Source organism: Pinus tabuliformis, chromosome X (genome assembly GCF_031772625.1).
Source record: "Pinus tabuliformis cultivar Carrire ecotype Pingquan chromosome X, CPIR1, whole genome shotgun sequence".
Classification (NCBI taxonomy): domain Eukaryota; kingdom Viridiplantae; phylum Streptophyta; class Pinopsida; order Pinales; family Pinaceae; genus Pinus; species Pinus tabuliformis.
Window position 1 is genome coordinate 1,054,745,435 of NC_142308.1, and position 72,089 is coordinate 1,054,817,523.

The following is a 72,089-nucleotide window of genomic DNA, read 5'->3' on the forward strand; positions in this document are numbered from 1 at the left end:
AGAAAACATGAAGAAGCAGTATCTTGAAAAGGAAGAGCAACATCAAGTTGAGGTAAATATTCTAAAATATAAATTAGAAGAAAAGGATAAACTGTTACGATTTCAAGATAGTACTAAAGTCTTGGATGATATTCTTAATAGTCAAAGGTCTCCTGCTATCAAAACTGGTCTTGGTTTTCATGAATCTATTGAAGGTGAACCTAGTTCACAAAGTAAGACAAGGGACTCGACTGCAAAATCTGAAATGCTCAATAAGGAGATGAAAGGTCAATCTCATCATCAACCAAGGAAAGAAATTCTTCAAAGAAAATCTTTTACTCCTCCTATGAATAATGTTGAATGTTATGTATGTCATAATCTTGGACATGTTGCAGCCAGATGTAGAAGAAGAAGGTTTGAAGACCATCATGCAGAAAGATCATCACATTCAAGGTACTTTAATCATTTAATGGATATTTCTTTGCTTGCAATATGTTTGGTCACAAAGCTGTTGATTGCTATAGAAGAAATATGAGACATGTAAGATGTTACACATGTAACAAGCTTGGACATATAGCTAAGGAATGCAGGAACAAAGTATGGGCACCATACCAAAAGGAGAAAACATCATCATCACACCTGAAGATGTGGAAGAAGAAAGAAGTACAGTCAGAAAGAGGCGGCATAGCACAACATACTGACATAACAGAATCAGAGGGAGTTGGAAGTGTAAAACTTCAGTGTCCTAAATCTCATATGCAAGTTTCTTAAAGAGAATTCATGTATATACGCGAGTTGGTTATGGCATAGTCGCATATATGATTGTTTGAGGAAAGGTAGAAGGGACGGGTTCAGGAAAAGGATCAGTTATGATTTGGTTTATTATTTGCGTTGTTTGATAATGGTTACAATTGTTGATGATGTGTGGAAATGACTTGATGGTTAGAAGTGTTTTGTTTCTAACTTGATAATGATGATGTCTTGATACTTCTTGCCGATATGCATGATCAGATCTAACAGTAACCAAGATGGCACAGGTTTAGGGGGAGAATATGCTTTTAATGAATTTTTGGCATTATGGTTAATAGTCCTTGGTGATGATGCGTATATGGATAAATGATTCATTTTGCTATGATTATGAGTTGTTGAGATGATTCTTGGGGTTACATAGTTGATATTTAGATCATATTTGTGGTTGATTCTCTAATGGTGCTTACATGGTGATCTTCATAAGGATAAGGAGAAGTACATAGCTTGATTTCACATCTTCTTTACTTGATGATGAGTCACTCATATGTTGTTGTCATCATATGCATAAAGACCATATATTATGATTGTTCTTGGCACATATATGGATGAGGATTGTTGGATGGATACATGGATGATTATTCAAAGTTGCATTGCTGGAGACATGATGATGATGAGTTCTTACCTATATGATAGGTTGTTTCATACATATGTTGATTAATGCAGATATTCCCAATTGATGATACTTGGTTCATGCAGATCTGGATGGCTATGGTGTTTCTCACATATGATAGAATGTGAATGATTCTGTATATACAGAATTCTGTTCAAAAGGATGAGTTGATACGGAAATACCTTGATGATTCATGCACTAATACAAGTTGTTGGTCTAGTTGTTATTGACATATGCTATGGAGTAGATCATACAGTGTCGTTGCTGATGTTTATCATGATCTTATTTAGGTGTTTGGTCTCTGTTATAAATGTCATGTATATCATTCGATGTAAAGGTCATATCAAGACTCATGATGTAATAGTGTGTCTCTATCTATTGTAGTCATTTGATGACATATTTCAGTCATATCAAGGTCATGTAACGGCCTATGTTGGTTTCCCCACTATGCCTGGGATGAATGATGTAATGTACTTGGTTGTCATTTTCTGGTATATCCCCACTTGGTTGGGAGATGGATGTATGTATGAGTATTTGGTGCTAGGAAGGTCACGTATGATGTATAGAGTCATGTTCTTGTAGAACACCTTTTTGCAGACTTTGCTTACAGACAGGGGGAGCATGAACAGCACAATTCAGAAAGAGCAGAGCTTTCAGCATGTAGCATGAACAGATTGGTACACCTTGGCATATACAAAGGGGGAGCTCATTCAGAGATTTCAACAGGTACTCAGGGGGAGTATGAACAGTGGAATGCCTTTCTAGGAAAGAGAATATCTTGGTTCGCCCTTTGCCCTTGATGTCAAAGGGGGAGAGTGATTTGGTATTGTTGCTATCAAGTCCAAAGGGGGAGATTGTTGGCATTATGATGCATGTGTTGTACTTGATGGCAAAAAACTCATAGAAGATCAACTCACTTATATATATCTAGATGAATCTATGGAAGAGATATCAGATGACAATTCTCAGTATGACAAGTCCAAAGGGGAGATTGTTGGCATTATGAGACAAGTGTTGTCCTTGATGGCAAATCACACAAATGATAAATTATAGTGCAGCAAATTTATTTGATAAATTATAGTGCAACAAAGTTTCCTTCATGTAGAGAAAATTTCACGCACTTTTATGCAGAGAAAAGTTTATTCCATGTAGAGAAAAGTTCACGCACTTTTATGCAGAGAAAAGTTTATTCCATGTAGAAAAAAGTTCACGCACTTTTATGCAGAGAAACGTTTATTCCATGTAAAGAAAAGTTCATGCACTTTTATGCAGAGAAAAGTTTATTTCATGTAGAGAAAAGTTCACGCACTTTTATGCAGAGAAGAGTTTATTTCATGTAGAGAAATGTTCACGCACTTTTATGCAGAGAAAAGTTTATTTCATGTAGAGAAAAGTTTACGCACTTTCATGCAGAGAAAAGTTCCCTTCATGCAAGAGAAAAGTTCACACACTTTCATGGTTGGTTCATGGTATTAGTCCGACAGTTTTTGATCCTATGGTTTTGGTCCGTGGTATTGCATCCAAAAGTGTTGATTTCATGCACTTTCATGGTTGGTTCATGGTATTAGTCCAACAGTTTTTGATCCTATGGTTTTGGTCTGTGGTATTGCATCCAAAAGTGTTGATCTCACGCACTTTCATGGTTGGTTCATGGTATTAGTCCAACAGTTTTTTGATCCTATGGTTTTGGACCGTGGTATTGAGAAAGGACTAAGGCTATAAAAGAGGAAGGAGATCATTTGGCAAAGCATCATCTGAATTATTGAATATCTGATAAAGTGCTAGATCTGGGATACTGTGATTGGGTTATGGTGCAGATATGGATCTAAGCTAAAGAGGGATCTCACCGGTTGATGGAAAACAAGATCTAAGGATAGATCGAGATCAAATGGTTTGAAATGAACTATCTCTATAAATTTGATTATGCTTATTCTAGATCTGTATACTGACGCTTGTAATGATCTGAACTGGGTATAACTTGAGTTTGAAATCGCTGCAAGTCATGTTTGAATATTTATAGATCTGTACGCGGGTTGGATTTGGTGTAAGCGCGTATGTATGCAGGTTTGGTTCATTGTAGTAGCGTATACAATTTGAGCTATGATATTTGAAGTCACAGGTGGTTCTGGTTGTTGATGGGTTCTGATGACAGTTTAAAGGTGTCAGTATTCTACATATCCTGTTTGGTTGATTGTGTTTAGCTTCAGTATTGATGGATGAGAACTAATATTGGATCAGGATCATAATGGCTCATATTTATGTGATCTGATGGACTAGATCTGGGTGCTAACACATATATTATCCTTGTATATGTATTGATCTAGTGTTTGGGTGATTCAGAATATTGATTGATTATGTGCTTCAATGATATTAATGGGTCCAGTATGAAAATTGGATGAAACGTGGCCTTTCAGATTATGTGTTGTGCTTCAGGAGTATCCAGTATGAAAATGTATGAAGCGTGGTACCTGGAGGAGAGAAGATTGTAGGCCGGCGCCTACGTACTAGTATCTTAGCTAGTACAAGAGCTAAGGGGGTGGCAGCTCCCTTCCAGTAGCAGTTGAAAACTTTGGAGCATTATAGCAGGTAGCAGCCTGCGTACTAGTAAATGGATCGGCTAGTAGAAGAACTATGGGGGTTGTAGCTCCCTTCCAGGAAAGACTGGAGAACGAGAGAGGGTTGTAGCTCTCTGCAGGTAGAAGCCTGCGTACTAGTATAAGACTGCACCAGTACAGAAATATTGTAAAAGGATTTTCTTATTAAGAAGAAGATTGAGATGACTTGCAGCAGGTGGTTTTCTCCCACATTGGGTTTCCACCTTATATCATGGTGTTCATGTGTGTGGCTTATGTGTGATGATCTGTTCTATTTTACTGCACCTGTTTACTGTTAATATGGTTTATAATGTTCTAATGCACTCATTAAGGATCAACTAACTGAATCATAAGAAGTTGTGGAAGTAGCATATATGAATCTGAATATGGAAATGAAAAAGTTTTATTGATGTGATAATATTGATTCACCCTCCCCTCTCAGTATTATTTCCAACAACTGGGTTCTGTTGTGGCCACAACTATCACCCCATTAAAACATGCTCTGATAGCAAATTTTAAATGGGTCCCCTTGAAGCTGGGTTTTTCACTTCCCCGAATGATCTGCTTTCATCTCAGAAACTCTAACTCTATGTCAGGTTAACCCTTCAATTCTTAATGGTCAAGACGTCCCATTGAAAATATCTCTGTAGCATAATTTATTTATAACCTGCACTCTCCTTCCCTCATCGGACCTTTCTCAATCCTCATAAGTGTCTTTGGAAAAATAGGCCCACATATATAATCGCCCCTACCTTTACTATGGTCGTTCTTGCACTTAATGCACAAAACCCTCTACACACCTCATTTTCATTCATAACTCTTTATGGCCGAAGTGCTTTGCAAAACATACATGAATCATCCCTTTTCGCTCATCGCACTTTGCCTTGATCAAAGGGCGAAGGCTGGTTTATCATGAATGAATAAGAGCGATGTGAATAAGTCCTCCACCGCATCGCAAATCGCTAATCGGCCAAGCCCCAAAGCTATATATAAAGGGCGCATAAATATTCCGGACCCGACGGCCATATTAATAGAGGTATATTATGTTTTGGGTCCGGGACCCATTGCTCATCACTGTCGACAGGGTCCGGAATCCATGTTAATGCAAACCATAACCACCCGGACCCGCCGATGATTATAAAACCAAGCGCATTAATTTTCAAGTCCAGCCTTATGGCTGGATACACAAGTTTTTCGCTTATATCCTTATGTCTCCATAAAAGCGTTGAAGTCGGGGGTTTCCAAAGGGAATGGTAACATTGCGGATCCGAAGGGATTTATGAACCTTAATACACACACACACACACACACACACACATATATATATCAGGTCTAGAAGCCCCATCGCATATCACATATCGGCAGAGCCCGGGGGTCATGTAGTTAGCGGAGAGGCGAGAGCCAGACCCGACGATGATTATATGCCTGATTATATAAAGTGTGAGGTCCGGCCTAAGTGATCGGGGTAGAATTTTCTGTGTTTTCCCATGTTTTTCAAAATTCACGATATAACAAAGGAACGGGGTCTTAGTGCAAAAGGCAGGCCTGTGGAGTCCTGATAGTGTAATCGCACATCGGGGTGGTGGAAGGCATGGGTCCTGTGACCCGCGGAGGAGACGATACCCGATTGCGATTAAAGGAAGCCCTCGAAAACCATGCCCAGCCTATGGATTGAGCAGGAAATTGTGTGTTGACTGTGTTTTATGCGTAAATCCTTTTCACACTTGTTCCCATAGTTTATAAAAGTTAATGAAAGCAGCGTTTGTGTTCTATGTGAATATCTCTGTTATATTGTTCACAATCATGAAGCTAAGAGAGATTTAACAACCATAAAAATCTAATCAATCTCTTGACAGATAACAATCCAATTAGAATTTTTGAGAACCCAAAAAAACTCCGATCGCGCGCGCTCTGCTCTGCTCTACGGCGTTGTGATTAGGTCTGCAGCCGCCATCAAGCTTTGACGCCACCATGAGCAGTCCTGGGGGTGGGGAGTCCTCTCCCACCCCACCATCATCTTCTGTAGACGCATTCCATAGCCTATTAACGCAAAAAGGGAAGAAACGCCAGATCTTTGAAGTGCCGAAATTCATAAAAAAGCTCGAAGAAATACCAGAGATTGCACTTCCAGAGGAACAATCGATTAAAATCGCTCTTGCTCTGGCTAACAAAGGCTTGGTAGGGCAATTTATGGGCCGCTGGCCTTCCACAAAAACCATGGACAATTGGATTCAGCGAAACTGAAGACCTCAGCTGAAAAATAACGTGATTTGTTATGCTGTGGGAAGAGGCTATTTCATTTTTGAATTTACCACCAAAGAAGATCATGATCTGGTGTTCAGAAATGGGCTGTATTTTATGGGAAATTAGGGACTGTATCTTAACAATTGGAGCCCCGATTTCGATCCCTCTGTCGATGTCCCTAAGGAGGTGTCGGTCTGGGTTCGACTCCCTAATCTCCCGATACACTGCTGGAGCTATCAATCCCTGCAGAAGATTGGTAATGGGCTAGGTCGTTTCGTTGACAAATTTGATCACAAGGGCCAATATACCTGCGCTAGAATCTGCATGGAGGTCGATCTGGAAGCCGGTCTGCCAGAAGCAGTCAAACTTATAGTTGGAGAATGGCAGGATTACCAGAAGCTGGACTACGAGCAGTTTCCTTTCAAATGCCGAACCTGTCATGAGCATGGACACTTCCAGCGAAACTGCCCAAAAGCTCCAACAGGGAACAAGGTTGAAGAAGAAGGATGGAAAGAAATTAAAAAGGGAAAGGCTATTCCAAGGCCCTCAGGGTAGAGTAACTCCGTGCCATTGGGGAAGCCACAAACTAATACAAAGGCCACTGCTGCTTCTAAAGATGGCTCCTCCTCAGGAGAAAAGGTGGATGTCATGGAGACCCAAGAGGATACTGAAAATAAGTTGAAGAAAGTGAAAGAAACTGAAGTTGAATCAATTGTTCCACCAATTGATGATGGTCAGAGGGGAAATGAAGGCAACGAAGAGCACATCAGTCTCACCTCCGATTCTGAGGGAGAATCAGAAGAGAGAGATTATGAAACTGACAATTTGCAAGTCACTCCTATCAAGACGACTAGGGGTCGGAAATCCAAGAAGAAACAGAGAGAAGAAAAAACTTATCTAGATGTCCTCCAAGGTTCCCAAAAAACCCTCAAAGGAATGATGAATACCAGATCTGGGCGCAAGAGTAACAGGGCTCCAAAAGGAGCCTCAATCCCCCAAGTCAATAAATAATGAAATACGTCTCCTGGAATTGCAGAGGTTTAGGTAGCAGGTTGAAAGAGGAAGCCTTGAAAGACATAGTGAGAATATACTCGCCTAAAATCCTCCTCATCTAGGAGACAAAACTGGAGGATCTTCTTCTCCTCTAATCTAGTAAAGTTTTTTGGCAAAAGAGCGGCTAGTGCTAGAGGCGCTTCTGGTGGAATAGCCACCTTTTGGAACAGCACCATATATGATCTTATTCAAGAAAAAAGTAGCCCCCATTGGCTTTTCACTCAGCTCCTCCACAAATATTCTGGTCAACAAGTAAGTATGTTTAATATTTATGCTCCGGTATTTCCAGGCGAGAAAAAAAATTGTTGGAACTCACTTCAATCCTTTCTTTCAGAGAAAAATCCAGGAAATATCATTATTGCAGGTGACCTGAATGTCACCCTTGTTGTTGATGAGAAAAAGGGAGGCTTCATTGTCAGGGACCCTGCCAGAGAATGGGTTGAAGATATTATGCTAGGATAGGATCTGGAGGATATTAAACCTTCTTCAGGGAAATACACCTGGTCCAACAAAAGATTAGCCCCCAATCATATTGCTACCTGTTTGGACAGATTCCTTGTCCACTCTTCTTTCCTGACATGCGGTCTTATGGCCACTTCTAAAATTCTACCAAATCTCACTTCTAATCATAAGCCCATCCTCTTCGAGCTTTCCCTGGATGGTAATCTAGGCCCCATCCCTTTTCGTTTCAGTCCTCTGTGGATTCAGCAAGAAGGATTCCAAGAGGTGGTTTCTGAAGCCTGGAATAGGCCTGTCCATGGTTCTCCATTCTTTGTGTGGGAAGAGAAAATCAGGGGCCTGAAAAGAAGTCTTAAGGAGTGGGCTAAAAGATTGAAAACCCCTTCTGCCAAAAGAAAAGGATCTCTTAATAGTGTTGCTACTCATCAATTAGCTATGGAGCACAGTCCTGTAACACAAAGTCTTCTCCAAAAAGAAGTCAAGCTGCAAAAAGAGGTTCACAGATCTAGCAGGGAGGAGGAAGAATTCTGGAGACGGAAGTCTAGGAATCTATGGTTACAGTCCAGAGATAAAAACACTAGCTTCTTTCATAAGCAAGCTGAAGCTCGAAAGCATTTCAAATCAGTTTCTGAGATACATTACCAAAACACTGTGGTTAAGGATTTCGATGGCATTAAGAGAGCTGCTTACTCCTTCTTCAAAGATCTTTATTCGGCTCCTGAAGAACCCCCTATTGATCCTCATGCCTACCCGATTGACTTAATTCCCAAGTGCGTTCAGGAATCAGACATGGAAAATTTTAGGGGCTAATGTTCGCCCAGTGGGCTAATTTTCCTTGATTTTTCCAAAAAACGATTCGCCAATTACCAATTTTTATAAAAGACGATTCGCCCAAATTTTAGAATATAAAATTATTTTACCTCAAAAATCGCCAACATTATATAGAGACTATATATAAAATCATTATAGATTTGAATAATTTTAAAAATATATCAATACACATTTTATAGTTTTCATATTAGGGATTAGTGAGATTCGCCAATGTTTTAAACTTCAAAAAAAAATTCCATCCTTAAAATTTTCCTTGGAATCGGATAATGCTATGTTGACTGCTCCGATTAGTATGGACGAACTTAAGAAAGTTCTAGATTGCATGGAGACTGATAAAGCCCCAGGCCCTGATGGGTTCTCTGTCAGGTTTCTCTTGACTTGCTGGTCAACAATCAAAAAAGATCTATTGAGAATGGTCAGAAAGTCCCAGAATTGTGCAAAGCTGGGCGGTGGCATCAATTCGGCCTTTCTCGCCTTGATCCCAAAAGAGAAAGGCGCCTCCGACTTCAGCAGATTTAGGCCCATTTCCTTGTGCAATTCCAGTTACAAGCTGGTCTCCAAAATAATTGCCAACAGGCTTAAGAATATATTGCCAGCCATCATCCCTGAAAATCAAGGCGGCTTCATAAAAGGAAGAAAGATATTGGAAAACATTGTGCTGGTGCAAGAAGCAGTTCACTCTAGCTTCCAAAGAAACGAGAAAGGAATGGTGATTAAGCTCGATCCGGATAACGCATTTGATAGGGTGAGACATGAATTTTTGTTCATTGTGATGAAGAAGTTAGGCTTCTCAACAGCCTTCATAAATTGGGCGAATGCCTGTATTTCCTCGCCATGGATCGCGCCACTGGTCAATGGCCATTCTACTGACTTCTTCCAAGCCCCTAGGTGCCTTAGACAAGGATGTCCTTTGTCTCCACTCCTCTATGTTGTTTAGGCCTCAGTGCTCAATTTCCAACTCGATCATAACCAGCAGATTAAAACCATGCCTGGCCTCAGAACGACTCACAAGGTGAAAGACATTAATCATGCCCAGTTCGCCGATGACACCTTGCTGCTTGGAGGAGCCAGCATAAACTCTGCCAGATCCTTCAAGAAGGAGCTGGACATTCACAGGTTGTTCTCGGGCAGTAAGATTAACTATCAAAAATGCTCTATCTATGGTTGGAACTGTTCGATCAAGGAGCTGTCAGATATTGCAAGGCTCTTAGAAATGGACGGAATTCGAAATTGGGAGTCATTTAAATATCTTGGGATCCCAATATTCAAATCCAAGCCTAAAGTTGCTCATCGGCTGCCACTGCTCGACAAGCTAAAGATCAGAATCCAAGCTTGGGGAGCATCTTGGCTTAATAATGCAGGGAAAGTCATCCTTATGAAATCGGTCCTTATAAGTATGCCTCTATATCAACACTCCATTCTCCTTGCCCCCAAAACCTTTCTCAGTAAAATGGACAGTCTGTTGAGAATATTTCTATGGGAAGGTGGGAACAACAACGATAGAAGGCTCCACTTAGTGAATTGGGAGACTCTCAAGAGACCTCTTCTGGAAGGAGGCCTCCACCTGCGTAACTTGGCTGCTCAAAACCTTGCTTTGGGATCCAAGATCCTGTGGAATTTAGTCTCTGGAAACTCTAGCTGTAGTAAAAGAGTCATTTGGAAGAAATATTTCCAAGGGAAACACTTGAGATGCTTGGATAAGCCCCCAAGATCTTTAAAAGGATCTCCGATCTTCAATATTTGTAGTTCTGCTATGGAGCAATTCAACCATTATCTCTATTGGATCCCTGGTAATGGGAGAAAAATCAAAATCTGGGAAGACTCGATTCTGGGTGATTAACCTTTGATTCAAGTGGAAGGTCTAGCAAATATTAAAGCTTGGCTTCAGTCCTACAATTTGTACACTCTGTGGGATATATCTAACTGGAAGGATGATCCCGGTAGACTCTGGGATTGTTGGAATCTGGGGGAGGTTCCCCTTATGTTGCAGGGGGAAGCTTCATTACCGTTAGATCTGCTTCAAGGAAAATCTCCCTCAAAGGCAACTTCTAAGGAAAAAAGAGGTTGGGGCTCCCTTTCAGGCTCTTACATTGCTTCTGAAGGTTATAAAAGAATGATGGCTGTTCCATATGCTCCTCCTGACCCAGCTCAATGGAAATTTATATGGGATTTCCCCTCACTCCCCAAAATTGACTTCTTCTGTTGGACTGTAGCGCACCAAAGCATTCTTACCAGAGATAATTTGCGTAGACGAGGGATGGAAGGGCCTTCCAAGTGTCCCCTTTACTTGTCTGATGAAGAAACTGCCAATCATCTGTTGTTGCTTTGCCCCTTTGCTCTGGTAGTCTGGAGGGGAGTAATGATGTTAGGTCCAGCTAAACTTGACCTCCCAGGCAACATTCCTTCTCTACTCCGAACTTGGGCCAGTTTATCTCCCTTTTGCCTTACAAAAAAAAGTCTTCTTAAAACAAGCTGGATGTGGATCCCTAAATTCATCTGCTGGAAGCTGTGGTTGGAGAGGAATAATAGAATTTTCAGAGGAGAAAGTTGCACTTCTACCAGAGTTATTTCTAAAATCAAAGCTTTGTTGGGCGAGGCTTTGGAAGCCAATACTTCCTCAAGGAATGAAATGAATCTAGTCAAAGAGGAGGAGCATGGGCTTAAAGAACTGGTTCTGAATCTGAAGGAAAGGTCCATTCCTCTTGCATTTGCCCATGCCAACTGGGAGATTAGGCTGGAGGAACTGGAGTTTATCAAGTGGAGATTGGCCTTGGATGATCATTATTTATTCTTCGATGGGGCCTCTAAAGGAAACCCTAGGGTTGCTGGCAGTGGTGGGGTTCTTCTGTGTCCTAGAGGTTCATCGGAATTGCGGTTCCATTGGGGTCTGGGTATCGAATCCAATAACAGAGCGGAGGCTCTCGCACTATGGCAGGGGCTGAATCTGGCGATTAATAGAAATATCCTCTCTCTCTCTGTCTTTGGAGATTCCAGACTTATCATCCAGGCATTGACCTCTCATAAGACCCCCCATCAGGTTCATTTAGCCACTATTATCAAAAAAATCCAGCTCTTATTGCCCAGGTTCAGTAAAATCTCCTTCTTCCACATATTAAGGAATCTCAACTCTCAAGCTAATATGGAAGCCAATCTTGGCTCCCTCTATAAATGGAGATCTCTGGTGGTCAATTCGATTGAATCTTCTTGTTCCATTCCTTAATGTTCCTGTTGATCGGTCTTCCTTTCCTAATTGATCCTAGGGCTATCATTCTACTCCTCAGTACCCTGCTCTTCGGGATCTCACCTCATTGTATTATCAAACTATTTAAAACTATGATCTCAGGCCTGTTCTCATCTCCTGTTAGTCTTCCTTTCAATGGCCTCTGTTTCCTATCGGCGCCCTATGTTTCAAGCGTCCATAAAGGACCTTCAAGATGCCAACTTAGTTCCAGTATTGAATTTTACTCTGCTCTCAAAACTTAAGCCCATTTACATCATTATCAAAGTCTCTCATCTCTGAAAGGCTGCAAGCTCGACTTGTATATCTGTGCGATGCAAAAATTGGGCCCTGCGTTGGAGCTTCTCCTTTACAGCAGCAGCATCTCCAAAGTAGAAGCGGATAATCACTACTTTCCACCAATCAATTGCATCATTGCTCTTATGTATTGCACGAAGGAGGTCGCCACAAACATGAAATGCCCAGGGAAGTCTTCTGGCCCTTGTGCGATGCTTCGCCCATTTCCCTACAACACCTCACTCAGCTTTGAGGGACATTCTCCTGTCAAAGTAGGCGAAGCGAACAACCCATTGAACCCGATCACTTGTCTGCCTGGTAATATCCCTAAAGTGAGGCGAACCTTTCTTGGTGATTTGTCTTCTGGTTTCTTTGACAGCAATTCCAAACAGCTATCCACGAAAATCTATCTCTGGCATTGCTGTAATGTAAGAGCATGTGGTAGCTAGTTTTCCGCCCTAAATAAAAATATCCGTTATTGTCAAAAAAATAAATCATGAAGCTAATGATAGCTATCTCTGCAAGTGAGAAGTAAAGGAAATAGGAGGGGATTCGAAGAGCCATGTATGCAGAAGCATTGCATTTAAGGGTCTGGCCGCAAGCGTTCCGGGTCGGAACCCCACGCATTTCCTGTACATTCCGTAAGCAAAGATGTCCTAGTATTCATTATGGGAAGGCAACATACAGTCACCCTTTTTACCAACATCTGTTCACTTCCTCAGGAAAGGAATCGATCCGGCCGTTATGCTTTCTACGTGCCAGTGGTCACGCTGACGATCCTATCTCTGTGTACTCGATTTGCATATCGGAAACAGTGGGAAGATGAAGAGGTAGGGTAGACCTAGAGTCAGGGGCGTTTGCATAAGTATTACCTCCGAAGAGGAGAAAGGGCTTTTGATTTTCGAGAAGAACAGTTTGGCTTTATTGTGAATAAGAAGGACTGTTTTGAGGGAAGATGGAGCATTTAGTTTTAGACTCATTGTGTTGTTACTGGCATTAATGTAAATGTGATTTGTATTTATGCATATTGATGACTTACAGTTCACTATTAGTCTTGTTAAATTGAATGTGATTCAATTTCATGGTTAACTTGTGAATGGTCTTTGATTTGAAACTAAGTTAAACATCAGTTGCAAGTTTTAATTCCATAGAAGAATGTGGATTCCTATATGAGTGATTGGATTGCAATTTGGCTTTAATACAGTCTTGTCCAGCTGTGAATTTAGTGATTGATTCATTTGGACTTGAATCTATGCATGATGTTTAACCTTCTTTATCACGCTCCTACCGACCATATATATGATGTTTAAACCTCTGTATTATGCTCCTGCAGGATAGATTAGGAAAGATAGGACTAGATTATAGTAGTTAGAAGTAGTATAGATAGGATTTAACACATAAAGGTTAGCTATTTTATTTTGTTGATATAATCGAAGTCTTCCTCCCGTAAGCAATCTTTCAACATGTCTAAATAGTTTATGGGGTCCCTTAAAACCTGTCAGAGCTAGCCATTCCAAACGAAAGCAGGTCTAATTGGGGTCTGTGATTGGCTTAGTTCCTCTTGTTGGCATAGCGAACATTAGCCATGTAAACAAATTTTGCGCTAGAAGGAGGGCATGAACTGCCATCCCCAGCTTTTCAAGATTTCATCTATAAGTGCCACGCATGGATTCAAAAGAATTAATGTATGGATCGTAAAGGTCGGAGAGGTCCTGCCACACATTTGAAAGAGCCTCATTTTGAAGAAACAGAGACCCCTCTAAGTCCTGTTTCCGGGTCACCCAAGGAAGAGAGATTGTGGGAGTATCCTGTCACTCAGGAACAACCAGTCAGAATGCTTACTCGGGCTTATGCTCGTTCCCTCTCTTAGCTTCCCATCTTTCATTCTTTACCTCTGACAACTAAGAGAAAGCCAAGGATCTTTACCCTGAGCGAAGATACATTTGCAGCCACTTCTCTCGAAGATATTGTGCTAGAATCCTTGCAAAGTATCGACACCCCTTGGGAAGAAATTCCTGAGGATTCCCCTTCTAAAGGCAACTCCTCACTTGATTTTGAGAATCCTAATGGAGAAGCCTCCAAGAAAAACTTCCCTATCCATAATATGTCCAATGTCCCCCCTCCAGGTGGGAATCAGCCTCCACCTCCTCCCACGGGTGGAAATCAACCCCCACCTCCTCCGGGCGAACTCCCTCCCTGGCTTGCACAAGATGTTGTAGTAGTACCTGGGCAGCAACATCCCTTACCCAAAAATGTAGAAAGAGTGTTACCTAATTTTGACCCTGAGCGGGGAGATATCGCTGATAACCATATTCGCTTTTTCTTCCTAGCCTTACGCAGGTTGGGGGTCACCGATGAAGATGTGGTGTGCCGCATATTCTCTTTTACTTTGACTGGTGCAGCCTCCACATGGTATTTCAACTTGAGAATAGGGTCAATCACCTCTTAGTATGATTTTTAGCAAGCCTTTTTAGACAAGTTTGGTGATGAAAAAACACTTGTGGCCTTAGTTTTAGAATTATCCCATCTAAAAATGGAAACCAAGGAGAAGGTTAAGGATTTTAACATCTGTTTCAGCACCTTGTTCAACAGAATCCCATCCACTGCTAGACCTACCAAAGAGGTGCTAATGGAATTCTATATCTCTTCTCTCTCTGTCCCTACAGCGATGTGGGTTAAAAGGAGTAATGTGCAAACCTTACAAGGTTCTATCGATGAAGCGGTGAAAGTTGAAAATGAAATGATCAACCTCACAGCATGTCATTATACAACTGAAGTGAAGAAAGCCTCTCAATCATCCATGAAGAGTAGTGGGAGTGGTAACAAAGTGGCTGAGACCAAAGAAAAGGATACCACCGATGTGGAGGGTTTGCATCGGATCATTAAGAAACTAACAAACACAATCATCGATATGAAAAGAAATTCTGGAGAGAGTACAAGTGGGAATGGAGGAGATTATGATAACAAAAAAACCTTCAAACCTTTATATAGGAATAAAATAGAAGGTGGTCATGGTCAACTTGCATTGCTTGCTCCACCTAATGAAGGGGATTTAAACACAGAAGAGTTGGCTCTTATTGGATCACTCCTTAACAAAGAAGAACCTGTACTGGAGCTTGAACCAGAATAAGAAGACAAGGAAGGATACCAAGTAGAAGGACCCTCGAATGAGGAAACCCAAATTAATGTGCTATAGGATTTCCATAGTAATGAGAACGATGACGAAGGGGATAACACTACAGAAATCAACGTTAATGAAATCCACACGCGAAGTAAAGGACTACTCCTAGATGCGACAAAGCCCTTAGACTGAACAAATCAAGATGTTCACCCTATGAAAGCATCCGCTCCTAGAGTTCCTGTCAAGAAGAGTACACCTGGCGGTCAATCCAGGAATACCCCTATTGCAAGTCACCCAGATAAAGAAAATGCATCTCCCACTGCAACGAAGGCTACTCAAGACGGTAAACTCCTACCTAAGAATGGAAAAACAGGTATGTTTACTTTTCCATATCTTGTTTATAACATTGATTACAATATTGTGGATGATCTCAAGAAGTCTAGGGCTAATATCACATATTTTGACTTGTTAAAATTAATGCAGCAAAGAGATTTGTTGTTGAAAGCCATGAATGAGTGGAACTGCAAAGCCCCCACCACCTCCAGTGGCCAAACAGAGAAACCAATGTCCAAACCTATAAGTACCTCTAGTGCATCCCAAATACCATCAGCTATGGAGGCCACTTTATCTAGAATAAATTGAAAACCCCAAGATGTTAGTGTAGCCATGACAGGGAGGAAATCAAAATCTATGACTCCATCGTTCCTTATCACGTTTGAAATCTTTAATATGAATGTACACAATTGCCTAATAGATTCTGGTGCCTCATCCACTGTTATGCCTTACGTTGTTGCTAAAAGACTGCAGGCAGTGCCCAAGAAAACTAGAACTCGAATTATGCAATTGGACAAAACAAATGTGAAAGTAATTAGGGAATTAAAAGACGTGTTGATTCAGATGGCTGCTAAACCACAATACACACAAGTCATTGATATAGTGGTGGTCAACATACCTGAGGCTTATGGAATACTGCTTAGTAGGGACTGGTCATCAAATCTCAATGGATATTTCTCAACTGATTAGTCCCATCTCTTGCTACCTCAGAGGGGAAAAGGGGATATGTTGAGAGTCGATAGATAAAGATACATGAAATATGTGGTAACGGAACTAAACAGGCCCAATGAACCTGTAATGTTCTATAACTCTATCCTTGGGAATTATAGTTTCGACGGTTATGCTACGGAAACCTGTTTCGAAGAATGCCATGCAGAAACAGTCAAGGAGGCTTTGACCAACACACAGTTGGAAGAAAGAATTAAACACCCCCACAATCCAACTAATGAGCTATCATGTATTATAATAGATGATAGGAATAGTTTCGTAGATAGTAGTCCAATTGACATAACATTAGTTTCTACATTTTGGACACTCTATTTTGATGTATCTAACTGCTTTGAAGGTGTAGGTGCTGGAAACATTCTTATCACCCACAAGGGAACCAACATCTGATGACCAGCCGTTTCGATTTCTCATGCACCAAAAACATGACAGAATACGAAGGATTGCTACAGGGCCTGCAAAAGGCCATTGATACAGAAATAAAAAATATTGTATTTGGTGACTCACTGATAATTGTGGACTGGGTAAAGAAAAGGATATACTACAATTCGCCACACCTAGTAAAGTACCAACATGAGGTATGGAGCTTAACTGATAGTTCTAATTCTTTTAATATCTCATACCTACCTCAAAGGAAAAACCAAGATGCCGATCGGATGGTTGAAATGGCTGCAAAACTCTTACCTAATATTAGATTGAAAAAGAATAAATTTTAAGTTGAATTAGTTTTGAGACCAGCCGTACCTGGTAACTTCTCAAACTGGCAGGTGTTCGAAGGTGACAATCAAACCCGGGAGTTCCTGCATTACGGAAAGGCATTCGAAAATACATTCATCGATGGAAAGGAGCGGAAGTATATATTCATGATAACTGACCACTTCACTAGATGGACCAAATCCATCCCGCTTCGGAAAGTTAATGAGGACGAGGTAATATCTGTTATAGAGAAATCTATCATCAACAGGTCTGACATCCCTTATTCTCTCATACTTGATAATGCTCCTTACCATTCATCTCTAAAATTGACTGGATTTGCTATTAATAAATCAACCCGCATAAGGCACGCAACACACTATTATCCCCAAGGAAACGGAAAGCTAGTGCTAAACTGGGGCGAGTAAGCCGAAAGGTGAGCACAGGAAGTTTCAACATTTATGGCTGGGCCCATTCCAAGTTGTTGAAAAAATTGGTCAAGGGACTTACAGGTTGAAAACCTTACAGGGAGATATTTAAAAGCTCCCTGTTAATGGCCAACATCTGAAGAGATACTTCGAGTAGCCACTGCATTGGTGGTTACCTCCTGAGTAGGTTAGAGTTCATTAAATTTTGTTGTTAGTTTAGTTGTATTTCTGTCCTTTCTTTTTGTTTTCTGCCAAGTCTATTTTTCTATTGTTTTGAATTACATTCCTTTTCAGCCAGCTGATTGTAGTCCTCCAGTCTCATTCTACCTTTCATATTCGCCCTCATTCACCACTCTTGGCCTTTCCCTTCCTCATTAACTTGCTAATGATTCTGTTGTTCCTGAATCCATCATTTCCCCGCAAATCCAACAAACTTTCTCTCAGCCCATGAGAACTTGAGAATCAACAGTGGAATGCAAACTGAAACCCCTCATTGGCATCTGTTGGGAACTATGTGAGATCTATAGATAACTTGGATATCTGGAGCATGTAAGGGCATATTTATAAAACAAAAAATGTGTAACTACAGCTGGACTGGCATGGAGGAACACTGCATTTTGAATAAATACAACTCGGACCTAGCATATACTTGCCTATAAGGTTTACAGTCATTCTCCATTGGTCCCATCCACCCCACTAAATTGTCCAGTACCTGTTACTCATAAGTAAACCTCCTTTCATGGGCTAAGCTCACTGTCATATACCTTGTGGCAAATATAATTGTGCTCTAGTCCTTCTGCCTGAAACTAGAAGAACTTATCTAAAAAGGAATGAAATGTCAAGTCCTTGTGCCAATCTGGAAGGACAGGTTTTTTGGGAAGCCGATTAGAGTAAGGACTGTTGTTGGGCTAAGAGTACCAGTTGACACAGCAAGCCCAACCTTGCTTAAGTGGTTTAAAAATATGGCATGATCCATGACTGTGCCCCATTCAATCAATGAAAATATAGCATTGAAATTCTCATATAAAGTGCAAGATAAAAATGTCTACATCAAGCTTGATGAGCAATAAAGAGCTGAGGTACACACCTAAATAGGTACGGATAGACCAGTGACGGCCCCAAAGGGATTTTTGAAAGTGGGAAACAGGTAAAGGAAGGTCAATAAACCCCATAATATTTCCATTGAAGAATGCTTATCAAAATCATATCAGTAAGTAGAAGCTATTTGTCTCTATACCTCCTAAAGCAGTTAATGCTTGAGTGGAACCCATGCTTATCCATCTATATAGTTTTCGTTTCAAGTTTATCTTAACATCCTGATGTTTTATTGATCTGAAGGTTATTTGGAAACAAAGATAACTGGTTCGCCCAGCAGTTCACCATTTGTTGTGGCCAAAACTATCACCCCATTAAAACATGCTCTGATAACAAATTTTAAATGCGTCCCCTTGAAGCTAGATTTTTCACTTCCCCGAATGATCTGCTTTCATCTCAAAAACTCTCACTCTATGCTCGGTTAACCCTTCAATTCTTAATGGTCAAGACCTCCCCTTGAAAATATCTCTGCAGCATATTTTATTTATAACCTGCACTCTCACTCCCTCAGCGGACCTTTCTCAATCCTCATAACTGTCTCTAGCAAAATAGGCCCACATATATAATCACCCTACCCTTACTATGGCCATTCGTGCACTTAACGAACAAAAACCTCTATCGCACCTCATTTTCCTTCATAACTCTTTATGGCCGAAGTGCTTCGCAAAACATACATGAATCATCCCTTTTCGCTCATCACATTTTGCCTTGATCAAAGGGCGAAGGTTGGTTTATCACGAATGAATAAGAGTGATGCGAGTAAGTCCTCCACCGCATTGCAAATCGCTAATCAGCCAAGCCCCAAAGCTATATATAAAGGGCACATAAATATTCCGGACTTGACGGCCATATTAACAGAGGTATATTATGTTTCGGGTCCGGGACCCATCACTCATCGCTATTGGTGGGGTCCGGAATCCATGTATATGGTGCACCATAACCACCCAGACCCATCGATGATTATAAAACTGGGCGCATTAATTTTCAAGTCCGGCCTTATGGCCGGATACACAAGTTTTTCGCTTATATCCTTATGTTTCCGGAAAAACATTGAAGTTGGGGTTTTCCAAAGGGAAGGGTAACATTGTGGACCTGAAGGGATTTATGAACCTTAATATATATATATATATATATATATATATATATATATATATATATATATATATATATATATAGAGAGAGAGAGAGAGAGAGAGAGAGATATTGGGTCCATAAGCCCCATCGCATATTGCATATCAGCGGAGCCCGGGCATCATGCAGTTAGTGGAGAGGTGAGAGCCAGACCCAACGATGATTATATGCCCGATTATATAAAGTGTGAGGTCCGGCCTAAGTGATCGGGGTGGAATTTGCTGTGTTTTCCCATGTTTTTCAAAATTCGCGATATAACAAAGGAACGGGGTCTTAGTGCAAAAGGTGGGCCTGTGGAATCCTGATAGTGTAATCGCACATCAAAGCGGTGGAAGGCATGGGTCCTGTGACCCGTGGAGGAGCCGATACCCGATTGCAATTAAAGGAAGCCCTCGAAAACCATGCCCAGCCTATGGATTAAGCGGAAAATTGTGTGTTGATTGTGTTTCATGCGTAAATCCTTTTCACACTTGTTCCCATAGTTTATAAAAGCTAATGAAAGAAACGTTTGTGTTCTATGTGAATATCTCTGTTATATTGTTCACAATCATGAAGCTAATGATAGCTATCTCTGAAGGTGAGAAGTAAAGGACGCAGGAGGGGATTCGAAGAGCCATGTATGTAGAAGCATTGTGTTTAAGGGTCTGGCCGCAAGCGTTCCGAGTCGGAACCCCATGCATTTCCTGTACATTCCGTAAGCAAAGTTGTCCCGGTCTTCATTATGGGAAGGCAACATACAGTCACCCTTTTTACCAACATCTATTCACTTCCTCAAGAAAGGAATCGATTCGGCCATTATGCTTTCTACGTGTCAGCGGTCACGCTGACGATCCTATCTCTGTGTACTCAATTTGCATATCGAAAATAGTGGGAAGATGAAGAGGCAGGGTAGACCTAGAGTCAGGGGCATTTGCATAAGTATTACCTCCAAAGAGGAGAAAGGGCTTTTGATTTTCGAGAAGAATAGTTTAGTTTTATTATGAATAAGGAGGACTGTTTTGAGGGAAGAAGGAGCCTTTAGTTTCAAACTCATTGTATTGTTTTGGATCAGAGTGTTGTCACTGGCATGAATGTAAATGTGATTTGTTTTTATGCATATTGATGACTTATAGTTCACTATTAGTCTTGTTAAATTCAATGTGATTCAGTTTCATGGTTAACTTGTGAATGGTCTCGGATTTGAAACTAAGTTAAACATCAGTTGTAAGTTTTAATTCCATAGAAGAATGTGGATTCCTATATGAGTGATTGGATTGTAATTTGGCTTTAATACAGTCTTGTCCAGCTATGAATTCAGTGATTTATTCATTTGGACTTGAATCTATGCATGATTCTTAACCTTCTTTATCGTGCTCCTATCGAACATATATATGATGCTTAAACCTCTGTATTATGCTCCTGCAGGATAGATTAGGAAGCTAGGACTAGATTAGAGTAGTTAGAAGTATTATAGATAGGATTTAACACATAAAGATTAGCTGTTTTATTTTGTTGATGTAATTGAAGTCTTCCTCTCAGAAGCAATATTTCAACATGTCTAAACAGTTTACGAGGTCCCTTAAAACCCTTTAGAGCTAGCCATTCCAAACAAAAGTAGGTCTAATTAGGGTCTGTGATCGAGTTAGTTCCCCTTGTTGGCATAGAGAACATTAGCCATGTCAACAAGTTCCAAAGCTTATAACCCTTTAAACCATCCTTATACCCAATAAAGATGCACTTCTCAGATTTACTATCCAACATGGTTCATTTCTCCTTTGGAACATGTACATATGCATCACATCCAAATACCCTCAGATGTGAAAGAGAGGGTTTCTTACTAGTCCATACCTCTTGTGTAGTCTTATCCTCCAATGTTGATTAAGGTGATCTGTTGACCAGGTAACATGCTGTCTCCACCGCCTCTTCCTAGAATTCTTGTCCTAACCCGGCACCACTGAGCATGCTTCTTGCCCTTTCCATCAATGTCTTGTTCATTCTTTCTGCAACTCCATTTTGCTCAAGTGTGTATGGAGTAGTCTTCTATGTGCTATACCACACTTCTTATAGAATTATTCAAATTCCTTACTGCAAAATTCTTCTATGTCTGGTTTTCCACCAGAGCCTTAAATTATTTAAACCTGTCAAAGACTTCAGAATTTTTCTTAAGGAAATATATCCATGTATTCCTTGAGAAGTCATCTATAAATGATACATAGTGCATAGACTTACCCAGTGATGGAACCTTCACAGGTCCAAACAGATCACTGTGCACAAGTTCTAATATCTGTTTCGCCCTCTTACCTCCAAAGGGGAAACTCACCTGATTCTACTTCCCATATACACAATTTTCACAGAAATCAAAATCTAGAGAGCTATTACTCATACCTTCTACCATACCTTTACCATGAAGTATTGGAAGGCCCTTCTCTCCAATATGTCCAAACCTTTGATGCCACAGCATGGTCTTCTCTCCAGAGACCACTAGATTTTCTGCTCCAGTTTCAAGAACCATAGAGTTGTTGCACCCATCAACAACAGTGCTACCTTGTAGCTTGTACAGAGTTCCAATCTGAACTCCCGACATCAATACTAGTGCTCCTCGAACCATCTTGTAGGTATCCTTCTCAGACACTATTTTTACTCTTGCATCATCCATCTTGCTTACAGAAATCAGATTTTTGGCCAATGCCGGAATATGTAGAACACTCAGAAGTGTTCTAACCCTTCCACCTTTCAAATTCAACTTTACTTTTCCGCTATCAATGATTCTAGCCTTCCTATCATCCCCTAAGAATACATCACCACCATCGTATATTTCATACTCACAGAACCACTCTCTATGGGGAGTGAAGTGAAAGGATGCACCTGAGTCAATCAACCATGCCTCATGATCTACATGTGTACTTGAAGAAGCCAAGTACACATACCCACCTTCATCTGAAGTGGTTTTCGCCTTTGCAGAAGGAGCATCATCAGATCCCTTTCCTTTATCAGGAGCTTTAGATTTACAGTCCCTTTTGTACTGCCATTCCTTTCCACATTTCCAGCACACCACCTTTACATGATTTCCTGGAGATTTAGATCTCCCTCTAGATTTAGATCTTCCACTCGATGAATTATTTTTGTTTTTGTTCTGGGACCATCCTCGTACAGACAAGGCATCACCATTCTGGCTCTCCATATTTTTCTGTCTCATCTCCTCCGTTAGCAAGGATGAGACTATTTCATCAAACTGCAAGGCAGTTGTATTTCTACCTATTGCAATAACCAGACTATCCCACGAATCTGGTAGAGAACACAACAAACTGATGCACTTATCTTCATCTGAAATTTTAATATCAACAGATAATAACTTACTTACCATAGTATTAAATGCGTTCAGATGCTCTGTCGCCGAGTCTTCATCTTTCATCCTCAAGTTATACAGCTTTTTCCGCAAGAGCAGTTTATTCACTAGAGACTTAGATTGGTACAAAGTCCCTATATTTTCCCACAAATCCTTCTCTGTATCTTCCCCTGATACATTCAGCAATATTGAATTTGAGACACACGATCATATTGTGCTCTTTGCCTTCCGATCCAACTTCTTCCATTCTTCATCTGACACTCCCATTGGTTTAGTACCCGGATCTACCGTGATCCGCTGATCTTTATCCACCAAAAGATCCTCCACCTTGAGTTTCCACAACTCAAAACTCTGAAAATTAAATTTCTCGATCTCTATCTTTCCACTACTCGCCATCTTCCTTCACCACTAGAATCGATCTCATAGATCTCCCATTGAACAGGGTCTACCACAGGCCCGAGCGAAACCCCTCAGCAACAAAGGCATGCCCTTGAAGCCAAAACAAATCTGATACCAAATGTAGGTTTTAACCATGTACAAAAATTACCTGCATACGCATTCTAAAACACAGAAAATAAACAATGCGAGAGCATAACACATATACACAGAGATTTTCCCTTGGATCCCAAAACTGGGACTACCAGCTTGATTTTTCATTATGTTCCTTTCAATGTTATAATACATATTTATACATGACAAAGCATCCAATACCATGGACAAAAAACCATTGTGTCCAAAACCATGGACCCAAAACCATTGCATCCAAAACCATGTGCAAAAATCATGCACAAAACCATGGGTAGGTCCACCCAACCTAATATAGGGTCCAAAAAACAAAATTTTCCTGGGCGCTGCCCTGGACCCTATAGAGGGGGGTTACTTGCACCCCTCAAACCCCCTGTGACCCCCCCGTTATGCAATCGGTGCAACGAAGGGGGGGCTCCGCCCCACCTCTAACCCTCCGATTAACTACGTGGGCTAGTCGTGGAAAGAATAAAACACAACCCAACAGTAGGAATGCAAAATCGTGGGACTGCAGGGTCGCTGATATGCAGGATGCGGGACTTGAGGAATGCGGGATCGTGGTACTGTGGGACTACAGGATCTCCGATAAGCCGTATCGCCATGAGGAGGAGAGAGAAGGGGACGGCCCTGCCTTGTTTTTTTCTCGCCTTTCCTTTATAAACTCTTTTTGTCCTCCTCCACAATGTTACACTATATCAAAAATCGCAATGCCATGAGGCTTTAAAGTTAGGACCCTGTCGATCGTCGATATGCCAGTGCGCTGATGATGCAGGAATGCGGGACTGTGATATCATCGATTGGTACCATAACTATCATTAACCTTAAGTATGTGCCATGGGACCCTGCTGATGGTTGATTGTGATTGTGATTTTCCCCTGAATCTCCATTGCGATGTTTCCTTGCTCCTTTGGTGTTTTCTCTTTGTTTTCCAACTTTCGCAAGGGTAACTTCAACATGCTCTAACATCTACTCCAGTAGTCCATTTTTGGACTTCCATATACCGTGTAAAGCTCTTTCCAAGCACTAGGAAATGGAGAGGGTCTGATTTATCTTTGAGAGATTTTGTGGCCTTGGAAATGGCTTCAAACTTCATTTATTTTCTGCATTTTGGGCAACTGATAACCTTATAAAGCAATGAGTGACAACATTGGCTCCAACTAGGGATAGTGCCTTGCTGGCAAGGTGCTGAGAACATGCAGACTAGTATCCTTCACCATTGGGCATGGAGTCAGAAATATATGAACTTTGTAACCAACAAAATCTCCATGGGACTTTCCTCATCAATTTAAAAATGCAGAAATAAAAATTCTAACAACTAAAAAGAAAATGCTCAGCAAGTGAGCTTATTTACGTACATTCCTACTTATGCACTAGAGCTTAATCAACCTAGGTGAGTTCAACCCTACAATGTAGCCAGACCAGCATTAGAGTACTGGGCCTTATACCATCATGTTGCTGAAATTTAAAAATTAAAGCAGGCATGCACCATAAAAAGTATGCAATTGCAAAGCTTGATGCATGCCCTAGACACAACATCTACTGCTGATCAAAGAATATGCCCATTTCCTTAGCTACAGGGTCATGGAATGAACAAGGAAATTTTGAAGTTGCCTCTCAAGATCAGTTTGTTGACCAATATCCTCTTGGTCAGGGTAGCCACAAACACCTTTCAGCTCGTCATCTTTAACTTTTCGAGAAAATTTTCTTGCTGATCATGTGTTTCCCATTTGTCGACGGGCCAAATTCTTGGAAATCTGCAGTAGAATCTTCAGTTTCTGAGATGTAAGGGTCAGAGACGAGAGGGCCTACTCAGAATTCCCGATAGGGACCTTTCTGCAATAAGTAATCACAGACACTGCTTGGTCCTTCAACTTCGGGATCTTCTTGAAAAAATTATTACTTGGAGCCTTCTCCCCACTTGTTGGTAAACAACCCCTTTTTGACCCCAGTGACCATCTCTTCTTCCTCTGAATAATATGAATCATGCTTTGGAGGATGTTTTTGGTCTTATTCTCCAAGTGAAAGATGAGCATTGCAAACTGGAGGCTCTTCGTTGACTTTCTCATATTTGTTGCAAATATAAAGTTTTCTAGATTGATTCATTTTTCCTATCACTGCTAAAATGGTTGCACGGGGAACTCACCACTTTCTTTGAAAATTTGATGTGGTCGTCTTGGGAATATTACAAACCCAAGCATTAATATTCTCATGGTTTAATGTTATTCCCTTGGGTTTATAAGCCCTTAGGTTTTTAATATTAATCCCTTGGGTTTATTATTCGCTTGGGTTTATAATATCAATCATGGTCAACCATAGTCAACCATAGTCAACAATGGTCAATCATAGTCAACCATGCCTTTTAAAATCAATCATGGTCAACCATGGTCTAATGTCGCATTGTGAAAAATATTTTCTTAATATGAAAATCAACCATGTTCGACCATGGTCCGACATCACATTGTGACAAATATTGTCTTGATATGAAAATCAATCATGATCAACCATGGTCAACCATGGTCCAATGTTGCAATGTGACATGACTGTCTCAATATGAAAATCAACCATGGTCCAACGTTGCAATGTGACATGACTGTCTCAATATGAAAATCAACCATGGTCAACCATGTTTAATTTAGGGTTTATAATCGCTTTTGTTTATAATATTAATCCTAGGGTTTACAATCCCTTGGGTTTATAATATTAATCCCTCATATGTATAATAATATATTAGGTTTTATAATCTTAGAGTTTTATTAATACTAGAAACCCAAGAGAATGATATTAAAACCTTAGAATATGAACCCTTAGATTAATAAACCCAAGGGTTTGATATTATAAACCCAGGTGAATAATAAACCAAAGGGAATAATATCAAAACCCAGGAATATTAATGCAACTTGGGTTTTTAATATTAATAATCTCTTTAGTTTTAATATTAATCCCAAAGGTTTTTAACATTAATGTGTTGGGTTTATCGAGTTCTTAGGTTTGCACTATTAATAATCTCTTGGGATTTTAATTACACCGAAGGTGTTCCCTCTCTAGAGTTGGTTGGGAAAACACTATTAACTCTGACCAATCCCCATGCTCCATTTTTGTCCTCCTTCATCCCTTAAAAATTTAACAGGTGGAAAGTCTCCAACGACTCCATGGCATGAGCGACTTTCGTCCACGCCATCAAGTCCTTCACTTACTAAAACCCGCCAAGTGTCTCTTTCAATCATTTCTACAAGGTCTATTCAGTCAAGTTTCGTAGAGCCGAATAAATCATGAGCTCCCTCGACCTCCACATTTTCTTCTTCTTTAAAATCTCCATCTATCACCTAATCTCATAATTTGTTTTGTACTTCTATCCTATCATGTCCTAGACCGACTGACAATTTTGTACGTTGCATGACATTAGTGAAACCATCTCTTCCTTCCTCTTGGGTGTTGTTTCAATCTCGACGAAACTGTTTCTATTTGTTCTTTCCTCCTAAGCATCGTTGCAATAATGTACAAGAGTTAGTGATTGATGTGTGTAAAGCTAGAGTCATCAAATTAGGCCCATATAAAAGTTTCTTCCCAAATCGAATAATCAATTTAACCGTCTGGGTTGTTTCCTCATCCTATGAGCGCATGAAGCATGGGAGCTAAAGACATGAAAGCAACTTATTTCCATAAACCAAAATGTCCGAGTAAGAATGTAAGGTCATTTTTGAAATAGAGGAATTATTCATAAAATGGGCACATAGGCTATTCACATTATATTTAGACCTAAACTACATATAGACTTCACAAAAATTGACCCCTCATCACATGTCACTCTAGATTTGGAACAAAGAAATGATTTGGGTACCTTAAAAAATGTTTCTCCTGAAAAATTTTCAAAACAAATTTTATCCACAAAACAAAGTGTTTATTCAAGAGATTTGCAGAAATAATAAAAAAAAAATGTCAAGATGGTATCCCTCATCCTTGGTGACAATAGAGCATATAATATGTTCAATGGCCCGTGCCACACCATATATAGCTTTATCATATTCGTTGTGTATATAAATTTTTTCAGATTAATTCATTTTTCCTATAACTGTTGAAATGGTTACATGGGGAACTTGCCACTTTCTTTGAAAATTTGACGAGGTGGTCTTGGGCATGATCTGTTCCATGGCCTTCTATGTTTGGAATATTTTCAGCTTGAAGGCTTGTATACCCTATTTGTCTTCGCAATGCAATGTGTTTATGATTTGGTCACAGATAAGGATGGATACCATGTATTGCAGAGGGGATGAACGACTAGATTTCTCAAAAGACCATGCAGTGGAGGGTAAAATGAACATAAGTGTGAGACTGGGTATGTAGAAATTAAGACTGAGGAAAATATCAACACTAGTGCACCATCATCTTCGTAGACCAACAGTTTCAAAGAAGCATCCCATTGGATCATTATAATAATATTTGTGAAATATGCAAAGTTGGGGTGAATTTTTATGTAATGATGGAGTAAGTTGCTTGCTTACTTATCATCAATTTTGCATTGATCCTCCTCTAGATCAGGTTCCTTCTACGGATTGACTATGCCCAACTTGTGGTACTAAAAAAATCTTTGTCTCATTTATTCGGTTCGACTTACTCCTATTGTTACATCATCTATAACAATATCTAGCTAGAAATATGAACTATAACAATCCGACCAACTGGTCAACTTTGTTGTTATGGAATAAATAGAAATTCAAAAGAAGTTATTTAAAAATAAATTCCTATAAGTAAGGTGGGTGTGTGATGGCATAAATAATTCTCTCTACCTGTGAGGTTGTTCACATTGATATTCAAAACTCTTAGACTAGGAAGCATTAGTAGTAGATGGGTGCCAACGCCTTAAGTTACCAAAATCATTGCATGATTTGCATCTACTTTTTGTCGATTTGCGACCTGTGCTCATTAATAAGGCACTTGAAAATGATATTATTTTAATAAACAACAATTTCATTTGCTAAAGTTGACAAGACACCTTTTTAAATTACGATGCATATCGACTTATAGCACTGCATTTATTCACTAGAAATGAGTGAGTAGCACATTATATGAGAGGAGGAGAAAAGGAGAAATTTGATCCTGCTAAAATCCCATTGACTCAAATCGTGCATCAGATATTTGCGCCACCCACTTATATTGACACACAACGTTCACAAGTATAATTTGATAGTAGCATGGTTGTCTTCGAAAACACTTGATCGCAATTTATCAAACTTGCATTGAGGATTGAGCATACACTATATATGGAGAACCACAATGAAGAACAGAACATATGTCATTGGTGAATTAGAATGAAAGTGATTACCATACCCTTAAGAACATAGAATTTAATGACATCTACGTTGCATTTGTTATGTAAAGAAACTAGACATGATAACTTTCTCACATAGTTGGCTTTTCAAACAACCCAATCAATTCAAAATAATTCAAATACATATTCCAAACTTCCATCAATTTTTAAATGTTTCGAGGTGACAAGGAAAAGTATGAGAAAGAAAGAATGTCGAAGGAGTACAAGACATGTTAAAGCAAAGGAGTAACTACACAATCAAGGCGTAGTGACTTGATTGTATCTATACAAAGTGCAAGCGTGCTCTAAAGCTCATAATAGTTGTGATATCATCTCTATAATCATAAGAAATCTGAAACATGCATATATATATCCTAAGAGATACCAATACCAACCATGAAGCTATGTAGAATGATACCAAAAAAAGTCAAGAGATGGTCTGGGAGTGATAAGAGAGATGAATATTAGGTAATACAATTCAATTTCATTGCAGTGAAAAACGATCATGATTAAGAGCGGAAGAAAATGGAAGAGGATGGGGCATAGTGGTGGTGAAATTGATAATTGTAACCTAGCTTGTTGGGTTTGTGTTATATTCTTTCCACAAATAGTTGCATGTGCGTGCGGGCGGGGGGAGGTGATAACCCCCCCTGTTCGTTGCTCTAGGCGCAAAAGGGGTGTCACAGGGGGGGTGGAAGCCCCCCTGCCGAGGGTTTACTACACAAGGTCCAGGGAAACATCCCGAGATATATATTTTTTCTATATATATAAGGACCCAACAGTGGGGGGTGGACCCAAAGATGGTGGGTGGACCTACCATGGTATTTTGTAGATTCGGTCAAGGGAACTACAATTATGTTCTAATACAGGGTTAATGGATTGGGGCTTATGAATTCTTCAACATGTATATATATGTATTGTAAAAATGAAAAAAACATAATCAAAAATAAATCTGATAGTCCCGTTTCTAGGATCCAGGGGAAAATCTTTGTGTATTTGTTTCATGTCCTTGCTATTGTAAATTTTCTATTTTAAGAATTCATTTGCAAGTAATTGTTGTACAGGGTTAAAGCTACACACTCAATGTACAAGAAAAGGATACGTCGTAGTGACGGTGCAATTGATAGTTGTAGTCCACATGCAGGTAGTTAAAAGATACGTTGTTGCACTAATGACCATCCTTGTGCAATTGTGCTACTAAAATTCGTAGCACTACACTACTCATTCCATGTATATTAGAGGGGATGAATGACATCAAATGAAGTGCGTATGTATACTCAAAGAATTTAGTGCCATCCATTTCTTGAATTGTCAGTGTAATTTCTAAAGTCAATGTCTTCTTTTGTTTCTTTGGGGGAGGAGTGATGCAAAGGATATGTCTTGCCACGAAAGAAAATATGTATTTATTTATTTTAAATATAGAGTAAAACTTGGTCCTGAAGTTAGCTTTGTACCTTTCTCATAGAGAAGCAAGCATCGATACCAAATTTAGAATTGTATTAGTTTACAGTATTTTATTTTATTGGTTTAGTTTTTGTTAATATGAATTTAAAACTTTATCATAGATATTTTTTTGTTTTGTATTTCTGAATAAGATATTAAATACAAAATATTTAGTAATTTTAACATCCGTTTTATGTTCTTGAATGAGCAACATTGTGATATTAAATGGACCGAAAATAAATTTTACTTGATAAAATAATTTAAATCATATTTTATAATTAACCCAAAAAAATCTGTTGTTCTAATTTTTAAGGTAGTTGAATTAATATGTAAAAATCTAGTTGCAGTGTTAGCAGAAATATTTTTTCTATTTAATTATCATTAAATGTTTAATTAATCTTATTTTAATTTGGTTTATATTTTATTATTGAGTTTTTTTGACAAATTAAGTTAATGAATTAGTTCAGTATATTTTACACCATTATTATCAAGAACAATTAATCATGCATCGGCAAATGTTATTTATTTATAAAAACGGTCGTTCATATACAAAATGACTATATTAAAGAGGTCTATAAATCGAAATTAAGTAACTATTTTTGTTGAGGTGATACATACATTGAGACATGGAGATTCAGAGAGAATGAATTATAAACTTCGAAGAGGAGATACATACATTGAGACATGGAGATTCAGAGAGAATGAATTATAAACTTCGAAAAAAACCATTGACATGCTACCAAATGGTTCTCGTTAATTTTGGAATTAAGAAAAAAATTACACTAGTATTTTTAAAATTTTATTAATTTCAGTTATTATAAAATACACTATCAAACTAGTTAACTTTAAATTTACACTCTTAACTTTTAAGATTTATTAATTTGAGTTATTGTAAAATACAATATTAGAGTAGTAGATATATTAATTTGAGTTATTGTAAAATACAATATCAAAATTAAATGTGATATATTTTGAACCCAGAAAAACACGGTGCAGTTCAAAGAAAACGAAGGCTCTGCCTTTTGCATTATATCCAACAAGTTGACACCTACAGTCATTCCAAACTAAACTAAAGCGGTCTAACACAACAAGTACTTCACTCATCAAGCCAATTCCAAAGTAAAGCGTTCTACCTCCAGCAATTCCAACAAAATGCAAAACAGAACAACAATTATTCCTGAGCTTCTTGTTGGTGGGTTTTCCTAATTACTTTAAACCCTAACCAAGATCTACTCCTTTGTAAGAAATTAAAATTAATGCACAGCGGAACTTACTTTCCATCTTCAAAGGCTCCTGGTCTTGACTTGAGTTATTGGCTCCTGAATCCTTCCAAGAACTTGCAATCCTTTTCTCTGGCTATCCTAAATGACAGAGTATCTAGTCTTCAATGGAGCAGACAATTTTTCTGAGTGATTGCAAGCCTTGGAGACTCAGCCCTTTTATAGCAGTGCAAAACCCCAATCCTAGGGCAGCCTAAAATTTAGCTGAAACAAGTCTGTCAAGAAATCTGAAATTTCGGATTTCATCAGATTTTGAAATCGGGAACTTTCCAGAAAAACTGAAATAGATTCTGATTTCCTTATTCAGCTCAAATTTATTACTGCTATTATTTTAATCAACTATAATCGGTTCATTAACAATTATAATTGTTTAACATTATTCTATATGTATTTGTATCCAAATCCTTATTTAAATACGTATAATGCCATGACTTAATTAATCACATTATTTGGCATATTTTAATCATTACATAAATGTAATCTTGCTGACAGTATTTGATATCATAATCATAATGCACGTATGTCCAACTTAATTATTGTAATTAGACGTCTCTAAATCCAACAATCTCCCACATGGACAAGTGCAACCTTTTGATTATATATCCTTAACTTTATTGCATGCAACTTTTCCGTCTTTACTTATCGTATTTCTTAAACAATTATGTCCATCAATTATGCTAACAAAGGACTTAAGCGGCATTTGTCACACTTATTCGCAACTAAACTGACATAAATCATGCTACCAACATAACTAAATGACATGAATCTGATTTGGACATATAGTTTAGAAATTACACGCAAGTGTGATTAGACGTGCCTATTTCTAATTGAGTCACCTTTACTTTACTGTATGAGGCCAAAAATTTAAACTTTAAAGAAAGAAATAATGAAACTAAACTGAATACAACTTGTATATATCATCAAAATTGTTTACAATTGCATTACATAGAACATCAAAAATAGAACTTAAAACATATTCAGACTCCCACATTTTCTAATTATCCTAAATAGATATTACACCCATACAAGCAACATGTTGGTGAAACTTCTTGGGTGGTAATCCTTTAGTAAGAGGATCCGCAATCATGGAGTCTGTACCTATGTGTTTTATACATAATTCATTATTCTGCACTCTCTCTTTTACCACCAAAAACTTAATGTCAATGTACTTCGACTTTGACGAACTTCGGTTGTTCGTTGCGTATAACACTGCTGAATTGTTGTCACATAATAATTTGAGTGGTTTCTGAATAGAATCCACAATTTTCAGACTTGTGACGAAGTTCTTCAGCCATACGCCATGATTAGATGCTTCAAAACATGCAACAAATTCAGCTGCCATAGTGGAGGAGGCTACCAATGACTGTTTAGCGCTCTTCCATGACACAGCACCACCTGCCATCATAAAGATGTATCCTGATGTTGACTTCATGCTGTCGACACATCCTCCAAAATCAGAATCGGTATATCCAATGACCTCGAGCTGTTCCGATCTCCGATACGTGAGCATATAGTCCCTTGTTCTCTTTAGGTATCTCAATACTCGCTTGGCTGCCTTCCAGTGTTCCATACCTGGGTTACTCAAATATCTCCCTAGCATTCCAGTAATGAACGCAATATCCGGATGCGTGCATACTTGTGCATACATGATGCTACCCACGGCTGAGGCATAGGGAATATCTTTCATGAGGTTTTTATCTAAGTCAGTTTGGGGACATTGTTTCAGACTAAACTTATCCCCTTTTGATATAGGGGTATCTCTTGGTTTGCTGTTTTGCATGCCAAATCTTGTTAGAATCTTATCGATATAGTTCCTCTGGGATAACCTCAGAATACCTTGAGATCTATCTCTAAGTATTTCAATCCCTAGAACAAATGATGCATCACCAAGATCTTTCATTTCAAAGTTCTTAAATAAAAAATTCTTAGTTTGATGCAACATGTTCTTATCGTTACTGGCAAGCAATATGTCATCTACATATAAAACCAAGAAAATAAATTTACTCCCACAGAACTTAAGGTATATACATTCATCTACTATGTTAGACTCAAAACCAAATGAGCTAATAACTTGATGAAACTTATAATACCATTTTCGAGATGCTTGTTTTAGCCCATAGATAGATTTCTTAAGTCTGCAAACCATAGACCCTGCATCGCCTGATACAAAGTTTTTTGGCTGCTTCATATAGATTGTTTCATCAATGTCACCATTGAGAAACGCCGTCTTTACATCCATCTGATGAAGTTCTAAATCATAATGTGCTACAAGCGCCAATATAATCCTTAAAGAGTCTTTCGATGAAACTGGAGAGAAAGTATCTTTTAATCAATGCCTTCTTTCTGTGTGAAACCTTTCGCAACAAGACGTGCCTTGTATTTTTCAACATTGCCTTTAGAATCCCGCTTAGTCTTAAATATCCATTTGCAACCGACGGGTTTCTTGTCTTTAGGCAACGGAACGATATCCCAAACGTCATTGTCATACATAGATTTCATCTCTTCATTCATGGCATTAATCCACATTTGAGAGTTAGAGCTTTCCACAGCTTGTTTGATATTAACAGGATCATTTTCAAACATGCCAATGTCAAACTCATGTTCTTGAAGATATGTATAATCCTTTGATTGTGTAGATCTTTTCTCTCTAGTAGATCTCCTAATTGGCACAGGCTCTAGATTTTCTTGAGGTTCATTTACAACTTGATCTTCAACAGGAGGAAGAACATCATTACCAACTTCTGAATCTCCCACAGGCCTTAGGCCATCAACATTTGTCATGTCAATGTGAGGGTTTGGGTTGGGTTCAGGTCCATTTGTGTTCTCTATTCCATGCTGAGTTTCTAACTGAGTTGTTTGGGATGATGAAGTTTGTACATTGTCAAAAGATGTATTTCTAAACGCAATCGGAATTTGAACAAAACTAGGACTTTGGTCCATAGTCTCATTCGCATTCGTCTCTTCTTCTTCAAAAATACTATCCTTTGTCAGATCTCCCCCCACAAACTCATTATCCTCAAAAAAATTTGCACTTCCTGACTCGAAAACTGTATGTTCTGTTGGATTATAGAATTTGAACCCCCTAGATCGTTCAGAATAGCCTATAAAGTAACAACTAACGGTTCTTTCGTCCAATTTCTTTTCGCTTGGCTTATAAGGCCTAGCTTCACATGGACATCCCCAAACTCTCAAATGATTCAAGCTAGGCTTGCGCCCAACCCATAACTCGTAAGGGGTCTTGTTAGCTGCTTTAGTAGGCACTCTATTAAGTATGTATGCTGCAGTCTTTAAGGCTTCTCCCCACAAATTCTCAAGTAGAGTTGTACGAGCAATCATACTTCTCACCATGTCTTTAAGGGTGCGATTTCGTCGCTCAGCAACACCATTCATTGCAGGCGAACCTGGCAACGTATACTGAGGCACAATTCCGCATTCCTCTAAGTATTTTGCAAAGGGACCTTGATGCTGTTCTCCTGATCCATCATAACGACCGTAGTATTCACCACCACGATCAGAACGAATGGACTTTATACATTTGTTAATTTGTAACTCAACTTCCGTTTTGAACTTTATGAACACGTTTAATGCTTCCGCCTTTTCTTTTATTAAGTAAATATGACCATATCTTGAATAATCATCTATGAATGTGATAAAGTAACGGTCACCATTTCTTGTAGCCTTTGGAAAAGGACCACAGATATCCGTATGAATCAATTCTAAGACATCATTACACCTTTTTGCATCATACTTACGTTTATTAGTTTGTTTTCCCTTTATACAATTTACACAATCACTTAAGTTTGCAAAATCTAAAGGTTGGAGAATTTCATTAGACACAAGACGTTCTATCCTTTTCATAGAGATATGTCCTAATCGCTTGTGCCATAATGTTGCAGATTTCTCGCAAGTTAATTTACGTTTTCTATTATCTATATGCAGTGCCTCTGAATGTGAAGTGTCTATATCTAGAAAATAAAGATTGTCATAAGAAGACAGGATACCAGAAGCAAGAAGCTTAGAATCTTGACACAAACTGAAATTTCCATTACCAAATGAACATACATAACCATTTTTGTCCAAATAAGATACAGAAATTAGGTTCCTTCTGAAAGATGGAACCACTAAAGCTTCAAAACTTAAATAAAATCCTGTCTTACATAATAATCTAAATTTTCCTATGATTTCCACTTCTACTTTGTTGCCATTTCCTACGTAAACGTAGCGCTCTGCCTCACTTGGCTTGCGATGGCTTAGGCAACCCTGCATCGACATACTGATGTTAGTCGTTGCACCTGAATCTATCCACCAAGTATATCTAGAAACAGAACTTAAATTAACTTCAGAACAAACTAAAGCAAGAGACATACCTTTCTTTGCCAACCATGCATGATAGTTGGTGCAGAATTTCTTTGTATGTCCTGGCGCTTTGCAGAAAAAACAGTTCTTTTCTTCTGCTTTCGCAGAAGTATCTTCCTTCTTGCTTTTCTGCGCGGCATTGTTTGCAGCTACCTTGGTAGGTCCCTTTTCCTTGGCAGTAAACTTGCGCTTCTTGCCTTTACCCTTAGGATTAGATGTTACTACATGAGCACTTTCTCCCTTAGTCATTTTCTGTCTCTCTTCCTCCTGCACCAACCGAGCCTCAAACTCAGGTAATGTCCACGTCTCTTTTTGACAATTATAAGTCATCTTGAATTGACTAAAGCTAGACAGGAGAGACAGAAAAATGAACTCAATGAGAACCTCATCAGAGATGTCATAATTATGCCCTTTCAAGGCACGTTGCAGTCTTGTCATCTCAATAACATGCTCTCTAACCCCTTCTTTTCCCTTGTATTTTATTGTTGCCAACTTCACAAAGAGTGTACTAACATCAGTCTTTTTACTCTTTGTGGATTTTTCTTCAAGGGCCTTAAGGTATTCAATAGCGCCTGTCTCTGTATCAGGTATGATGCCTCGAAAAGTCTCATGGATCGTTTGCTTCATCACCATTATGCACATGCGATCTGAATGCTCCCATCTAGCAATATCAGCCTTCTCTTGAGGAGTTACCTCACTCTCTTTATTAGGCTTGGGGCGATCAAATCTCAGTGCTATGTCCAATTGCATGATCCCTAAGACTAATTTCAGCTTTTCCTCCCACTGTTTGAAATTGTTCCCCATGAGGGGCTTAATCTGACTTAGACTTAACATTATGTTTGGATCTGAAAAATTCAAGAACAAGGAAATAATTTAGATACGATGTGTCACGATTTAATCATAATTCTAAAATCTATCTAAAAGCATGTGTAAAACTATTTGCTCAATTAAAACTTTAGCCAAAACACCATTCAGTAATGAAACACCTTTGGGTGCAATCATTACCTTCAGGCACTTTGGTGTAGTGAATGAAGTGCAAACATGTCAATCTACCTTTGGGTCAGACTAACATATCCATGAACTAACGACCAGGCCAGTCAACGGGGGGAGGAGGATCACATATGAATCGCTTATGTTCCAAGCTCCCGATGCTTTTCTAGACATCGCTAGTCCATGTGTGTTGCAACTTATTTTTATACACTACCCTTATGCACCAAACAACTTAGCAGGTGCCAACCCTCCTTTGGGAAAGCTAACACCCACGTCCATTGCCAGCACGATATTTCAACTTGTCATGAGTCATCCTTGCAATCGTCTTACAGAGAGCGGTTCGTTTGCGAACATTAATGCTTGACTCATGCGAAAACAACACATGTATACTAAACGTCTTTAGTTAGATTCCAAAATTATGTCTAAAAACTATTCTAGGGCGTACCTATAGAATCTATTCGTCCTACATAGAATACAATATCTTATAATACTTTTAAATTTAATATGTCAACTATATTCATCAAAATAATTATTAGGTTTTAGTAAAACTTTAGCAGTTTCTACAATGATTACCTTTTAGAAATGCTTCAATAATTTATTTAGAGAATACTAAATAATTTTATGGTTGCCATGATTAGCATCATTGTGATAAAATCCGAATTTAGTATTATATCAATAATTTAACGTTAATCTAAATTTTATGCCATAATTAGCATTATTGTGATAAAATCCGAATTTGGTATTATATCAGTAATTAACGTTAATACAAAAAATTTTATGCCATAATTAGCATTATTGTGATCAATTTAGAATTCAGTATTATACCCTTTAATTGGTGTTAATACCAATTTTTAAATAATATCTAAATCCTAATAATTAGCCTAAATATAGCATAATATATATAGTAATTATAATTATTATAACCTAAATTACAATCACTTACAATTACTCTACCATATTTTCGCCCTTATAACTAAATTAATGAAATCCACTATCTGAAAAATCAAGGAGGATGTCAATAAGATGAAATGCAGGCTTGGGACAAGAAATAGCGGAGCTAAAGGAACACCTCAAGCAAATATCTAGCAATTTCAGTGAAGCAGCAAGCACAAGCTCACAGCCAACAGTGAAATGCCTGGACTTAAATGAGAATCCCCAGAAAGGTGGCATGTTTATTGGTATCAAAGGTTATATTATCAACCAGTGGTTTATGTCTTTTAAATGTAGTGTTTTGATGAGGCAATTCTGTAAGGTTTATACCTACAGAAACTCCAATTTTGTTGATCAATAGCAATGTTCCTTAGGGTTATTTTGTATACTCCTGGATATGAGAAGCAGCATAGAAATTTTGAAACAAATGCTATACACTACCTAATATATTTGTCACTACTATATAAGGATTTATAATATAAATTCTCTTTCCGATTACCAATAATTTTTTTTTTTTTTATTATCAAAACTTATATATCCTTAAAAAATATACACCCTTAAAAATGGAAACTTCTGTTAAATCTTAAAAGTGCCCTGTTTTCCATTGAAACCCTCAAATCTGCAATATATCCAATAAAATCCCTATCACTTTAACGTTTCAGATTTGTGAAAGCTTCTTGAAGTTGCATCCCTAAGGCTGACGGTTTGTAACCCCAAATTTAAATTTTGACTTTGATATGAAATGAGAATTGTAAACAGAGCGGGTGTTCCTCACGAGACTCCCACAGTCAAACAATTCCAGCAGGTTGGCAGTAAGAATAGGAGGAAGTCCTTCCAGCACAACGCTAAAGTTCACAGACTCAGTGCGATACAAACCTAAGGGTGAAGACAAATCGTCGACCTGTATTTTCAGTCACTCAGTATCTCGCCCAGATGAAGACAAAAAAAACAGCGAAGGGTCTATTTTAATACAAACCCTGAAATAATAATTTCTCTTCAAAGAAATTATCGGGAGAGACAGCTCTTACATAAGGGTGCTCCGATACCAATTGTTGGTGGGTTTTCCTAATTACTTTAAACCCTAACCAAGATCTACTCGTTTGTAAGAAATTAAAATTAATGCACAGCGGAACTTACTTTCCATCTTCAAAGGCTCCTGGTCTTGACTTGAGTTATTGGCTCCTGAATCCTTCCAAGAACTTGCAATCCTTTTCTCTGGCTATCCTAAATGACAGAGTATCTAGTCTTCAATGGAGCAGACAATTTTTCTGAGTGATTGCAAGCCTTGGAGACTCAGCCCTTTTATAGCAGTGCAAAACCCCAATCCTAGGGCAGCCTAAAATTTAGCTGAAACACGTCTGTCAAGAAATCTGAAATTTCGGATTTCATCAGATTTTGAAATCGGGAACTTTCCAGAAAAACTGAAATAGATTCTGATTTCCTTATTCAGCTCAAATTTATTACTGCTATTATTTTAATCAACTATAATCGGTCCATTAACAATTATAATTGTTTAACATTATTCTATATGTATTTGTATCCAAATCCTTATTTAAATACATATAATGCCATGAGTTAATTAATCACATTATTTGGCATATTTTAATCATTACATAAATGTAATCTTGCTCACAGTAGTTGATATCATAATCATAATGCACGTATGTCCAACTTAATTATTGTAATTAGACGTCTCTAAATCCAACACTTCTAACAAATACTTCACTCATCAATCCAATCCAAACTAAAGCGTTCTTCCACGAACTCAACGGTGAGACCTGGAAGGGACAGCGACTCTCCCTCCATCGGCTGATCAGGAATTATTACATGCTTTAAAGATTCCAATTTGATTTTATGCAGCTTCTTCAATCCCGAGCACTCCCTCATGTCCAACCATTCTAACTTTGATAGCTGATCAAATTTAGAGGGAAGGTCCTTCAAACACCCACATAGTGAAATATCGAGATATTCTAGTTCCCCGAGATTGCAAATGGATGGCGGCAACCTTGACAAGATTGGACATGTGGACAATCTTAGCACCCTCATTGACCTTAACCTTCCCAAGTCTTCAAGCAATTTTGGATAAGATGGCAATTAGTGACAGACAATATTTGGAGGGAAGTCAAATTGCATAGCTTAGCTGGCAGTTCCCTTAAATCACTACAGTGATCAATATTGATTTCCTTAATGTTTGGAAAGTTGGGGGCTTCCACTTCCTTATCTATTCTAGTGATATTTTCAAGGCCTTCACATAGGCATATATACAATTTTTCCAATCTTTCCCACGATCTACAGTTGTCGTAAAGAAGAGGCACACGCAACTTATTAAGAAGCACAGACCTTATCTGGACAGGTGAAGGAAAAGAGGGCAGCCCACTGAGTGTTGCACGCTGAGAACTGTAATTGTATAATATAACAACTTTCAGTTTTGGCATGGTCTGTAAAAATGTTGGAACACAATATTGTCCTGCGGAAAAGATTAAGGCTAAAGCTTCCACCTCAGGAAAATGAGTTTGACACCAATCGTGGTCTTGCATTGCCCCTGCAAATTTCAGAAATCTAATAGTCATAAAAATGTAGGTAAATCACCTTTAATAAAGTTGGGAAATTATTGAATAGAAGTAATGAATATAATTGAATAGAAAGGAAAGAAAGCGTGTTTTATTAGTCAACAAATAAATCTTATGTTACTGGGTTTTAATTGAGTGACGGTTGTATTGGTTGAGTGGCCGTTGTATATGCCGAGCGTTCGTTCGATTTTGCCGGCCCTAAATCGAACGATCGGAATATACCGCCGCCGCTCAATACAGCGAAATAGCATAGAATTTATTTGTTGCCATTTTATCCGGAGCCAGGTTGATTGATCACCTGTATGAATTGAAAGAAACTGAGCGCGAGACACTTGATTTGTCTGAGTCGTTCGCCATTCTTTGGGAATATTATCCTCCTTGCGAGGCATGAAAAGCCTCTTACGATTGTCGATAGACCCCTCATTAGCCAGATGCATGGCTAAATCCCGCATTACTTCATGCTGAGAAAAAGAAAGCTAGGAGGCGCAGTTGTATTCCATGGCGCCACTCCTAACAAATCAAATCAGATGATCAAAACGCAGACCAATAAGTTCCATAATAGTCATAAAAAAAAGCTCCCAATTTTTTTAAGAGCATGAAAGGATCCAGAAGCAAGAAGTTAGATGAGTTGGAAAAACAAATTAGAGATGTTAACAAATTCCTTACCCGGGATTGCCTATTAAATTTATGAGATTTCGTTTTGCAAGTTCTAATAGGACCACAAAAGCGTCTTTCCATTCCATCCCGCGGACATATACCCAAATGTCCAATAACGAATCTACGCTCAGCTTTCTTCCTTCAGGAAATGCCCCCAAGTCCAAAAAGCACTCCCTCGACTCCTTATGGAGGAAGAAGTTCATCTCTGTGAGAGTCTTATATATGTTGTGCTCTTGAAAGTTTCTCGTCGGAAGTTTCCCAAACTGGCTGGGGTTCTCCGTGTAAAGAACTTCCAATCACCTTGAGGGCAAGTGGTAAACCATTGCACTTTGCTGCAACCTACAAATATTTGTGAAAATATTGAAGGCATGACTTACAACTTTTGTGGGGGTGAGTTGTATTGAACACCAATAGTTTTGAAGTTACAAAGTTGCAAAATTAGTGTTTTGGAAGGAGTTGAGAAAAATTGAATAGTATGTACAATTCATACCTGTTTAACAAGATTCTTCTTTGCCGTTGTTGGAATCGAAGTCTGGCCAAAGGCCCAGAAGCAGAAAAGTGACAGGGCATTAGCTTCCTCCACCATCTCCATTTTATACAGATGACGTGTATTATCTCTAATTGGAATGGTGGAGTCCTGTCTGGTTGTGATAATTGTTTTGTATCCTTTTGCTTCAAACAGCAAGCTTTCCAGATTTGACGTGAACCAAACATCATCTAAAACTAACAAAGTTGGCCGATATCTTCTTGACTTTAGCTGTTCATTCAGCTGGTTGCGTGCATCCTCTATGCTCCTAAATTGAGGCCTTTGGCCAGGAATTATTAGCTTATCCCACATTACCTCTAAAATCACTTTAGGGCCTTTTACAAGAAGCGAGACGGTAATGAAAATGATGTTTTCCTGAAAATGATCTGAAAATACAAAGCTAACAAGCATTAGAAACTTAAGTCACCAGAAAATAAACTGGGAGTCTGGAAAACAAATTCATCAAAAATAAAATGCAAATCTTACCTTTCACGTCGGTATCCCTGCAAAGGGCTGCTGCAAGAGTGCTTTTTCCACTCCCGCCCATTCCTGCTATTCCAACGACATTAACATCATTCTGCAATAGAATTTGTTTGACGTCTTTTATACAATTATCCAAACCCACAACAAATTTTGGCATATCCGGGACGATGGGGTGTTGGGCCGCCGTACTTTCATGCAACATATCACTGGAGGTCTGACATACCTGAGTTATGTTGATTTGTTGAAGCATGATGGTATTGTAAGTGGAATTATTAGCCATTCCGGCAATGGCACTCTTAATTTCACTTTCAAATCGTTGAAAATAAACCCTAAAATCTGCATCTAGTTTCTGCACATCAAGGGCGGTATTGAGTGGAACTTGAGTAAGAAGGAAATCGTGGACTTTCCTTTGAAACTTAAGGATTTTCTTTCCATATCGGTACTTTCTGAATATATCAAAGCTGTGTACTTTCTCAAGCTATCCACCAACGTAATGCCTTCTTCCAGGACAACTTCAAAGTCTTTGAACTGGTTATCTCTGTCGGGCGATGTATCTGAAATATTCCTGGAAATTTTAACGATGGCAGGCTTTACGGACGAGAGTTTTTCCCTGAGTTCTTTACCCCATGTTTTGCTGGAAGCAATGATTTTAACGACTCCGAGCAGCTCGGTCAATGCTAGCTTAATAAGCTCACCAATAACAGGGTCGACCAGCGGCAGAGACATTCTCAATTCCAGAAATCAGACACTGAGCGATCAAGCGTTTGATAATGAAAATCCCGGCTTGCTCACGACTGTCCAATATCTAAGGCAAGTGAGAAAGAAATGAGGTGGGACGAGACTTATTATAGAGGAAAGATGGAACAGTCAGGTTTGAAATGAATTTAATATTCTTTGACTCTAATTTTTTTAATATTATTTTAATTTTTACATGACAAACAAAGTTTCCATAAACTCTAAAATAATCTAAATTCTATCATGAATCTCGTGTACAAATAATATGGGAATCTTTTAAAGATGGCCAATGAAGCTCATTCCACATTTATTCACGGCGTCCTTGACTTTGTGCATTTCGTGGACATCGCGCTTTTATGGATGTCGTGTCGATTTTCTTTTCAATTACAGTGAAGTTTGCCAAACAAAGTCAATTAATTTCTATTTCCAATAGATCGTCTCGATTCTCCTCAACTTGTGCGAATCTTTTTTTTCAATCGCACATAGGTGCCGTTCACATCTATACAATCTTGTCCGGATTGTACCACAAAGTTTATGAGGACCAAAAATTTGGATTTGCACTAAAACAATTTGGCACTTGGCATAATTTAAGCGGACCAAACCTTTTTGGCACTTGAGCGTAGGTCCCAAGAATTCTCAACTTAACTTAGGTAAATCTACTAAAGAGTTTCTGTAAATTTGTAAGTCAGTGAAATTGTTTTCATCCCAACTTTCTCTTCAACTTTTGTAAGTCACACCAGCAAGTTAATCAAATTGTCTCATTCCCAGTTTACCTAAACCTATCAGGTTTTCTTGTGTGAAACGATCACAAAATTTCCTAAACAAGTCAAGTCAATCTAAGAATTCCCAAACAAATAAATAAAGTCAAGTCAATCTAAAAATTCCCAAACAAATAAATCAAGTCAAGTCAATCAAATTGTCGTCAACTTTTATATTTATTGGCTTGTTTTCCACACAAGTCAATCAAACTATGACTTCGGAAAATGAAATCATCCTTTTCCAGCGATCGAATAAACCAAAAATCTTTATAATTAATACCCGGGGGTTTCAATCAGCGAATGATAGGATGCCGGCCTTGTTGTTAGCCCAACAGTGGATGGGTGAGCCGGTGACTCTTACAAGGCCAACGAATTAGGAGGTACGAGATTGTTGGGTGCCCCTCAAACCGTGTCTTGGGCCATGTGCCCCCACTGTAGGGGATGGGGTCCAAGCCTTTGGCTTTATCGTGTTTGATTGGGCCTAACTGTGTTGACATCACTTTTGTAAAACACTGCTCTTGCTAAAATTATAGGATCTTACCATACCTGATTTGCAGGTGGTTGGTTATGCTCTTGGTGTTATAGTGGCAACAATGAGGTTTGATCCTGGGTCTCCCGTGGATTAAACTTGATAGTTACCGATTCACCATGTGGTTAAAAAAAAAAAAAAAAACACTGCTATTTTTATTTTCAAGCTTTTATGTTACTTTTATTTTCAAGCTTTTATATTTTAAGTTGGATGGAGACCTCGCGGTCATTTCATCACAATCATGTTCCTCTTTAAATATTAAATATTAAATATTGTGCTAAAATTAATTATATAAATTTTAGTTTACATCTATTTTAATTTGGATAGAGATCTCACAGTTATTTCATCACAATCATGTTTTTCTTTAAATATTAAATATTGCACTAAAATTAATTATATGAATTTTAGTTTACATCTATTTCTATTTTGGATCTATAAAGCTTAGAGAGGGATGACTCTGAAGATTTGAGGCTTCTATGATCGATAACAGTTTATAAGAATAGATTTTAGAGATAATCACATCAAAATTCATTTGTAGACGCGTTTCGAACCAGAGAGTGTGATTCATGGTGAGGACAAGATGAAGAACCAGATCATTGCAACATAATAAATAGAGAGACTCCTCATTCAAACGACTAGAAAGAAGCAACTAATTTGGACCACAAGAAACTGCTACACAAGATGAAGAACCAGATCATTGCAACATAATAAATAGAGAGACTCTTCATTCAAATCGCTAAAAAGAAGCAACTAATTTGGACCACATGAAACGGCTACAATTGACTAGACTACAGCTAAATTTGGCTAGATCAAGGATAGGGGAAGTTTACTACTAAATTAGATAATAAAATTTTTAATTCTCAATTTCATATGTCTAACCGTTAATTATTATTATTAAAAATTCATTTAAATTTCAAACTACATAAAAAACTATTCTTATGGGATTAAGAATTATTGAAATTGAATTAATTAATATGTGTTATCTTCCCATCATTAATTAGTTTGTTTGTTTGTTAGAATAAATTTGATTAAATTTATATCTAACTTAATATATTCCTAGTTAATTATATATATATATATATATATATATATATATATATATATATATTTTAATTTAATTAAGACTCATTGATTATATTATATTTAGGATATGACTATATATTATCTTATTTCTTATTTTATTTATAAATAAAATAAAATAAATAAATAAATGAATTTTGAGATTAAATGTATTTAATCCATATGGTATTTATTTAGTTAAAAAAATTTTCTAGATATAGTAATTTTGATTTAGTATGAATTTCTCAAGATATAAATCTCTTTTTCTAGTTTTAAATTTGTGGAAAAGTTTACACCCTGAAAATTTGGAGTTAAAATTTTTCTTTTTTATATTTTTTATATAATTTGATTGAGACAAAAAAATTAACTAATAATTATAATTATAATTTTTATTATTTTATTTTATTTTATGTTATTTTTATTTTTATGTAATTTGACATAGTCAAAATGTTTTAGATAACATAACATAATAAGACATTAAACATGTTGTACGAGTGAATGTTATAACTTAAAGCATCATGAATTATCTTTGTGATTTTCCTTACATTTTTGTTAAGTACTTGAAAAAGTATATTAAATAATTGTTTCTTCAAATTAATTATAAAATAAAATATTGTGAATAATTACATATTATATCTTAAAATAAGGGTGGGGAGAGTACATGTAATGCCTTCACACTCATAAGAGTATCACACACACAAGTATGTTTGGGCATCTTGGAGATAATAGCCTTAGTTTGATTATCCACACATATTTTGGGGTATCTTTAATGTGGCACCGCATGGGCGACATACAATGCTGTGGCACATCATCACATTTTAGGCTGCCACACGACTTGGATAAATCCATGGTTGGGCGAGTAAGTGGGTCGCACACCATCACAATGACTTGGTGAAATCAATTACACAAGATGAAGGGTGCCATGACCAAGTTGCAGCAGGTGGGTCGTATAACATCGATTCTCCCAAGACACTGATTGTGACCTCATATGAGGGTGCATGGGGTGAGAGATCCAAATTTGGGGTTTCTGCCATCATACAACGACGGGCACAATGACACAATTAGCTTGGTGACCTACGATGAGGGTGTTCAATTGGACTAGATTGGCATGATGTGATGGGCACATTGACCCAAATGAATGAAGGAACAACTGCAAACTAAAAAATTCATTCAACACATCGTCTAGTACACAAAACAACATCGAGAAGAGGATAGACACACCTCCCAATTGGTGTGCTGGTTGCGGAGGTCGCTCACACCTCCTATATATTCACCACAAGGGAGTTCAATGGAGAGTTACGTGGAGATGAGATGGAATACAACATAGTCTATGGTTAAGATGAACCAAGTGAGTCATGAACCAAGATCGAAGAGTTATGCCAAGAGAGCACGACACGGATCTAGTGTTGGACACACCTTGCTTAGCAAGGCGAAAGGAATGTGGGCCTGGGTTCTTAGGGACAAAAAATCACAAGTCGTCAAACTGTTGCATGATGCTACTATGGGCCAAATTTAGGAACATAAATTCAAGGTTGTAATTTGGGGTTGTAAACGCCAAATTTTGGGGATTGCACCAAAAATTTGGCATTTGTCTTAAATCCGGTGGTTTTGGCGAGGTTTGCATTGAGGTAAAAGAGCCGAGAGGGTTGTTCATTGTTAAAATTTGTCATTACATATATGTTGATTCAGGTATTAGGTTAGCGAGCCACCGACTCTATAATTGTCTTTTTGCATGTGTTTGCATTTGCAATTGTACATGTTTATGGAAATTATTGTAGTTGTATACTTGAAATTAGTTAAGTAACTTATTTTTTCACAAGCACTTAACTAAGGATCATTGTGAGTGTTAGGCGAACTAATCCCCCTTATGGACAAGACAGATCTCCCTAAATCTCGAATGAAATCTAGTAATAAACAAGAAAAGAATTGCTACCTTTACTTAGCTTACAACTGATTGAAACAAATAATATGCAAGATAGCACCTATCGGTTTAACGAAATGTCCGTCGATGTCCTTTCAATGCCTTCAACAGATGGCTTCTCCCCGATGCTTTAGAGATCGTTTCAACGCTTTCCATAGCTTCTCCATGATTTTTCGAAGGAGATCTGCATAGACAGAAACACACAACATATCAAAGCATCTAGTATATAAAGTCAAAGATAAATCAAACACTTAACTCAATATATATCATAAATCAAATCAATAACCAATGGTAACATATGTGAGTGATCAAGAAATCCCACAAATGATATCAGAGAAGATGTGATTAGGAAAGAACAATTGTTTTTTATTAAATAAAAGGGAGAACACACTTACAACCTCAAAGCCTTGATGTTACAAGCCTCTTCTCACAATCTCTAACCTTCTCCTTGGATGAAAAGCCTTCTAGCCTTATTTTTGTAGCATAAGCCTACCTTCAATGGACCTCTCCAATCCTTTGACCCATGTTTGATTTATAGGCCAAGAGACGGAGGTTTGGGATCCTCTTCCTAAGGGATGAGATCCATAAATGGTGGGATAAGCGATCCACAAAGAGAGGGAAGTAACTCCATGATGGGAGGGATGAGGCTTGAGTAGGCATCCATTCGAAGTTGTTAGTTGGGAAAGATTTGACTAACAAAGCTTCTAGACTTCACTTTTTATTTTTTACTTGCATTGAGTCATGTGCGCAAGCCATAGTGTAAGACAACACACAGTTTTGCGCAGACTCTAATGGTCTCTTCTGCGTATGCACAAAAACTAACTAGGGAACTACGTAGGAAGTCAAAAATAGGCTTTTGAGCCTTAAGATCCAAACTGACAATCATTTTCCTAATTCGACATAATGACGTGAAACATATTACCCCCTAAAGTGAAAAGTTAGAAGGGATATTTAATGACCGAAGCACTTTCTCACGCCATGGTTCGAGTTACAGACTGCAATTGGAGAATTGAAACAATCAATCAAATGTTACAATGTAATATAAAATCATCGCTCAGTTAGGCATTCCCATACTCAGAGCATAAATGTCTCAAAGAACCAGTATGGAAATACATATGAAGATCCATATCAATAAACGACATAGCATGGATGCAACCATCGATGGATCTATGTTTACAATCATGAAGATTTAATAAGTCCATGCAGCCTAGATGGATGAAACTAGATCTAGGGTCTTGATCTCCATCCCTCAACCCATAGTATGAATCTAGGAGAGAACTCTATTGATCATGATTAGTCGATGTATACCTTTTTCGTAAATAGTATAGTTCAGTCCATAAAATGGGTAAACTTATACTGAATAGATGGTTGTTCATTTACTTTTACGAGTTCGAATAGTTAAGTACTCGACGATATTTTCATGTTTAGGAAGTTTGAAAAGGGCATAAAGAGAACTCCTTGTTTCGATTTTTTGTAAGTTTTTAATGAGTTCGAAAAAGTGATAAAAATATACTTATTTCCAAAATGATTCATTTTCATAAATAACTTGTATTATGCACATTTAAACTCAAAAATTATCATCACTGCTCAAAATATAGTAAAAACACTAAAAATTTAGATTTGAGAGGCTAATTGTGAAGATGTAACCTAGGTCTTCTAACCAAACTAAATTGATCATTTAATTTAAACACAATAAGAAGGGAAACATGCCATTTATAGCTCAACATTTATTCGATGATTGTATACAAGTAAAATTTAATCAACAACATATTAAACAAGTAAGAAATATCATTGCAATAATTTACATAAGTAATGAACAAATGGAAGAATACATGTTCCAGTAGTTTGGCTAGGATTCCCCTAATTTTGTTGGGATGTTCCTCTTGACTACGCAACTAAATTTACCTCCCAGCCAACTAGCAATGATTTCCTAGCTCAGAGAACCTCCACAGATTCCCTAGCCCTCCGAGCCCAAGTCCAACTAGTTGTAATTTGTCCAAGTTAAAACCAACATTCTCTAATAGATCGAAGTTTGAGTTCTCTCATTTTTCTCTCCATTCTCTCCCTCCTCTTTCTACAAATTCCTCCCCAAAATAAAATCATCCAATGCCAAAATAACGACCAAGGATCCCCCCTCTCCTCTCATCCTCTTTCCCCTTTTATGTGTCTTCCTCCCATCCACCTCAACTACCTATCATTAGTATCATGACTACCCCCTTATCCTTTTATTTAATATCTTTGACTTTGCTTAGCATATCTTATCCAAATTAGATTTGAGAAGACATTTTGGGAATAGAATATGGATATCTAATTTAGAATTAAATGTGAGAAAACACCTTGGGAATAGAATATGGATATTTAATTCAGAATTAAATTGGAGAAAACCATATCTTTTCCAAAAGTAGATTTGAGAAGGCACCTTGGGAATAGAAATATGGATATTTAGTTTACAAATAAATTGAAGAATACCATATCTTTTCCAAAAGTGGATTTGAGAAGACACCTTGGGAATAGAAATATGGATATTTAATTTAGAAATAAATTGGAGAAGACCATATATTATAAAAAATAGATTTGAGAAGACACCTTGGGAATGGAATTATGGATATTTAATTTAGAAATAAATTGGAGAAGACCATATCTTATCAAAAGTAAATTTGAGAAGATACATTTGGAATAGAATAATAACAAATAATAAAAGTCATATTAGTAAAATAAAATTACAGATTCACAAGTGTAGGTTTATACCAATATTATTTAAGAATTATAAGTCAATATATACAAGTTAATTAAAAACTAATCAAAATCAGTCTGATAGGGTCAAGTAGGACATTACATACACCCCTCCTTTAGAAAGCTTCATCTCGAAGTTAGATTGAAAATGACACAAGGAGTTTGAAAGAATTTTGACAATAAGGCATAACAAAATAGAGAGATATATAGCAGTCAAATTAAGTAAGTTAAGCAATGATACCACTTTCGATCAATAGTTTCCAACTAACGTATAGCCTCTTATCCTTCCTTACTTACCTCTGCTCCCATGTTGTCCATCCTCTGCTGCAATATACTATGGCATTGATTATACCGATCTAGCCAGTGATAAAACCAATATGGAAGAAACATCGACTATATCGACCAAACTTCCATAGTAGGAAACTGGCAATTGTCATCACATGTCTAGGGGAGTGTGTCCATCACTGCCCTCTCACGATTCCAAACTTGGAGGTTACACGGTGGGAAACGCTTCCACCCATCCTCAAAACTAGGGATAACACCCTAATATGGACCACACTACAACACTGGTTGGATACTTATTATCGAATCATCCAATTAGGTAGTTTTGTCACCTGCAATTTACACTTTACCCATGTCATAATAGTGCATATCAAGTACATACAGAATGTAATAGAACAATGTACATCATACCATTCCTCATTGGATGTCTCAACACTCCCCCATCGGAAGAGTAGATCTTGGTTATCGTATAGTTCTTTCCAATCTGCAGGTTAGTTCTCATTCATGCATATATATAAAAACAAAATATATTAGTGATCTTAAACATCATGTTATTAAATCTAGTATCCACGTGTCAATTTTTTACTTCATAACAACATACTCGAAATAAATCTTACATTAGATAAATCATAATTTTGATAAGTCATTCATTAGATAAATCATATCCCCATACATTAAACAAAAAGAACTCTGATAAGTAATACACTAGATAAATCATAACCATGTCGTACATCAAGTAAATCATGCATCAAATAAGTCATGCATAAAATATTTTAATCAACAATACCTAATATATTTAATGATTTTTATAAGTAGTTTCATCTATCCAAATAAAATGCATTAATATTACATAGTGTTCATAAATAAAATAACATGTAACTACAAATAGAGCCTTAGCATAGGTAGCTATCTAAGTCAAAGTGGGCATCACATATGCTCAAAAAGTGAGGGGTAGTCACGACGTATAGTCTCTGCATCCTCCCAAGTAGCAGATCTTGGGCTATACTTGTCCCATTGGACCTTAACCTGGTCCACCATGCGACATCTGAGTTGTCTAACACTATGGTCTAATATGCGTAATGGTTTGACCATTATGGTTCCCAAGCCCAATTCCCTACAATCCAGTTTGTGAAATTCATCAGAAACATAATGTCGTAAAATAGATACATGAAAAACATCATGAGTTTTAAGCAAATGGGGTGGAAGTACAACACGATAAGAAACTAGTCCAATCTTATCCTTCATCCTAAAAGGTCCTATAAACCAAGGTGACAACTTCGTCCCTTTCCAAAACCGAATGGTGGTTTTTTTGGGTTGGATAGGAATAAAAACTTGCTCTCCTACTTCATAACTTTGATCAGACCCATGTGAATCGGCATAACTCTTCTGTCTATCTTGTGTTTCCTTTAAACTTTGTCGAATCTGTCTTACCTGTTTCTCGATTTCTTGAACTAATTTCGTCCCAACAATTACTCACTCCTCCAACTTTTCCCAACTCAATGGCCTCGTGCACGGCCTCCCATATATAGCTTGATAAGGAGGCATCATGATTGAACTGTGGTAATGGTTATTATAGGAAAACTCTACCAATGGTAAGTGCCTTTCCAACTAAGTCTGATTATCCATGACGTACATTCTAAGCATGTCTTCCATAACCTGATTTACTCTTTTAGTCTGCTCGTCTATTTCTGGATGATATGCAGTGCTCAAGTTTAATTGAGTCCCCAATGCTGACTGAAAATTTTTCCAAAACCTAGATGTAAACCGAGAGTCTCTATCAGAAATGGTCTTTGTGCGTAACCCATGTAGTCGAATAACTTTGCTTATAAAAACCCGTGCCACATTAGTAACATCATAAGTGTCTCTCACTGGGATGAAATGGGCAGTTTTAGTCAATTTATAAACTATAACGAATATAGCATTGTGCCTCTATGAAGTGAGTGACAAACCCACAAAAAAATACATAGAAATGACCTCCCATTTGGACATAGGGATGTAATTCGGTTTTAGTAGTTCTATTGGATGATGATTATCAGCCTTCACTTGTTGACATTCAAGGCATTTGGCAACAAACTGGACTATGTTGTGCTTCATTACTGCCCAAAAGAAGAGCTTATTCATGTCTACGTACATCTTATTCACTCTAGGATGTGCACAACGGAGTGCTCTATGTGACTCTTCGACGATGGTTCTTCTTATACCCCCTTCCTTAGGGGTGTACATTCTCCCTTGAAATCTCAATAGTCCTTCTAGTTCAAGGACATAACCCTCAAAGTTTGGTTCTATCTGCTTCCCACTCTCGAGTGCTGATATAACCTTTAGATACCAACAATCTTCAAAGAGTTTATACAACACACATTCCCTCAAATTAAACCTCAAGGGTACTGCGGAGAAGATTCGTGGCCTCCTGCTTAGTGCATCAGCCACCACATTATCCTTTCCATTAATGTATGCAATCCCAAAATCATACTTACTCATGAATTCACTCCATTACCTCTGTATAGCATTCAAATCTCTTTGAGTGAAGAGATGCTTCAGGCTCTAGTGGTCAGTTATTAACTCAAAGATTCTCCCAACGAGGTAGTGTCACCACATATTTAAAGCTAACAACACTGTTGCTAATTATAAGTCATGGGTAGCATACAACTCTTCATGTTTCTTCAACTTTCTGGATGCGTAAGCTATTACTCTGCCTTCTTGCATCAACATTGCTCCCAATCCTTGCTTTGAAGCATCTGTGCAGACAATGAAGTCCTTTTCCATGTTAAGCACTCGAAGGATTGGTGCACTAGTTAGTAACCTCTTTAGTTCAGTGAATGCAGTGTCACATTCATATGTCCATTCATACCTAACCCCTTTTCATTGTAATGTGGTGATGGGTTTTGCAATCTTTGAAAATCCTTCCACAAATCTACAATAATAACCTGCTAGCCCCATGAAGCTACACACCTCATGAGAATTTTTTGGTATGATCCAATCCATTATGGCCTTTACCTTTTCTAAGTCAACTGAAATCTCTTCTCCTAAAATGATGTGCCCAAGATAATGAATTGTCTTCTAAAAGAAGGAACATTTTTGACATTTTTCCATACAACTGATTTTCCCTTAAGCATGTCAATATAGCCCTTAGGTGCTCTTCATGCTCCTTTTCATTCTTGGAATACAAAAGAATATCGTCCAGAAAGACTTGCATAAATTGGTCTAAATAATTCATGAACACACCATTCATGAGACTCATGAATACTGTTGGTGCATTGGTCAAACCAAATGGTACAACTATGAACTTGTAGTGCCCAAAATGAGCCTGAAATGTAGTTTTTGAGATGTCACCTTCTTTAATCCTACATTGGTGGTATCCAGATCATAGATCGATATTTGAGAAAATTGTTGCTCCCTCCATTTGATCAAATAGGTAATCTATTCTAGGTATTGGGTACCTATTCTTTATTGTGGCTCAATTCACGTCCCTATAATCTATGCATAGCCTTAAGGAACCATCCTTCTCCCACCCTTCTCCTTGACGAAAATCAATGGTGCGCCCCAAGGTGAAATACTAGGTCTAATAAATCCCAAGTCTAAAATCTCTTTTAACTACATCTGCAACTCACAAAGTTATGTAGTTTTCATCCTATAGGGTGTCTTGGAGATTGGTTATGCACTAGGTTTTAGGTCAATTGTGAAATCGATATCCCTAGGAGGAGCTAATCCAGGTAATTCCTTGGGAAAAAAATCCTCGAATTTTGACAAAATTTGGTGATGATCTAGGGAGGGTCCTTTCTGGTCACTTACAACCTCGACCACATATAGTTTACAACCTTGTCGAATACATCATTTTACCTTCATTGTGGAGATGAATCATAGGGACACTCCTCTCTTGATACCACAAATCTCAATTGACCTACCTTCATCATCTAAACAAATCCCTTTCTTTTTGAAAATTTCTACTAAAGCTCGATGAGGTTCTATCCAGTCAATTATGATGATTGCGTCATACGTCCCCAATGTTGTGACATATGCACTCAACTTAGTTATATACACCCTGAGGTTCATTTGACATTAGTCAACACTAGGTCCTACTACTTGTTTTATCCCAGAAGCCCTTTCGACTTGTTTAAAGTCATCGTGCTCATAAGATGCCCACCTACATTTTTCTAATGCAATTGGTGAAATGAAATTATATATAGAACCAGAATCAAACAAAATTTTAACTTTTACATTGTTTTTCATATGCGAGGTTTCTACCACAATAGATTGGTGTTCAAATTTTTGGTTATCAAATGTTGCATAGATTTGATGGTGGCTGCTTGCTCCCCGCATTGGTTCTTTTCCTTCTCTACGATTGTTACCAATTTGTATCTTAGGACAGTCACTCTAGTAATGAGGTCCCCCACATCCCCGGAGGAGGTGGGGGATGATTTCCACCTAGAGGAGGAGGTGGAGGCAGATTCCCACCTGGAGGGGGAACATTGGCCATATTATGGATAGGGAAGTTTTGGTTGGAGGCTTCTCCATTAGGATTCTCAAAATCAAGCGAGGAGTTACCTTTAGAAGGAGATTCCTCAGGAATTTCTTCCCAAGGGGTGTCGATACTTTGCAAGGATTCTAGCATAATATCTTTGAGAGAAGTGGTAGCAGATGTATCTTCGCCTAGGGTAAAGATCCTTGGCTTTCTCTTAGTTTTCAGAGGTAAAAATTGAAAGATGGGAAGCTGAGAGAGGGAACAATCATAAGCCCGAGTAAGCGTTCTGACTGGTTGTTCCTGAGTGACAGGATACTCCCACATTCTATCTTCCTTGGGTGACCCAGAAATAGGACTTAGAGGGGTCTCTGTTTCTTCAAAATTATGCTCTTTCAAATGGGTGGAGTGGCCTTTTCGGCCTCTATGATCCATACATTAATCCTTTTGAATCCATGCGTGGAACTTATATATGAAACTTTGAAAAGCTGGGGACGACGGTTCAGCCCCTCCTTTTAGCGCCAATTTGTTGACATGGCTAATGTTCACTATGCCAACAAGGGGAACTAACCCGATCGTAGACCTCAATTAGACCTACTTTCGTTTGGAATGGCTGGCTCCGACGAGTTTTAAGGGACCCCGTAAATTGTTTAGACACGTTGAAAGATTGCTTCCAGGAGGAAGACTTCGATTATATCAACAAAATAAAACAGCTAACCATTATGTATTAAATACTATCTATACTACTTCTAAATACTCTAATCTATTCCTAGCTATCCTAATCTATCCTGCAGAAGCATAATACAAAGGTTTAAACATCATATATACGTTTGGAAAGAGCGTGATAAAGAAGATTAAACATCATGTATAGATTCAAGTCCAAATGAATCAATCACCGAATTCACAGCTGGACAAGACTGTATTAAAGCTAAATTTCAATCCAATCACTCGTATAGGAATCTGCACTCTTTTATGGGATTAAAACTTGCAACTGATGTTTAACTTAATTTCAAATCAGAGACCATTCACAAATTAACCATTCACAAATTAACCATGACACTGAATCACATTCAATTTAACAAGACTAATAGTGAACTGTAAGTCATCAATATGCATAAATACAAATCACATTTACATGCATGCCAACAACAACACTCTGATCCAAAACATATAAAATAACAATCACATAAGTCTGAAACTAAAGGCTCCTTCTTCCCCGAAACAGTGCTCCTTATTCACAATAAAGCAAAACTGTTCTTCTCGAAAATCAAAATCCATTTCTCCTCTTCGGAGGTAATACTTATGCAAACGCCCCCTGACTCTAGGTCTACCATGCCTCTTCATCTTCCCATTGTTTCCGATATGCAAATCGAGTACCCAAAGATAGGATCTTCGGCATGACCGCTGACATGTAGAGAGCATAGCGGCTAGATCGATTCATTTCCTGAGGAAGTGAAAAGGTGTTGGTAAAAGGGTGACTGTATGTTGCCTTCCCATAATGAAGACCGGGATAGCCTTGCTTTCGAAATGTACAGGCCACGCGTGGGATCCAGACCCGGAACGCTTGAGGCCAGACCTTCAAACACAACGCTTTTGTGTATATGGCTTTTCGAATCCACTCCTGCATCCTTCACTTCTCGCCTGCAAGGATAGCTATCATTAGCTTCATGATTGCGAACAATATAACATAAATATTCACACAAAACATAACGTTGCATTCATTAACATTTAAAAAACTACGGGAGCAAGGGCGAAAAGGATGAACACATAAAACATAGGCAACACATAATCTCCCGCTCAATCCATAGGCTTGGCACGGTTTTCGAGGGCTTCCTTTAATCGCAATCGAGTATCAGCTCCTTCGTGGGTCACAAGACCCATGCCTTCCACTGCCCTGATGTGCGATTACACTATTGGGACTCCACAGGCCTGCCTTTTGCACTAAGACCCCGTTCCTTTGTTATATTGCGACTTTTGAAAAACATGGGAAAACACAGAAAATTCCACCCCGATCACTTAGGCTGGACCTCAAACTTTATATAATCGAGCATATAATCATCGTTGGGTCTGGCTCTCGCCTCTCTGCTAACTGCATGACCCCCGGGCTCCACCAATATGCGATATGCGATGGGGCTTTCGAACCCGAAATATATATATATATATATATATATATATATATTATTATTATTATTATTATTATTATTATTTTTTTTTTTTCCACTGGAAAAATCATAATTTTATTCATATTGAGTAAAATTACATGTTGTAGATGTTGCAATAGCATATGCTAAATCAAAACTTGTCCTGCTACAAACATGATCTAATAATAATGAACTGACTATCTATGCTTTCCTACCTTTCTTTTTTTCCACTTTACGCCAGCCTTCATTGTTGGGCATGGTTGTTACAATAGTCATTTGTGCTTCGTTTGTGGCAGCCATGATTTCTTTTTCAGAATCTGAGCTTGTTGTAGAGTATGCTCGCTTGCTACCTCCAATTTCTTGCCCAGGGGTGTGTTTCTCACTTTGCTGCTCTGGGTTGCTTGTCTTTGGATCTATTGCATATTCAATCAGATTTTCATCATTCTGTAAGTTGTGTGGGATGCTTTCTTTGTTGATTTCTGGATTATTTCTTCCATCTTCTGCTTCTTGAAGTATACTGGTGGTTTCTGTGTTCTTTTCCCCTTCTATATCCTCTGCCCATGGGGCTGCAAATTGCCATCCTTTCGGCTTTGGTGGTTGTTTTCTGTTCCTATCTTTTTTGTTTTGTGGGCATGCACTCTGAAGATGACCAGTTTGTCGGCATATGCAGCAACGAAAGGCATTGTTTTCATAATCAAGTGGTTGTGCCCATTGCTTTCTGTTATGGAGTAAGAGAATTTGATCTGGTAAACCTTGACTGAGATCAACCTCCACACAGATCCTGGCAAAAGTATAGATATCCTTGGATAGGCGCTCATTGTCTACCTTTAAGAATGTCCCCAAGGCATTGCCGATGCCTTCCAATACTTTGTAGTGCCAAAAGTGTAGAGGTAAGTTAAATAATTTTACCCACACTGGAATTTTGGAAACCACCATGCTGTTTGGGTCAAAATCTAGGAACCAAGATGTCATAAAAAGGCCAACATTTCCCCAGAACCATGGCCCGTCGTTCAATGCATATTCCTTGTCCTTTATGGTGTCGAATTTGACAATAAAAAATCCCTTTGAACAGAGATGGATATCGCAGTTTTCTGTCCATATGGGATAAATCCATTAACAAAGGGCTTCCGGTTTGGGCCAAAAACCATTGAACCTGCATATCACTACTTTAGTTAAATAATCAGCATGTATTTCATTTACCTCAAGTATGGCGATTGTTAACACAGGGTTCTATGTTGTCTGTTCAACAATGTAGGCTCCTGGGGTTGTGGTTTTCTGTTCTGTTTTTGCTTGGGGTTCCGTCTTCCATTTTACTGCATCTTTGAAGGAAGCAGGTCCTTTTGAGCTTGTGCCAGAACAACCTCCGTGTAGTCTTGTGCTAAGTCAGATGGTTGAGTCATTGCCTATACCGTATTCTTTTAGCTTACGCTCCTCCTGCAGTACTTTCCTTGTGTAGATCAGGAGTTGTTTGCATGGTGGGATTTCGGTCCTTCCTTGAATCCTCTGTTTGAGTGTTTTTGTCACCTCCCATTTCCCTATCTTAATGCATGTTGTGTTCCCTCCCATGGATTTGATAAAGAGAGTACTTTTTCTTCGTTCAAGCATATCCGATGCAGGTGCTTCAGGCTCCATTGTTTGGATGTTTTGCTGATCCGGCACAATCATTGCCTCTCTCTGTTGCCAGCTCCGTTCTATGGTCCGAGGCTGTGATCCAGAGCTGAGAGGGTACTTTTTGTTATCAAGCTTCCAGATCTGGGTTTTATGTAGATTGATTTGTTCATTTCACATCAGATCCATTTGGTCAGTGATGGATCTGAGATTTTTACCTGCATTTTGTTTGTCATTATGTTCTTCTTTAGTGCATTTGGCCTGTAGCTCAGGCCAGAGGGGTATCTTGGTAGTTGCATGCCCCCAAATCTGTGCTGCATGCTGCAATCCATGGCCAAAAGGAGGCTGTTGGTGAGCAAGCCACATGTCCCATGCCCAATCATGCGCGTCCCCTTTTGGTGAGATAGCCGCTCTCTTGTCTTTGAGCTTGTGGATGGCTGGTTGATAAGAACTAGGGTCTAAGCTTATGGTAGATCTATGAAATCCACCGTAGAAATCGCCCCGTTTCAAGAGGAAAGAGCGTATCCTTGACCTAAATGGGGATCGATCTTTCGTAGTGTATTCACTCTCTAGTTTGTGTCAGAGCCAAATTATTGACCTCATCTCAGAGTCATCCATCCCCGCTATCGATTTCTTGAGGGGGCTTCGTGTTGTTCCATTATAGCCCCATTCTCTGGTTTGCAATGCTACGACAGTGCCGATCTCTATTCCAGAAACCCACATGAATAGGAAAGAAGCCATAATCAGCGCAGGATATTTGTCTACAAAATTCTTTGGCGGCTTCTCTATCCTCGAAGCGACGGCGATTTTGACTTCATCAGTTTCTGCCACTGAGCAAACTGTCGAGGGAATAATCTGTGAACTTCTCAAAAGCAAAACCGACCCATTTAAGCCAATCGGTGATTTATCAACTAAAAGCATCATCCGGGGAACCACGGCATGCAACAGATTTGGCCGGGTTTCCTCCTCCGACCTTCTTAAGAACCCTAACTTCAGTAAAGAATATGAAACCCTTATTCTCAACAGTGCAACGAAAGCTAGCGTTCGTCATGCAGATTCAGGCTTTGGGCTTAAGGAACCACCGAAAGATTGGCAGACGGTGGAAAATCTAAGTGGAGCCATTGTCGTCGCAGAAGGAATCGGTATCCCTAATCCAATATCATTTTTAGGTGTTTCTCCTATCTCGTATATATATACATATATATATATATATAGAGAGATATATATATATATATATATATATATATATATATATAGATATCGTGGTTGATAAAACCATCAGGTCTGGCAGATGGAATCACACTACATGTACATGAGCTTTGGGACAAGGCTGATAGCGATAAGCGATTAACACTGGACCTGACATATATATATGACATGCTTAATAGGGTCGACGAGTCCTGCAGACAGAGGCGTGCTGTATATATAAACTTTGGGGCAAGGCCGATAGTGATGCGCGATGCGGTGGAGGACTCACTCACATTTCTCTTATTCATTCATGATAAACCAGCCTTCGCCCTTTGATCAAGGTGAAGTGTGATGAGCGAAAAGGGATGATTCATGTATGCTTTGTGAAGCACTTCAGCCATAGGGAGTTATGAAGGCAAATGAGGTGCGATAGAGAGTTTTGTGCGTTAAGTGCACGAATGGCCATAGTAAGGGTAGGGGCGATTATATATGCGGGCCTATTTTGCCAGAGACACTTATGAGGATTGAGAAAGATCTGATGAGGGAACGAGAGTGTAGGTTATAAATAAATCATGCTGCAGAGATATTTTCAAGGGGAGACCTTGATCACTAAGAAATGAAGGGTTGACCCGGCATAGAGTTAGAGTTTCTGAGATGAAAGTAGATCATTCGGGGAATTGAAAAATCTAGCTTCAAGGGGACCCATTTAAAATTTGATATTAGAGCATGTTTTAATAGGGTGGTAGTTGTGGCCACAACATAATCATGGCTAGAAATGGCCCAATGCGAAACTTCTTAACATAAACATAACAAATATAACAAGAAAGATGATAATCTACAAAGTATGGTATTCACCCAAAATGGTCACTGTCATGGTGATGGTGATGAATCAGGAAGCGACAGGAAAGGCAAGGGTGTAGTATTCTATCAAAAGTTTTTGTTATTAATGGTAGAGTTGATGTTTTTGATAAAATTATTTGACACACTTCATTTTATAAGGATGGATGGTCCAAGTGGTTGGTTCTAATATTTAGTTGGGGATAACTGCACTTATAACATCTTTTTTAGTTAATAAAAATTGGCCTAATATAAATTATCTTAACAGAAACATATACTTCAAATAATTTACAATGAACATTCAAATACTTCAACATAAACAAAAATTCCACCTAACATGAAGGCTTTTATACATCTTACACCATCTATTACAAAACACTCGTGTAATAAATCAAGTTGAATGAACTATCACAACTAAACTCATGTTCATTCCATGGTCATTGATGGTTCATTGCAAATATATATATAGATAGGGGTATAAGCTTTATTAACAAAGCTACAAATATTAAATATGTACATTTATTTATCAACGCTACATCAATAAGTATTGCATCAACAACATGATTTCCAATTGTGAAAACCCACACATTTAAATTGTGTATATTGCTATAATAAATATTAAGTATTAAAGTTTTTTTTTTCTTTGATGATGTATGTGGAGGGTGTGTGGTTGGGAAGTATCACTAAGAACTACTTGAAACAAGAAAGATTGGATAACAAAGATTTAAAGAAACTTATCTAGAGTGCCCTATATTCCCTAAACAAACCATCACTACCATGTGCAAGGTACATTTTGATTTGAATTCACTAAATATTTTTCTAGGTATACTTGTATGTGCTTCTTCAAAAAATAAAGATCATGTCTTTGAAAAAATCAAAGAATGGAGTTTATTGGTGGAAAAGAAATGTGATAAACCTTTGAAATGTTTAAGATTAGAGAGTGAAGGAGAATATATGAGAAACACCTTTGAATGTTGCATGTCGCATAATTTAACAAGGCCACATAGCTAGTGTTTCCTGTGGCTTAATTTAATTATTGAACTTTGAAACGTATGAATGAACTCCTAGATTTAAACAAGGGCTTAGTTTAAATATAATTAAATTAATGTAAAAATAAATAAAGATATAATGAAAATTGGCCCATTTTTCCAAAAAATATCATGTGCAGTGGACTATACCATAGATATGGATAAAGCAGTATTCTTGGTGTGGATCGAGGATGCGTGAAATTATTCTGTATCTTTTATATTAAATTTTTTTATTGACTGGCTCAATCAATAAATTATATATATATATCTATATATATATATATATATATATATATATATATATATATATATATATATAATAAAATTGTGGAATTTATTTCATATAAGTGTTTTAAAGGTTTTTTTTAATGTCTTAGTTTACCTTTTCAACTCTTTATAATTGAATTTGTTTAGAATTTTGCATTGCTTTGTTGTGAGTTGTGAATTTTGTTTTTTTTTTATATGGAATATATATATATATATATATATGTACTCAAATACACATTTTATATAAATACACATGCTGCTTAGTAAAAAAAATACATGTGACCATTATTTGTAAAGCTATGAACTTTACATAAAAGGTAAGTATTAAATACTAGACAATTGACATCTCTACACAAGAAGAAGCACCAAAAGAACATTGTATATGTTCATATTAGTAAAACATATATCCACTTAGCATAGTTTGTTTGCAAAATACACATAAATACTAATGACATATAGCCTCAAGATACAACATTGATTAATCAACCCATTGAATGTGCAATGACTACAACACATACAATAAATGTAATACATATCTATCCTAATAAATGTAAAATGTGGTTAACCTAAAAATGTGTGACATAGCATATTTAAGCTTTCTACAATTTAAATGTTTTATGATTTTGAGATTTTCAATCAACATTAAAAAGGAAGAAGATAAAATTACAAATAAAATAAAAAATTAAATTATAACAAAACTTTTCAAAAGAACTAATTAACTTTTACATTAAAAATAATATGTTTAATTATTCAAAATTATAATCATAACAAAACAATTTATAATTAAAATTCAATAATAAAAGACTCAAAATATTCAAAACTACAAAACAATTCACTTTTACAAAATAACTAAACCTCCCTAAATAAATACTTTAACTATATGCCTATACTTTTATATTTGCATCACTATCCTTCATGAATAAATACTCTTAACATGGATTTCATAATTGGGCATGGAGATGTCCTCATGTTTGCAAAATGTTTTGATGGATAAAAGGTAGGCCTAGAAAGATGATTTGATGAATAAATAGTCAATCAAGTTATTAAATATTATCTAGTTGCATTCTACTTTTAGTTCAGTTGTGAACATGGTATCACTTATATTTTTCTAGAACTTATATATTTGTTTGGTTTGATATTGAAGTGATTGTGGAACACACTGTTTGTGGTGAAAAAATAGTTAAAACAGGTTGTTTTGGTTTCCTAATGAGTTACATTCTTGTTTGAGTTCGATTTTGAAGATGATATTACTTGCTCATAAGGTTATGGCTTCATTTTGATGTAATTGTGAATAGGTTTTCAGTTTTATTGGGTGATTGTATAATGTGAGAGTATGCTCTTATTATCCCTGCACTTATACCGTGTTGTAGCAAGTATAATAAGAAAATCACTTATACTCATCCTTCAATTCATTTAATTTTGAATCTAAAATAAATTAAGTATTGATAACGGTGAGCATTAATACACCTTGTTATCACTCAAGAAAAATAGTTTAAATTCTGAACATCAATTTTTTCTTGAAATTTGTCAAAAGGTTGGTGTCAGTTTTGGGCCTAGTCTTTTCATCTTGTTTTAGAGTCTTGTTAAGAGTCTGGTTAGTATGTCAAATGGGGTCAATTCTCTGTTGTAGTCCATCACTAGTCTCACACCGCACCTAAGCTCCATATGCCAATCCTATTTCAAAGTTCATAGCGCAGAAACCTTAGTTTAGGTGATTTCGTAGCGGAAAACACAGATTTTGCACTAACTGCGCTACGAAATGGGGAATTCGTGCTGATCCACAACACATCTCACCTCAGCTGTCATATTTTCTGCAAGAATTTTACGGGAATAACATGTGCAAGGTCTTACATGTCGGTCTTGACACGTGTTCTGTAGCCTTCAAATTTGATTCTTGCCTGTACTATTCAAATCGAGATTTCCATCCAAAACCAAATTTGAAAATTCTCTATTAAGACCGAAACTTCTGATTCTGGTTTCAATTTGTGATCTATCTGGTAGTATCACTTCTGGGAAGAATGGGCTCTTGTCACTTTCCTTTGTTTCTAATTTGCAAAATGTCTTGAAGAACAGAAAGATCGGAAAGGCACAATGCTCGGAGTAGATACAGAGGTCGTACCACCTCCACATTACAGAGATTGTAGTAGCTCGAAAATTGAGGGGTTGCTTTCAGAAATCAGTATTGCATCACATTCTAGTCCCCAGGCTTCAACATTAGACTACCAACATATGGGTACAGATCTTCATTCTTCCAGAAGATTAAGGAAGACATTCCGCCATGATGTAAAAATGCTAGATTTCTTTCATCCAGAAAAGGTTGTAGCAGAATGCAGTGGAGCTAAAGACAACAAGGACCGAGAAGATATCCAGTCACATTATAGAGCAGAACTTAAAGAGGCATCTGTGGATGCGATGGAAAATAGTAGATTGACTGCATCTGAAAAGGATTCAAGAGAACAACATCATGAAATACTACGTGTGTCAAACCAGGGTGATGTGTCACCGTCTTGTCTTGGGGAACATTCTCGTCATGGTGGCCATCTAGCAAGTTCTAGTTTGGTAAATCACACTGGTTTGCCCCATACTCTCATGAAACAAAATATTGTAGGATCCATGCAGCATTCCGCAGAGAATATAACAGTGAAGACAAGGGTTGACCATTCTGGTAAGAGTGCTTCTTCCAGTTTACAAAAGAAGATAGATATGGCTTTTGTGCTATCCCTGCCTTGGATCCGGCGTTGGTGTCCCTCGTATCAGATTAAATCCTCTGTATTTGAGATACATTGTGGTTCAGCGGCTACGAGGGGAATTAATCTTAAAAGTCTTTCAGTGAAAACGATACCAAGTGCTGCTGTAGTGGCCATTGTTGAGCTTGCTTCCCAACAACTGCATTCTTGTAAATGGCAAAAGAAATGGATCTCCAGATTCTAGAACGCAGTGGGTTTTACAGCTTCAGAACTGTATTACTCTTGTTATTTCTTTGGGTATTTTTGAAATGACACTGTTGTACTTTGAATACGCAAATTTCAATGCAACTGGAATCAGGTCCACAGGTATTACTATTTGGGCTGTTACATTTGGTGTTGTCAAGAAAACCATATCCCGGCTCATTATCTTGGATGTTTCAATGGGCTATGGTGTAGTAAGGCCCACTCTAGGAGGTCTTATTTCGAAGGTGCTTCTTCTGGGAGCAACGTTCTTCCTGGCATCTGAGTTGCTTGTTCTTGTGGAGAATGTGGGGTCCATCAAAGATCTATCAGGAAAATCCATATTGTTTCTTATTCTGCCAGTTGCAATTGTGGATGCTTTCATCGTTATTTGGATTTTTACTTCTTTGTCTAAAACATTGGAGAAACTTCAGGCAAGGAGGTCGCTTGCTAAGCTAGACATTTACAGGAAGTTCACTAATGCATTGGCAGTTGATGTATTTGTTTCTGTGGCATGGATTGGATATGAGCTGTATTTCAAGGCAACTGATCCGTTCAGTGAGCGTTGGCAGAGTGCATTGGTTATAAGTGCATTTTGGCATGTTTTTTTCATTTTCTTTGCTTTTTGTCATCTGTGCACTTTGGGCTCCATCTCAAAACTCCACTGGTCCTCCAGTATATGATCAAAGTCCAGTGAGTAGCATTAAAGTTATTGGGCCAGAGGAATTATTGATAGAAAATGAAAAGGGAAGGCAATTTAATAATGCAGAAAAGCCTAAGGGGAAAAATTTTCGAATTGGACAGTTGACAGAGAAATTTGCTTCAGACATTGGTGTTAGAAATGATGAAAATATGGGCAAGATGATGCTTCAGAATAGTTTGAAGGATAAGTCAGAGGTGGATCTTTGTGGAAATTTCATAAATAAAAAATCAGCAGGAGCTTTTTGGCATACTTGAACAGGTTTTTGGCAATGGTAACTGTCTCACTTCTGATTCAGATATTAAAAGACAAGACAAATCTGGTGCTCCTTTTTTCAGGCAATGAAATTGAAGATAAGGTATACAAACAGAGTAGAGTCTAAGACTGTGTTTTTGAAATTACACAGCGGTTTCGTAGCGCGCTACGAAACTGCTGTAGCTGCATGTTACAATTGAGCCGATCAATTATGATTGACAAATCAGCAAATCTTTTTAAAAGGTGTTGTCTTCACACATGAAAAGGTGGCCAGCACATCATGGATGTGGCAGTCTGCTCTATTTTGGGGTAATCAAAAGATAAAGGATAGACTTCGTTGGATCCGAACATGATAAAGCAGACTAAAGACCGATACACAGGGACAATTTCATATTTTTCAGGGTATTGGAAAGGATGTGTCATTAAAGATCAAACATGGAGCGTTGAACCTCCAGCTCAGCCAAATCGAAAGAGGACCAGGTGTCAAAGAACAAGGAGAAGCCATTATGCATGGAATATAGAGTTAGAATCATAGTTTATTTAGAACTCTAAAAAATCTCCAGTCAGCACTTTATTGTATTTATTAGTTAGTTAAATAGTTGATAAGTGTCATTAGAGGTAGTTATCGAGCTCCCCTCAGGCTGGAGGAGGAAGCTCGAATCAGTTAGAATAAACACTCTATATATAGCTGAAGCAGCAATGTAACAAAGGTTGGAAATTTTATAACAGAGTACTGTTTTGGCTTATGTAAAGACAGAGTTCAGTAATATAATTTGACTGCTTTTCTTCTCAGGATTCATGAAGGATTTCTATGTTCAGAATGTATGATTTTATCTTTTCCTTAATGTCTTTTTGCAGTTGCATAGATGTACAATCACTCAGAATTCACTGATTGTGCTCTGATTTCTTGTGTGCATTTATGAGCTATGGTTCCATATGTGTTGTGTTCTGAATATTCAAATGCTAAGTGCCTTGACTTCTATGCAAAGGCAGTAACATTGTTTACTGAAGTGTGATTGACTCCATAGGCCCAATGGAAACTTATGAAATGTTTGTCCAGCCTTTATATTTGTCACTGCTATGTCACAAGAGTTAGCCCTCTTATTTTTAACCAAAATCAATAACCCTTTGAGAGAGCCCTCTCAGGCTAAGGAGGCTAAGCCTTAGTCAAAAGATTGGTTTGAAACCGTTACTTGAAGTCTTCCTGGTTTGCAACCTTCCAGGGCCTGATTTTGAGATAACATTTTGGTGCGTCTGCCGTGAGTCTGAAGATTACTCATTCCCGAAATCATGAAGCTGAACTTCTGAAGGTAGCAGGAGCTCAGAAGGTTTTCGAGGCTGCAAATCTACCTTGGCGACTCCATTGTTGAAGAATTCAAAATTCATAGATTCATGGTGATTCCACTGGAGTTATGAAGGACCCAAATGCTACCATTCTTATTTCAAGGTATGCATGCATAAATTTTTCAGGAATTCATGGTTTCCCAAATCATTTTCCCAAGGATGCATATTTTCTAAGGAATGGTCCAAAATTCAATGGAGAAGATTTGAGTTTAACTCTAAAGCATATATCAGATTTTTGTGATTTTACCAAGCTTCTTAGAGTTAAACATGAGGATGTTTGCATTATGTTGTTCTATGATTCATTTCAAGGGAAATGTAAACAGTGGATTGAAAGCTTTCCTGCCAAGTCTATTAAGTCATTTGAAGACTTTTGGCTTATGTTTTTGGAGGAATGGATAGATAGATCAGATGCGGTGGCAAACTCTCCTTCAATTCAAGGTTTCAAACAATGGAATAATGATCATAGTAATGGAGAAACAAATGAAAAATTTTCTTTGTCCTTGTCCTCGTATCTAAAATCATTTGAGTGTAAGGCAGAGGATAAGATGAAATTTTTGGATGAATTTGCCAAAGACATTGAGAAAGACATTGAAGGTTTACAAGGTCAAATTCAGGCATATAGTCTTCATAATCATGATCATTATTTTCAGAAGCTTTCTATGGCAGAACACAAGGAGAGAGTGTTGGTTCCTTTCTCTTTCACAATTGAGGAAGTGTACACTGTTGTTGAAGATCAGTTTGCACAACCAGAAAGTTACAAGAATCATCAAGCTGATCATGTATTCTGGGATCCTATAGCCAAATATATGGAAGAGTTTTACTCTCCGGTGTTTCAATTTTTCTATGAGGATCAGAGGCAATTTCAGTGGCAGTGGTCATCGCAGTATCATAGTGGCTCTGAACTCCGATGCAGTCAAGAGCCTCCAATATCAGAGAAGACAATTGATTGGCTTTATTGGAAATATCATGTTGCTTGAGCTACAAGTGGAGCTTGCAGCTGATAGGGTAGGTAGGTAGGAAAATGCAAATAAGCTCAAGGTTGACTGAGCACTTTTTCAGTAGATGTAGATTTCTTTCTCCTACAGTGATCATCAAGCTTAAGCCCGAGGTGAAGGCCCAAGACGCTGGAAAGGGATGTTTGTCAAGCAAATTTCTGTTTGTAATAAAAAAGATAAAGCACTGGACCTGCAAGTTCTTAGTGTACTACAGGAGCACACTATCCCAAGTGGAGCCACTGTTATCACTCAAGAAAAATAGTTTAAATTCTGAACATCAATTTTTTCTTGAAATTTGTCAAAAGGTTGGTGTCAGTTTTGGGCCTAGTCTTTTCATCTTGTTTTAGAGTCTTGTTAAGAGTCTGGTTAGTATGTCAAATGGGGTCAATTCTCTGTTGTAGTCCATCACTGGTCTCACACCGCACCTAAGCTCCATATGCCAATCCTATTTCAAAGTTCATAGCGCAGAAACCTTAGTTTAGGTGATTTCGTAGCGGAAAACACCGATTTTGCACTAACTGCGCTACGAAATGGGGAATTCGTGCTGATCCACAGCACATCTCACCCCAGCTGTCATATTTTCTGCAAGAATTTTATGGGAATAACATGTGCAAGGTCTTACATGTCGGTCTTGACACGTGTTCTGTAGCCTTCAAATTTGATTCTTGCCTGTACTATTCAAATCGAGATTTCCATCCAAAACCAAATTTGAAAATTCTCTATTAAGACCTGATGCAGGAGCATCTAGACCTAGCCAGCAATGTGATGGAATGGTCACATGTTGTGGCTAATACAAGTTGAAGGGAGATTTGGTTGTTAATCTTGTATTAATTTCAATTAAATAGAGTGGCTTAATTTTGAGCAGAAATTAGAAATAAATGGCAAAGGATCCTCCCTGCGTGGAGATCAAGCCAAGTAGTCTAGTTATTTAGATTAGGATAGGATGTGAATTCTAAAAGTAGAATTTATTCCTCCAAATGTGGAGGAGATGGTTAACTTAGATATGTGCAATCTCCATCGTTTTAAAAAGAGTAGAGCGACAGTGTTAATAGAGAGGTGGAGTTTTGAGCGAAAGCTCATATTTGAGTGAATATAGTTGTGGATTAAAATTCATAATTCTGGAATAATTTAGAAAATAAATGAAGTTCTGTTTTATTTGGGTATTAGGAGCGTAATGGTATTCTGCCCAAATCAAATGACAATTGATGATATTGTGTGATAATGTCTGCGCAATTGATTTAAGAACTTCGATCTATGTTTGTTTTGGAAATTGTATGCATTGTTATATACGAGCCTGTGTTATTCGATAATTGGCTTCTTTGGGAAATTGGTTGGAATGATAGTTTTCCATGTGTTATGTTGTTGATACAAACGTGGCATAGATTAAAGCTTTACATATTCATGAATGACTGGAATTTGTACAGCAAATGCTTCTGGTTTGCCGCTCTTAGATCCATATCTCGGCAATAGGACTTCAACTTTCAAATGCGGAGTCAACTTCGCAGTGGGCAGAGCCACGGCTTTAGACCTTGATTTCTTTTCATCTAAGAATATTGCACTCGTTGGGACTCCATTTTCTCTGGACATGCAGATCCCGTGGTTTTTATCTCAAAGACCGAAATTATGTGCAACCTACAGAGGAAAAGACTGTAACGAGCATTTTGCAAATGCATTGTTTCTGATGGGGGAGATCGGCATTAACGACTATACTTATGCATTCTTTCAGCAACGGTCGATGAAAGAAGTCCAGACCTTTGTCCCTTTAGTCGTGGATAAGATCATAAACGCTGCAGATTAAAGCTGCGAGCTGTAAAGGTTTTTAATACGGAAACTCGGCGCAAAGATACTTGGTGAATTCCTGAGTGGATTTAAAAACACATCTGATGTTTTGTATTGCAAATTGGATCCGATAACACCGTTGGATCGGATCGAAGAGGAGATTTCAATTATCACATTCAGTTAACAAAGGGTGTGGACGCAAGGTTTATAAAATTGTTTTGAATTGGAGTCGGATCTGTTTGTAATCATCGCCTCGGCGCTGGAGTCGCAATTGACACTTGTAGTGGGCTGCCAACCGCAATTTATGAACGCCGAATTAATATATCAGTGGAGGAATAGAGCTTGGAGCGCGTGGAACAGTAGTTGATATTATAGCAGTGTATGTCAGGGTTGGAATGTTTTAATTCAGCGGAAGGTTAGTCATCGAATCGGATCTGGAGATTCAAATGCGTTGGCAACTTTAGGAACGATGAAATCTGCGTTTCTTTGAAGGGCAGAAGCAAGTGTCACAGCTTGAGATTGCTGGACATAAGCTTTGCAAAAAGGACTCTGTCTATTTGACACAATTCATATAATTGTTCAAATCGGTATCTGAATGTCGATTTATAATCTGAAGGTTGAGGAAGATTGGTTTTGAAGGTCTATTTTTGTACAGGAAAATCTTGGGGAAAATTAGACTCTACCGAAGAGTCCTAAGTTGAAGTGAAAATGGAATTTGATTGAGAATTGAATCCATCAGAAATTGGTTGAGCGCTATCAGAACAAGGTGAGTATTGTGGTGCTAATGCATTGGGCGCATTGTTGAAGAACGGAACCAGATCCTTAGTTTTTTGGGAACCTTGGAATGATAATTTGGTTTGATTTCTATGAAATGTAAAATGTTGAGCTGCAGCGCTCAATGCAGAGTATGAGGGTTAATGGTATTTCAGTTTCGTTCGTAATTAATTTTCATTCGAATTAATTGGGTTTATTTAAATCCTTATTTGAGGGTGAATGGGAAAAAGGAAAATCTTCCTCAATGGAGAGGGTTGAAATTACCTGGCTTGAGTGTTATTTGAGGCGGTGATCGAAGATACAAAATGTATATGGAAAACAGAGTTGTGATTCTAGGTTTGCAGGGATTTACCTGCGTCAATTTTTGGTATCAGAGCTTGGCTCTGGTAAATTGAAGAATGTTTGTTTTCTGAATGAAGACAAAAGGTTTTGTTGAAGAGCTGGAATTGCTCTGGGAAAGGATTCAATTTTTTTTTATTACTTAGTTAATCGCATGTGGTGAGTGAATGTTGGATTGTGAAACTGATAAAGATGGCAGCACGGGTATGCAAATGTAGTTAAGGAAAGAAGCAAGATCAACAGGAGCTTGAAGGTGAGTTTGTAGTCGATATTTAATTCTGGTTTGAAGAACTATTTGTGGGATTTGGTTGCAGGCATAGTGAAGAAAGTCTCAGCGGAAAGAACCAGATGCGTTCTTAAAAGCAGAAGTGGCAGTGAACCTGAAGATTCCAACCAGAGATTTGACAGAGAGGACAATTAAAGTGTCTTCGAAAGAGACAGTGAGAGATTGCAGAAGCCTAGAGGGAGCAAAGGTGTTGCTCGGGAGAAGATTCCAGACAGGGGATCGTGCTTACCAAAAGACTGAGTGAGGAGAGCTTAGTGAGGTAAGATTGCAGTAAGGAGGACTTACTGTTGCAGAGGCTTGATGCAGAGGTGCGAGGAGCTCATCGAAAGAGAGGAGCAGGAAATGACTACAGATAGTCATAGCAGAAGTTCACAAGGGAGCCACAGCAGAAAGGAAGATGCCAAAGCAAATGGCATGAGGATGAGTCAAGAATACTTTGACCGAGAGAAAGCTGAGATAGATTTCCAGATTGGAATATTGATGAAGATGCTGCGGAAAAGTGTTTGGACCATGAGGAAAAGAGTAAAGTGGCCAAGGCTACGAGAAAGGAGAAATCAGCAAGTGAAGTCAGAGATAGTAGAAGAATTGAAAAAGATTGAGCAGATATTGAGTGCTCAAGAGGAATCAGAGAAACTCAAAGAAGCAGAGGTAGAATTGGAAGTTTCCATTTGAAGACTAGAAAAGGATGAAACATTGGGAGAAGAAGATAATGAGAGGTTAGCTGAAGGTCTTCTGGACTACTGGCCGAGTTCAGAACAATTCGAAGATATGTTAACAAAGGAAGCAGATGAGGCAATGAAGCCTTGTGATTTTGATTCTTACAGTTTGTGTATGTTTGCAGGATATACAGAGGATGATGCACAGTCGAATGAAATTGTCACAACCAAGAATGAAGCTCTTGAGGTAAAGTATGATGAAGAATCCTTTTTAGAGGAAGAAGGTGTTGATCATTTGCAACAGAAGGAGTTCATAGATGAAATCCTGTTTGGGGTAAAACAGTTAGATGAGGTTGACATAAACCAGCAGTCTGAAGACAATTCTATAGTGGGATTACAAGAAGGTAAACCAATAAATTTGTTTAATGGAATTAACGAAAGATGCTTGCAATATGATGATGTAGAAAACAGGTCAACTCAG

The 72,089-nt window shown here is 38.0% G+C and overlaps 1 protein-coding gene across 1 annotated transcript; it reads right to left on the minus strand.

Moving 5' to 3' along the window:
* Nucleotides 1-41,218: 41,218 nt before the first annotated feature.
* LOC149143445 (putative disease resistance protein At4g33300) lies at nucleotides 41,219-42,168 on the minus strand. Its single transcript, XM_089451828.1, has 3 exons — nucleotides 42,015-42,168; nucleotides 41,493-41,914; nucleotides 41,219-41,341 (listed from the first exon to the last, which is right to left on the minus strand). The coding sequence occupies exons 1-3, from the start codon at nucleotides 42,166-42,168 to the stop codon at nucleotides 41,219-41,221; spliced, it is 699 nt and encodes a 232-aa protein (XP_089307954.1).
* Nucleotides 42,169-72,089: the final 29,921 nt, after the last annotated feature.

Bases quoted from the DNA above. Each gene is read 5' to 3' on its own strand.
- LOC149143445 (XM_089451828.1), bottom strand. From the start codon at position 42,168: ATGCCAAAATTTGTTGTGGGTTTGGATAATTGTATAAAAGACGTCAAA. The intron at 41,915-42,014 runs GTAAGATTTGCA...TTGTATTTTCAG, and splicing joins CAGGGATACCGACGTGAAAG to ATCATTTTCAGGAAAACATC. The intron at 41,342-41,492 runs GTATGAATTGTA...AAATATTTGTAG, and splicing joins AGAAGAATCTTGTTAAACAG to GTTGCAGCAAAGTGCAATGG.